This window comes from Pinus tabuliformis, chromosome 4_2, assembly GCF_031772625.1.
Source record: "Pinus tabuliformis cultivar Carrire ecotype Pingquan chromosome 4_2, CPIR1, whole genome shotgun sequence".
Classification (NCBI taxonomy): domain Eukaryota; kingdom Viridiplantae; phylum Streptophyta; class Pinopsida; order Pinales; family Pinaceae; genus Pinus; species Pinus tabuliformis.
Window position 1 is genome coordinate 521,375,925 of NC_142304.1, and position 72,089 is coordinate 521,448,013.

A 72,089-nucleotide genomic window follows, 5' to 3' on the forward strand; every position below is an offset into this window, starting at 1 on the left:
AATTGAATGGTTACAATATAGAGTCTCCATATTCTCGGCAAGATTTTTCAAAAGTAGCCCAATTCCAAAAAAATTTAGCAACATAAAAATAATTTAACAAATATTATGTATCATTTCCTCTAACCTAATAGTTAATAGATAAATATAATAAAACCATAAACCATTTATAATTTACAATTTTTACATAATGAAGACACACATAGTGCCATTACTTTACATGCATTCCTATACCTATTCTCTAATGCTACTCTACTATAGTTCTACACCTATTGCCTACCACATCTCTATTGTATCTCTACATTATTTTTGCTCAAGCATTGGATTTATTCTTACACCAACACTATATTAATTCTTGCTCCATCTCGAGATTGCAAATTATATGACCCACCTTCTTGACATGTTAAATAGAAATTGTAATGGGTTATGTAGTGTCATGGAAGGTTCCATTGTACTTTTATGGTTCTATAATAACCTCAATTTGTATTTTACAAAAAAAAAAATCCTTAACTAATATAAGATTCAACATATTTTAACTTGTGTATTATTTTATAACTGATTGTATTGTTATTTAAGTAGAATGTGAAGTGTTTTGCAACTCTAAGCTATAAAATTCTACAGCAAATCATAACATTAAACAACAAAACTATTGTAAAAAATGTTAATACTCATAACTAAATATGATGAAAAACAAGTCATTTTCACCTTAAATCAACAAAAAAATTATGAACTTAAAAACCATTTATGGTGCACAAACCCTCACAATTGTGCCTATCCCATAAGTATAGCTCAAATATTTCATTTATGGGTACTATGTGGTATTTTTAGACCATCTACATGGTCCATGAGCCACAAATCCTCCTTTAAGATAAGATATGATGATGAATATCAATGTAGCAAATCTATGTCCATCCTCATATGATGTTTACAATGTCTAGAACCATATTGAATGTAATGGTAACTAAGGGATACTTGCGGAGCATTAAAGCTTCCCTTTACAAGGAGTGTTTGGGTGGTTTTTGACCATGTACAAGGTTCATTACCCACAAAATCCTCTTCGAAGACTAAAATATTGATCTATGTCCTTGATAGCCATCATCAATACTCCTCTTTAGACCCCTAAAATGGTATTGTTCCTCCATACACCTTATCAAGGACCCCTAAAATCATTTCTAGCATGTAAAACCTTGTAATTATTCTCATAACACTTATGGGTCAAGGAATTGCTTTGATGTTTTGTACAATGTGCTAAATACCTAGTTCGAACCAATTTCTTGAAAAATTCAAAATTAAATATGTACAAACTCATAATAAAACCCATGTGAGATATGACACTTATAAGCCAAAATATGATAAATGACACTTGTAGGCCAAATTATTTGTTTCATAAGGGTGTGGTGAGTTTGGAACATATATATTATGTGAAATTTAAAAATATTCTACAGTCTATTTTATGAACAACCATTAAGTCCATATTGGCTTAGTCATGATTTTTTTGGCATTTTTATTATTAATATTAAATAATTTAAATTGTATTTTTGAAGCCAATATAGATATAGTTTTGGAAAATTTATAGAACATTCAAATTATGTAGACTTCACAAGTTAAAATTACAATTTTCTCAATTTCTCACTGATTTTAAGCAAAATCAACCCCAAAAAACCAAAAGATCACCTTGTTAAACTACACAATATCCTCATATTTTTTTATAAAAATTAGTCATGTGAATGTCGGGAATAATCTATCTAAACAACTTTCTAATCTTTTTACAAATATATTTTCCAATTAATCTACCCAAAATCGATTAATTTACTGACAAATTTTCCAATTAATTTACTCACAATCCACATAGAAGGCCTTGTTGGAGCCTTTTCCACATGGAAACCATTGTTGGAGCTTCTCACATTTATTTTCATACTTGTCCTTAACTTTATTTGGACTGTATCATGGCAATCCAAAGCTAAATGTAGGTAAAATTTTAAATATATGCACTAGTTTTTACCCAACCAGAGCAACTTGTATTCCAATTGTATTATCTCAAAGTTTGTAAGGTCATTTTTGTTGGAAATTTTAATTACTCCCCGCATGCAAGAGTTGGCTAAATTTGGAGAGTCATTTAATTAAGTTAGGTTGAGTGAGTTCAAGTTAAGTCATATTTTGGGAAAAGTCATATTTTGAGTGTGTGTGCATTTGAAGTTATTTTGGGTTGAATACTAGATGAATAAGTTTAAATACCCCTCACCGGGTTCATTGTAATTATCATGTTTGTGTGATCAATTGAAGAGATGCAGGTCATGTTATTTTGTGCCTATCCTCCTCTGCCTTTCCAACAAAATGGTATCAGAGCATATGTGAAAAAAAAGAGGAAATTTTAAAGGTTTGGCACATGTGAGTTTAAAGAGTTTAGTAATATTTTTTGTGGAAAGTGATTTTTTGGAGAATTAAAAATTTGGGTAGTTTATTGAAAAGAGAGTTTTTGGGGCTTTGCAAAAGTACGCTTGTTTGAAATTTTTTTGGTGTTTTGTCAAGCAAGACAATGTTTTTTAGGTGAAGATTGTGATGTACGGGGGTGCATATTAAACATCATAATTTTTTTTTTGGAGATATGAAAGATGGCCTCATGCAATCAAGAAAGAAAACTATAAGATAGATCAAAGAAAATAGTCATAGGTCGCAAAGCATGACTGAAGAAGATTAAGAAAAGAAATCGAAAAGAAAAGACAAAGATCGTTGCCATGTTTAGACAGGTTCAAGCCACAACCAAGGAACTGAGAAGTCTTGCAGAAGACAAAGAAGAAATCAAGGGTGATTGGTGTAGCTTTGATTTTCTAATACCTCTTATGTTTACTAGTAGATATTTTTGGGTTATCAAGATGAAAACTTTTCTTTGAGCTAAAAAGTTAATTGAGTATTGGTCTGATAACCCATATGATAAAGTATGTGATGCTTTAGCGTTGAATTTTTAAACAAACATTGGATGGGAAGTTTTTATGAAAGGTAGAAAAAGCTACAACTTCGAAGGAAGCATGGAAGATCCTGGAACAAAAATTTGGCGCAAGGCAGAGTGACATGCAACAACAAGATGCGTCACAATTTGTTGACTCAACCACAAATTTGAGAGTAGATGAGCAAGACTATGAGAAGACAATAGAGCTTGGAGAATCCCACTCAAAAGTGGACGATGGCCGTCAAGACCATAAAAATAAAACCCATTATGTAAATATGCATATGGATGGAGAAGATGCAATGAAGATTGTAGAGAGAGAAGTTAAACCCTCTGTGTGTGAAGTAGAGCAAGAGCATATAAATTCTCAAGGACTCCACTATAATGTGGAAGGTACAGATGATGGTGAATCCCACTATGACGAAACACATGTAAATGGTGTCTGCAAAGTCAGATGTGAATTTGTGAATCCAGCAGCAATTGATGGATTTGGTGAAGTTGAAATTATCAATGAGCAAATGCATGCTCGGATAACCCACCATAGGGTGGATGAACATTATGTTGATGATAGGTGTGGTTTCTTTCTTGAAACAGGGATTGATTGTGGCAACATGGTAAGCACCATATTTGATGAAGAATTGAAGGTTAAAGTTGTTTATGTAGAAGCTAGTTATGAAGCAGTTGGAACTGTTCATTATACAGTATGTGAACAAGCATCAATTGAGTTTTGCATAGATAAAGTTATCAATAGAGTAGCAAGTGGATTGGTGGATCCAACAATTGGAATTATTGATGTTAAATTTGATGAAGAACCATTAACTAGTGATGAGCGGTTCCACATGATGCAATAGAAACATCTAATTCATATGTTGTTATTTGGTGAGAAATTTTGATTTGTGTCAGGAAACCAAGTGGAAGACAACATGTTTGCAGTAGAAAATGTTTGTTAAGAAGAAGAGAAGGAAGAGAAGGAAGAGGAAGAGAATGAAGCTCTCAATGCAGAGCATAAAGATTATATTTCTAACATTGATCTTGAGTGTGCAAATTACAGTGGAAAAGTAGTAGTACCTTATGATGAAAGTGAAGAGAAAGAGATGGATGTTTCAAAAGACAAAGATGAAAGCATTGAACCTATTTTTCAACAATGGAGTCAAGAAGAGATAAGATTATGCTATCAAGAAATATGGTAGAAAGAAAGTCATGAATATGAAGCATAGGAAGTAGAGAAAAAGACACAATTTGAGGATGAAGAGTTGTGGCAGCAATCCGTAGTTGAATGAATCTTTGAAGAGGAAGATGCAGAAGACATGATCAAATTGTTTTTCAGAACAAATACAAGAAAAGTCAAAGAAAAATCGCAGCAGCAACAACTAAAGAAATATGAAGCCTACAACAAGAACGGACAACAGAGAATGAAACAATTTTGAGGATACAAAATTTGGAAGAGAAAAAGAAAATGTAAAATTGCAAAAGTTTTGAGATGTTGCATGTTGAAAATAACAACAAGAAATGAAAAAAATAGAATCTAGAAATTCTAGTTTATTTTGTTCTTGAATTAACCGGAGAATTAAAATCAATCTATTCTCATAGCAACTTGTAATAGTTAACTAGAGTGAGTTGACTTAATTAACTTTGAAATTTCGAGTTGGAAGTCTTTTTGAAGTCAATTATATTGATGTAGGAGCATCCAGCTAAGGGCATCATGACCAGGTGTTGGTCTCAGGCCAAGAAGGACAGGTTCAATTTTTTTTTTTTTTTTTTTTTATTATTTCATTTCCATTAGTGAATAAAACAGTGCCTAGGAATTAGTTTGTTTTATTATTAATTACTTGAGAAATATTAGGAACAGTACAGTTAGGGTAGTATCATAACAGTTACATTGTTTTGTCATTTTCTTAGTCCATCTTACAGATGTCTTTTCATGAATAAAAAGTATAATATTGTAACTCCTACAGTACTTTTGTAACTCCTACAATACAAGAAAACCCAACAAGATTATTGACTATGTAACTACAAGGGTAAATATATGGTAACCGAGAACAGTTTGAGTAACTGTTCAAGCACAATATGAAAATCAATGTAATACAATCATGGAGGGGTTCAGCACATGACAACAGAAAAACAATACAAAGAATAATCTCTTTCATCCGAAACATTTTAGTCCATCTATAACAGTTCATTGTAATATTCATTTACTTTTCCCTTAATCATTGAGTAAACTAAACTAAGAAAATACTGTGCATTCCCATCCTTTTCATTTATTTTTATTTCCTAAAGAACAAAAAGAAAATAGAGAAATTGGGCAAGTATTCGAAGACTGGCAGCAAATATACAGAGTTCCATGAATGAAAGCCAACCACATTACGAGCAGTTCGAAAAGAATAAGAGTGAAAATGCTGAGCAATAATCCCAAGACAGAGGTAAATGAAGTACAACCAAATTCACTGTTAATTCTTTTCATTTTCAAACAAAAAAGATATTTGTATACATATAATAGTTCAAGGTACCCATTCGAATGGCGGAAGAACAATACAAACCTGTAGAACCCCAAGGGTGAGGGTTTAGGTCGGCCACCCTCTAAAAAAAAGTGGTTTACAGTTACAAAACTACCAGAACACAAACGAGGGTTTGTACAAGACTGAACCAGGTCGCATAGTGACAACAAAGAAGCTCAAGTGGACGAGAATTGGGACTCTGCCCAGCAAAATTGACGGAGACCAACTAACAAAGACAAATAGATAACAGTAGCAGAGCCTACCGGAACAAAGCCGTAGCAATTTCATCAACCATGCCAGAGAGAAAACCCCCACCTACGCAAGCAAAACAAGACAACGTTGTTAGCCAAATGCCAACAAAGTAAAAGACAAGAAGCAGTGAGAAACTGAATGCACAGTGAACAAATTGTTTACCTGGAGATTAGTCGCGTGGGAAGAATGCAAACCCACTGAGCCACAATCCACGGTGACACCCTGAGACCAAGGAGCAGTCTTCGTTAGTACCGGAGAAAAACAAAGATGGAAAACGAATCATGGAGACACAGCATACTTGAAGAGAACTGCAAAGCAGAGGAGGCCACCACGACTGTGACCTGTAGCATGCAACACGGGCAACCCATTAATCAAATTTAATAACCAGAAGAACCTCAATAAAATGAATACAGTGGAGTAGGGACAAGTTTAGCAACCGAACAGAAAGAGATAATAGCCATTCTCTTACATAGACAAGAAGAACCTTCATACTGTGCCCAAGGAACCGAGCAATGAAGCCACCAAAACAAATGAAGGTGCCACACCAAGAAGCAGCATAACCCATAGCTGGGCACATGTAGTGTTTGTGGCTCAACTCCATACGTTCACAACAAAAACCCTCACTTCCAGACCAAACCCCCAGCACAACAATGTTACAAGAGCGAAAATGAAGAAATGACATATAATGCAGGGTTTTGGCGTAAACCAAGAGTGGGAAACAGAAACCGAGGCAAGTACTGCCAACAGAGCTTAATTAAAGTCTGACATAAATGCCATCTAATGAGATCCAGAACTATCATATGATTAACACCTAATCACATCTGTTAAGTCCCAAATCATTTCTTAATCATTTAATTATTGATTAGTGCGTTATTGTATTATTGTTAAACATTATAGTGTGGAACTGCAGGCTGGTCCCATCATAGTGGTATCAGAGCAGCATTTAGAGTTTTCCCGAGATATGGAAGTTGGAAGACGAGGACATGGAAGAGGTGCTCAAAGAGTAGCAGATGAAGGATTGTGAGAGAAAATCAGGATCATTACTGCCCATTTGGAGGCAGTTGAAGCAGGAAGGAGAAGGGATCCAGAGGTAGGAGATAATAGTGACGAAGAAGCTATAGTGACAACAGTTGGATCGGATGAAGAAGGTCCAGAAATGAGGTTGTTGAGGTTGGTCTTATTGGCAAGTAGCAAGCCTAAACCAGAAATCCCAAATTATGGCAGCAGTTTGTCCATAAAGCTTCTGTTGGACTGGATCAACGAACTTGACAAATATTTTGAGTGTGAAGAGAGTACTGAAGATCAGAGAGTTAATTTCACAGTGACCAAGTTGAAGGGACATGTAGCCCTATGGTGGGATAGTGTCCAAGCAGAGAGGAGAAGGATGAAAAAACTGCCAATAAAGAAATGGCCCAGGATGGTGGCTAAGTTGAAAGGCGGATTTCTGCCCAAGGATTACCAGATTGCACTGCATCAACAAGTGCAGAATTTAAAGCAGAAAGGGATGACCATAAGAGAGTACACTGAAGAATTCTACCAGGTAAATTTAAGAGCTGGTTATATGGAGGACACCCCGGAGAAAACAAAAAGGTATGTAAATGGTTTAAGGTTAGAAATATTAGATGAAATCAACATTCTTCCCCCAAAAAACATAGAAGAAGCATATCAGAGTGCTTTGAAAGCAGAGGAGAAGATCACCATAAAACAAAATGCTAGGAGAGGACGGGGAACCGAAAAAGGAAGAGGATAGTCTTATGGCAGAGGGCAAACTGCTAGCAACAGTGAAGAAGGCAGCAGTTCCAGAACTTCTAGAACCTCAGAAAAAGGTGATAACGTGAGAGGTGGTAGGCCATATCAGCGAGGAAGAGGAAATGGCCAAGGCAGAGGAGCTAATTATCAATGCTACAGGTGCCACAAGTGGGGGCATAGATCTTTTGAGTGTCTTGAGGCAAAACAAGCTGGAAAGACGGGTGCGTATGTCGCACAGCTAGAGGAAGCAAAGGCACCTTCCTAAGAAGCAGAAAATGTGCCAGAAACAGGGGAAGCCTTAGTTTTGAATAAGGTGTTGCTGAAACCAGCCAAAAAAATAGCTGAACAAAGTCAAAGGAAAGACTTGTTCGAGACAGTTTGTAAGTCACATGGTAAATGTTGTAAGTTGATTATCGATAGTGGGAGCATAGATAATCTGGTTGCCACGGAGATGGTGGAGAAGTTGGAGTTGAAGCATTGAAGCACCCCACTCCTTACAAAGTATCATGGCTGCAAAAAGGCCATCAGTTGTTGGTGGATAAGCAATGCAAAGTGGAGTTCCATATCAGTAGATATAAGGATAAGGTCATTTGTGATATAATGCCAATGTATGTATGTCATATACTGCTAGGAAGACCATGGCAGTATTACAGGAAGGTAGTACATGACGGGAAGACAAACTGTTATAAGTTTGTCAAAGATGGGATCAAGCACACACTTGTGCCCATCAAGGAAGAAGAGACAATGGAAACAAGCGGGACGAGAGTGTTACTAATGGGCAGAAAACAGTTTTTGAAACAGATTGGAGACAATGAAGTAAGCTATGTTGTTGTAAGAAGAGCAAGGACAATGCTACTACACACAAAGGTGTCAGATTTGCCTGCAAAAATTTAGCAGATGCTGTAGGAATTCAACGATATAGTAGTGGATGACTTACCAGATAAATTGCCTCCCAAGAGAAGTATAAGTCATCATATTGACTTTATACCTGGAGCAAGTTTACCGAATAAGGTAGTGTATCAGATGATCCCCAAAGACAATGAGGAGATCAGAAAACAAGTGCAGGAATTGCTAGATAAAGCGCTGATAAGGGAGAGTTTGAGCCCCTGTGCAGTTCCAATAGTTCTTGCTCCCAAGAAAGGAGGAGAATGGCGAATGTGCACAGATTCGAGGGCTATCAATAAGATTACCATCCGGTATAGATTTCCACTAACACAGATGGATGACATGATGGACTGCCTGAGTGAGGCAGCATATTTTTCAAAGATTGATTTAAAGAGTGGGTATCATTAGATTCAAATTCGAGAAGGGGATGAGTGGAAGACAACCTTCAAAACTAATGAAGGACTGTATGAGTGGTTGGTAATTCCATTTAGACTGAGTAATGCACCCAGTACCTTTATGCAATTGATGAACGAAATGCTGAAAGAATTCATTGGAAAGTTCGTAATAGTGTACCTGGATGATATATTAATTTTCAACAAGAAAAGGGAGGAAAACTTCCTACATGTTCGAAGTGTGCTGGAAAAATTGCAGTAGAATAAGCTGTTGGTAAATCTCAAAAAATGCACTTTTCTGCAAAAAGAATTGGTTTATCTGGGTTTCGTGATTGCAGAAGATGAGTTGAAGATGGACCCAAAGAAGATTGCAACAATTGTCAACTGGCCATTCCCGAAAATTCTGTTTGAGGTACGTAGTTTTCATGGGCTGGAAAGTTTTTACCAAAAATTTATAAGAAATTTCAGTGAAATCTACGCACCTATGTTGGACACTATAAAGAAGGCAAGTCAACCTCTTCGTTGGACCGAGGCATTAGAAAGGAGTTTTTAGCTATTGAAGAAGAAGATCATAGAGAGACCGATCCTGAGATTGCGAGATTTTAAAAAGCATTTTCAGGTTCATTGTGATGCAAGCGGTACGGCCATTGGAGCTGTACTTAGCCAAGAAGACAAACCTGTTGCATTTTCCAGTGAGAGGTTGAATGAAAGCAGGCAGAAATATTCATCCTATGACAAGGAATTCTATGCTGTCGTCCAAGCACTGAAGCATTGGAGACACTATCTGCTGGGGAATGAGTTTTTTTTTATTCTTGGATAATTCTACACTACAATATGCGATGGAACAACACAAGCTGAATCACAAGCATGCTAAGTGGGTTGAATATTTGCAGAGTTTCGCATTTTTGTTGAAACACATCAGCGAGCAGGCCAACAAGGTGGCAGATGCATTGAGCAGAAGAACCTTACTCTTACAGGATAGTACGATACAAGTGTTGGGCTTTGAGCACTTGAAAGACTTGTATCAGACTGACACAGATTTCAAGGAGGCTTATGAAGCATGTCAGAATCCTTTAGTGAGAAATAATAGTTTGTGGTTGGACTATAATTTGCAGGAAAAGTTGTTGTTTAGAGGAGGACAGTTATGCATTCGTGATTGCTCAATGAGAGAGAATATCATTCGAGAGAAGCATAGTGGAGGTCTAGCCAGACATTTCAGCATAGAAAAAACATTAAAGCAGCTCAACCATTATTATTATTAGCCAAAAATGCGAAGGGATGTGCAGAGATTTGTGACCAGGTGTAAAGTGTGTCAGTTGGCAAAAGGACACAGTCAAAATATGGGATTCTACATGCCATTGCCCATTCCAAGTAGACCGTGGGACTCAGTCAGCTTGGACTTTGTCTTGGGTCTACCTAGGACACAACGGGGTTATGATTTGGTGATGGTAGTAGTAGACCGGTTTTCGATGATGACGCATTTCATCCCTTGCAGAAAAACCAGCAATGCCACTCACATGGCCCACTTGTTCTTTATAGAGATTGTCAGACTACATGGTCTACTTAAATCCATTCTCTCTAATAGGGACGTGAAGTTTACAGGCCACTTTTAGCACACCCCGTGGAAGCAGATGGACACGCAGTTAAGTTTTAGCTCTGCTTATCACCCGCAAATAGATAGGCAAACAGAGGTGGTAAACAAGAGTCTGGGAAACCTGCTACGAAGTTTGATTGGTGAAAATTCGCAAATGTGGGATCAAGTACTTGCCCAGGCAGAGTTTGTGTACAACGACTCGCCCAATCGCAGCATAGGTTACAGTCCTTTTCAAATCTTATATGGCATGCATCCTCGCGGAGTACACGAATTACGAGATCTAGGACAACAGGAAAGACGAAGTGCTGATGGGGAGGATTTCACTAAAGCGATGAATGATTTACACAAGCAGATGAAAATAAAGTTGCAGGACAATAGTCAAAAATATAAGCAATGAGCAGATTTGAAACGGAGAGAGGTGCAGTTTAATGTAGGGGTTAAAGTCATCGCGCATTTGCATAAGGAGCATTTTCCTAGAGGTGCCTATAGCAAGCTAAAGTACAAAAAGATAGGCCCCTACAAAGTTCTCCACAAATTTTCATCAAACGCTTATGAATTACAACTGCCACCAGGAATAGGCATCTCGGCCATCTTTAATGTAGTAGACCTGTTTCCATACACTGTTGATCCAGAGGAAGACAGTACTGCACGGCCTACATGGGACACACAAGAGGGAAGTGATACTTGGATGAGACAAATGCCTTACGCTCAGCCCCTCGAGATCGAGAGGATCCTCGACACTCAGGTGGCCAAGTGAACTCGGCGGAAAGAGTATCTACAATATCTGGTCAAGTGGAAGAATCGTCCTATTGAGGACAGTTCGTGGCTTAATGCTAGACACATAAAATAGGCAGGTTATTCAGTTGAGAAGCTCATGGACTGGAGTCATGAATTTTTCTTACCCCGGGAGCCTGATGCAGGAGCATCCAGCTAAGGGCATCATGATCGGGTGTTGGTCTCAGGCCAGGAAGGACAGGTTCAATTTTTTTTAATTTCATTTCCGTTAGTGAATAAAACAGTCCCTAGGAATTAGTTTGTTTTATTATTAATTAGTTAAGAAATATTAGGAACAGTACAGTTAGGGTAGTATCATAACAGTTACACTGTTTTGTCATTTCCTTAGTCCATCTTACAGATGTCTGTTCATGAAAAAAAAGTATAATATTGTAACTCTACAGTACTTTTGTAACTTCTACAATACAAGAAAACCCAACAATATTATCAACTATGTAACTACAAGGGTAACTATATGGTAACCGAGAACAGTTTGAGTAAATGTTCAAGCATAATATAAAAATCAATGTAATACAATCATGGAGGGGTTCAGCACATGAGAACATAAATACAATACAGAGAATAATCTCTTCCATCCGAAACATTTGAGTCCATCTGTAACAGTGCACTGTAATATTCATTTACTTTTCCCTTAATTATTAAGTAAACTAAACTAAGCAAATACTATGCATTCCCATCCTTTTCATTTATTTTTCTTTCTTAAAGAACAGAAAGCAGACAGAGAAATTGAATGAGTATTCGAAGACTGGCAGCAAATATACAGAGTTCAATGAACAAAAGCCAACCACATTATGAGCAGTTCGAAAAGAATAAGAGTGCAAACGCTGAGAAACAATCCCAGGACAGAGGTAAACGAAGTACAACCAAATTCACTGTTAATTCTTTTCATTTCCAACAAAAAAGATATTTGTATACATATAACAGTCTAGGATACCCATTCGAATAGCGGAAGAACAATACAAACCAGAAGAACCCCAAGGGCGAGGGATTAGGTCGGCCACCCTCTAAAAAGAAGTGGTTTACAGTAAAAAAACTGCTAGAACACAAACAAGGGTTTGTACAAGACTGAACTAGGTCGCATAGTGACAACAAAGAAGCTCGAGTGGACAAGAATTGGGACTCTGCCCAGCAAAATAGACGGAGACCAACTAACAAGGACAAATAGATAACAGAAGCAGAGCCTACCGGAACAATGCCGTAGCAATTTCATCAACCACGCGAGAGAGCAAATCCCCACTTGCGCAAGCAAAACAAGACAGTGTTGTTAGCCAAAATCCAACATAGTAAAAGACAAGAAGTAGTGAGAAACTAAATGCATAGTGAACAAATTGTTTACTTAGAGATTAGTCGCGTGGGAAGAATGCAAACCCACTGAGCCACAATCCACGGTGACATCCTGAGACCAAGGAGCAGTCTTCGTTAGTACTGGAGAAAAAAAAAGAGGGAAAATGAATCATGGAGAGACAGCATACCTGAAGAGAACTGCGAAGCAGAGGAGGCCACCGTGACTGTGACCTGTAGCATGCAACACGGGAAACCCATTAATCAAATTTAACAACCAGAAGAACCTCAATAAAATGAAAATAGTGGAGTAGGGACAAGTTTAGCAACTGAACAGACAGAGACAGTAGCCATTCTCTTACACAGACGAGAAGAACCTTCATACTGTGCCCAAGGAACCGAGCAACGAAGCCACCAGAACAGGCAAGGGTGCCACACCAACAAGCAGCACAACCCATAGCTAGGCGCACACAGCGTCTGTGGCTCAGCTCCATACTTTCACAGCACAAACCCTCACTTCCGGACCAAACCCTCATCACAGCAAAGTTACAAGAGTGAAAATGAAGAAATGACATAGAATGTAGGGTTTTGGCGTAAACCAAGAGCGGGAAACAGAAACTGAGGCGAGTACTGCCAATAGAGCTTAATCAAAGTCCGACATAAATTCCATCCAACAAAATCCAGAACTATCCTATGATTAACACCTAATCACAACAATTAAGTCCCATATCATTTCTTAATCATTTAATTATTGATTAGTGCGTTATTGTATTATTGTTAAACATTATAGTGTGCAACTGCAGGCTGGTCCCTTGATATATGTTCTCCCTATATTACAGGGCTCCAGGATGAGTTAAATATGAGTTGTAATCAATTAAATCAGTTTACTGAGTTAAGTCAAGTTAAATTAGTTCCAAATTGTTTGAGGAACTAATAGTGAGTTAATAGTCAGTTGGTGCACTAATGCATTAACTAGTGCTACTCAACTTAACTGAAGATTCCCTCACCAGAAACTCATGCATGTCAATTATGAGAAAGATCCAGTTGAGACTAGAGTGCAGGGACAATGTACTATTTGTTGTAGAATTTTCTGAATTGTACAGATGGTGCATGCAATCAGTTACTGATCCTTGAAGGGATTGCACAATTTTGGATGCACTGGTTTCCCTTTAAGATGAACTAATCAGCCATAGGAATTTTGCAAAGAAATAGGAACTTGGAGAGCTGGTGAATTGGCTAAGTGTTGGCAAAGAGTTTGCTTGTGAGTTGGAAATTGACTTTACTAAGTGTTGGGATTGTTCTTGTGAGAACAAGCATTGTATTATCATCTCGGATTTCTGATTAATGCAATACAGATAGTGGGGTTTTGAGCTGCGGCTTTCCCTGCATATTTATTGTGTTATATGCCATTGTTGTTCTTCCTCTTATCGATTATTGTTTTTCTCAATATTTATGGGCTTCCACTGTAAATAGTAGAAATAAATTCTTGTCTTTTGCTTTAGTACATTGCATGAGCTTGTGAATCTACAGGAAAATCTACATTGTAAGCCTGGCTAAAACATAGACTAGCCAGCATGTTTGAGTGATGATTGAGTCAATTTCTATTGTAAGTTTAACAGACATAGTTGAGTCATGTTTTAGTTATGTTGAGTCATACAACCATAACTAAGGGGGAGTGTCGGAAATTGTAATTACTCCTACATGCAAGAGTTGGCTAAATTCAGAGATTCAGTGAACTCAGTCAAGTTGAATGAGTTGAAGTAATATTTATGAGTTGAAGTCATATTTTGGGAAAAGTTGAATTTAGAGTATATGTGCATGTGAATTTATTTTGGGAAAATTACTACAGGAAAAATTAGTGAAGTCAGTCAAGTTGAATGAGTTGAAGTCATATTTTGGGAAAAGTCCAATTTAGAGTATATGTGCATGTGAAGTTATTTTGGGCGAATTACTACGTGAAAAAACAGTAAACTCAGTCAAGTTGAGTGAATTCAAGTCATATTTTGGGAAAAGTCGAATTTAGAGTATATGTGCATGTGAAGTTATTTTGGGCGAATTACTACACTAAAAATTTTAAATAGCCCTCACCAGGTTCATTGTAATCATCAAATTTGTGTAATCATTTGAAGAGCCACAACTCATATTATTTTGTGTGTGAATTATTTATGTTATTTTGTGCTATCCTATGTCTTTCAAATACAAATTTAAAATACAAAACACACCAGAGTTGGGGCGCTTCAATTGATCACACAAACTTTAGATAAAATTTTAAATATATGCCCTAATTTTTTCTTTACCATTCGAGCACTATTTTCCCAAGATTTGTAAGGTCGTTGTTGTGATGAGATGAATTTAACAGCCATGAATAAGGAAATCACCATAGTCACCCATAAGGATTGCAACGTTATTGGTTTAGCACTTGAGGATTGCGTTGGGCTTTCGCGTTTTTAGTAAGTTTGTTGACTTTTGGAGACTGACTTTATCTTCGAGTTCTCCAAAGTTCAGTGCTGATGGCTCCATAAATCGAGTTCATCAGAAGGTGCCTCTTTTAGAAGTCTTGAAAGCTCGTCTGGGAAACTTAATTACCTTTGAATCAAGGATTAAAAGCCCATGATATTGATCTAAAATCGTTGATCTTGGTATTTTCTGCTGGAAAATCAGGTGGTATTTTGCTATATCATATCTAACAGGAATTCTATGCTGTAAATTAGTTACTTGTACCGTACATCTTTAATCAAGTAAACGAGTGGAAGAAAAGTTAAGCACATTGGCCACGCCTCAGATGGTATGGCATATCCGCTTGACACTCCACTCTCAATCTCCATTCTTAATTAATTAGATTTACAATTGATAATGGCTTAATGAGTAAATTAGTTACTTGTACCGTACATCTTTAATAAAGTAAACGAGTGGAAGAAAAGTTAAGCACATTGGCCACGCCTTAGATGCTATGTGATATCCGCTTGCCACTCCACTCTCAATCTCCATTCTCAATTAATTAGATTTACAATTGATAATGGCTTAATGAAAAATTTTGTCTTTTTATCAGGGTGATCTACTTGGTTGCCATTTCCGCTTGCTACTCTAACTCTTAATCTCCATTCCCTGGCTGGCAATGAATGAAATTTTTGTTGTTTGATAGGGAAATCAACCTAATCTCGATGGTCGATGATAATTCATAATTTTATACTCATTTCTTGAGTTTGAGTTATCAAAATCTTTTCATATGTAGTCCCTCTGGACGCAGGGAGTAAGTGATTAAAGATTACAATAATGGTTTATAACTTGGCATTAAATTTCTCTCAAAATCTAGATTATATGATGGTACAAGATTTTAAATTCTTTTTTGAGATATTATACATACTCAAAATAGTTTTATCGTATACAGCAGTTTCAAAAGAAATATATTTTAAAACAATGTACAAGTGTTGCCTACAGCACATGAGATTACTGTGATAGGAGTGGTTTCTAAGGTGATGTCAAGGGTCTAAATTGCGGAGGGTAGCTAGTTGTGGCTTAAGAAAACTGTCTTCTTATGTTATTATGTTTTTTTTAATTTTTTGAGTAAATAATTTTAATTATATAAATTATTTTTTTATAAACCTGGATATATATAGGTGTATAAAGCTTTTATATTTTTAACTTAATTATCAATAATAATTATTATGTGGATGTGAACGATTTAATTTTCATGGAATATTTTAGAATATTTATAATAATTACACAAATCAATACTTGAAATTAATTTTTTTTAATTAAATTGTTTAATTAGAAAAAATTTCATATAAAGTTTGAACAAGTTCCATATGAAGTGACTTATGTTTTTTTAGACATGTTGGTCCATGGTATTGTAACAAATCTTATTTACAAATTAAAAAATCTCTATGGAATAAAAAATCTCTATGGAAAAGTGGAGGTAAATCTCTATGGTTTGGAATCTTGTTATGTATATCTTTCAATTTATATATTAATTGTCTTTATAATTATGCTCATGTATAGAGCTTCCATAATTTGAATTTAATAATCAATAATTATTAGGTGGATGGTAGAGATAGAACCTCCACCATATTCATAGATCAATGGTTAAGATGTATCTCCCACTTTAGTGGTGCTCTTTTAATTAATTTATCTCAAACCAATTAGTTAAAAAAAATGTCATATCAGCATGTGTCATATTTGATATGTGGAATTGATGAACAAAGGTATTGACACATGGCATTGTGACAAAAACTATTTTCAAAGTAACAATTTTAATAATAAAATGAAAATAAATCGATATAGTTAAAAATATAAGGCATATTATTTTTTATAATTAATAATAATAATAAATTAAAATAAAATTATATTTTATAAGTTTTTATGATATTTTTAACTAGACCATATGAATGGTATAATAAAATAAATATATTTCCAAACTATTTAATTTATATAATTTATTTTTTTTAGTAATAGTTATTATAACCTATTTAATATTTATATTTTTTGCAACACTAAATATGATATATTTAAAATAAAAACTTCAAAAATTCACAAATTTTTGGATTAATTAATCAGAGTATATCAAGTCTGTCAAGGAAACGAAGCATGCTCAAATTATTTTTACGAAAAAACCGTTATTAAAAGATCGGTCACATATCTTTGAACGGAAGACCGTACACGGCACTGTACACGTTTTACGCAGAAATAAATAAATAATCCAAACGCTTACACTATCAAAACATTATCGTGCTCCAGCAGCTGATTAGAAACTTCCAGAGAATAAGAAATATTCGTTGTGTAGGAGGCTTTGTAGACGATACATTAACGACTGAAGTTTTGGCAAGTGCGTTGTTTAACTATTATATTGCTTTGGAGATTTTTTTGAGACACTTTTGGTGATAATGTTTTTTGGGTTATTTTTTTAAATTTAGTGTTTTGAAATATTTTTAAAATATTTACTTGCCCAAAGTTTATATGTGAAACTAATGAGTTTAACAAATTCCTGTTAAATTTTAGATAAATTTAAGTTAAAAATATATCTGAAAAACATCTAAAACTTATAATAGTAAGTTATAAGAGTTAGACTATGGCTTGTGGTATTCGGAAGATTTTAGGGGAAACCATGCGATGTATAGGGGAAGAGTGTGGTGAATTTGGAACATATATATTATGATAAATTTAAAATGTTCAGAAAGGTGTGTAAGTTTGGAGCATATATTTTATGATAAATTTAAAAATATTCTATAGCTTATTTTATCAACTATTTTTAAGTTTATATTGGCTTAGTGATGAATTTTTTGGCCTTTTTTATCATTAATATTATATCATTTAAGTTGTATCTTTGAAACTAATAAATATAATTTTAAAAAAATTTTAGAACAGCAATTTCACAACTTAAAATTACAATATTCTCACCTTTTCACTAATTTTTAACAAAATCCACCCCAAAAAAACTAAAAATCACCTTATTAAACTACACAAAATTCTTATATTTTTCTATAAAAATAAGTCATGTGAATGTCCTAAATAATCTAACTAAACAACTTTTTAACCTTTTTACAAATATATTTTCCAATTAATTTACCCACAATCGATTAATTTACTAACAGTACTGGAAAGTTTCCAATTAATTTACTCACAATCCACATGGACAGCCTTGCTGGAGCCTTTTGCACATGGAAACCGTTGGAGCTTCTTACATGTATATTCATACTTCTTAAACTTAATTCGACCGTATCATGGCAATTCAAATCTGGTAAAATTTTAAATATATGCACTAGTTTTTACCTAACCGGAGCAATTGCTATTCCAACCGTATTATCCCAGGATTTGTAAGGTGGTTTTTGGATGAGATGAATTTAACAGCAATGGATTAGGAAATCACCATAGTCACCCCGAAGGATTGCAACGTCGGCAATGAATGAAAATTTTGTTGTTTGATAGAAAACAAACAAACAAAAAAAAATCCAACAAAGAAATTTTGTTTTCTATTAAGTGAGTAAGTGATTAAAGGTTACAATAATTGTTTATAACTTAGCATTAAATTTCTGCCAAATAAATCTAGATTATAGAAGGTACAAGATTTTAATTTTTATGTGAGACATTAAACATGATCAAAATAGGTTTGTCCAATACAGCCGTTTCAAAAGAAGTATATTTTAAAATAATGGACAAGTGTTGCCTATAGCACATGAGATTATTGTGATAATTTTACATGTCTATTATTCAACTCCTTATTGGTGAGGGTAGCACAAGATTCAAACCCAAGATCTCTGGTTAGGTGAGACTTCATTCCACGGCCATTGCCACTTAAGCTACCCCAAGTGAACAATTTTATTATCAATAACTATTAGATGGATACAAATAAAGCTGGAAGGTATTCTTCATGTTTATAATAAAAAACAATTTAATCTAGAGGAAATAGTCATTTTCTCCTTATCTTTCCACATAAATATTTAAAAGAATAAAAAACTGAATGTGGGAAAATATTAATTACCATGCACTAAGCAACTAATTGGTTTAATGCCTTTTCATCTTGTTAGTTGGATACAAACAAAGTGATATCCAAACCACAAGATAACCAGGTATTGAATCAATCATTGACTTAGTGCTTAGTGCTTAATATGGTGCTTAATAGTTATGTCATATGCAAAGTTCAAGTGCGTCATGGTTATTTAAAATGTCAAATATGTTTATGCATTCAAAAATGCATTTTATTAAAATGGAATAACAATTACTAGATATTTTTTTTTTCACTAAGGTGTTGAGAGAATTAAAATCCTGTAACATTTTAATAACAAATGTCAAATTATTTATGCATTCAAAAATGTATTTTATTAAAATGGGATAACAATCTCACTAGATTTTTTTTTCAATAACTTAGGTGTTGAGAGAATTAAAGAACTCATAACTTTTTAATAACAAGAAATACCACACCCTTCATTAATCATTAAAATCAAAATATATAGGTTTACATCAATTCAGGGAGATCAAAACTACCTTCCAGAAAATAGAAACTAACTATCTCCTAGAAAATAGAAACTAATCCTAATCTAGGACACACACATAATTTTTCCATTATTTTTAATTCTCCCCCTTAATGGAGAAATGGTTCATTTGCACACCTAACATCTCCCTAAAAAATTCAAATTTGATTTTCCCATGGGGCTTGGTGAAGATATCTGCTCCATTATCATAGGTTTTGTAATATTCAATAAAAAATTCTTTAAATTGAACCTTTTCTCTAACAAAGTGAAACTAAGTATCAATATGTTTTGTGTTTTTATGAAACACATGGTTATTTTCTAGCTTTATTGAAATTTCGTTGTCACATTTAATCACCTTAGAATCTTTTTGTTCTTCTCCAACTTCATGAAGAAGTGTATTACTTCACTACAACTTGATACTCTACTTCTACTGAAGATAAGGATACACTACTCTACTTCTTATTTCTCCAAGAAATGACTCTAGACCCAATATTGAAATCATAACCTATTATGGATCTCTGTCATCTAGATTTCCATCCCAGTCTAAATCTGAATATCCTGTCAATTTGACATCAAAAGAATCGGTATATTTAATGCCAAAATTGATGGTTCCTTGAAGATACCTTAAGACACCTTTTGGTGCCAACTAATGATTCTCAAGAGGTTTTGAAATAAAATGACTCAGCATGGTAACTGAAAATGCTAAGTTAGGTCTAATTGTAGTCAAATAAATCAAACTTCCAACTAGTTGTTTGTACAGTGTAGCATCCATCTCTTTAGAACCACATCATTCTAAAGTTTAACATTCTATTGTATAGGTACTGAGGTAGCTTTACATTGATCCATTCTAAATTTTTTGAATAATCCCCTCACATACTTTCCTTGAGTGGGAAAAGTCTGGCCAAAATCCCTCCAAACTTCAAGACCCAAACAATAATGTAATTCTCCATGGTCCATTTCAAAAGCCCATGACATCTGCACTTTGATTTCTTTAATCAGCTCATTTGCATTTCCAGTAATAATTAGATCATCAACATATAAAGAAAAATAAAAACAATCTGCCCCTTTGAATTAAATACGGTATAAATATTTGGGGCATTTTTACTTCTCTTATAACCATGTTGCAAGAAGAAAGAGTCAATTTTTTCATACCAAGATCTGGGGAGTGTTTCAATCCATAAAATGACTTTTTTAATTTGCAGACAAAATGTGCCTATCCCTGTTTAATAAACCCTTAAGGTTGTGTTAAATATACATCTTCCTACAATCCTCCATTTAGAAAAGCATATTTCACATCTAGCTGGTGTAGACTCCAACGATACTTTGTAGCTAAAGCTATTAAAATTCTAATAGTATTTAACTTAGCTACAGGAGAAAAAGTCTCCCCATAATCAATCCCTTCTTTATGTGAGTACCCTTTAGCCACCAACCTAGCTTTATATTTTTTTGCACTACCATCTTATTTTAACTTAGGTTTATATAACCATTTACAACCTATGGGTTGTTTCCCTTGTGAGAGTTCAACTAAATATGAGGGTTTGTTTCTAATTATTGACTCATATTCTTCTTTAATAGTTGACCTCCATTCATCATATTGATTTGCTTTATTATAATTCATGGGCTCAACAACATTTGATATACTATTCATAAGAACATAGTAGTTATACCTTGCTGGTAAGTGAGTCTGCATACCTAATCTCCTTGGTAGACGACTTGCCTCAAATCTTTCTTGCTCACCCGAATGTACTTGGATTGCTAATTGTACCCGCATCATTATATTCTTCTTTTTGTTGTTGCTACTACACATGGTTGTATTTGTCTTCATCATTGCTATCATCAATCACTAAAGGCATGTGCCACTCCTCATAGCTTTTGTCTCTTCCCTTCATCAACCTCTTCATGGAAGATAACATCTCCACTTGCAAATACCTTGTGAGTAGATGGATTAAACAGTTTATATGCTTTGAACTCAAAACAATACCCTAAAAATATGCATTTTTTGACTTTAGCATCCAATTTCCTCCTATCATTTTTACGAATATGTGCAAAATCTTTCAAACCAAATACTCTTAAATTACAGAACGCAAGCTTAAAACCATAAAACCATATAAAGCCTCGAATGGAATCTTGAGATCAAGACTCTTAGTTGGAATTCTATTCTTAAAATAGACTGCAGTATTAATAGTTTCTACCAACTTACGTTTCAACATGTTGTGTGCACACTCCACCAAAGTTTTACTTTTTCTCTCTACAACCACGTTCTCTTGTGGAATGTGGGTACTCACACTCCACTAGAGTTTTACTTTTTCTCTCTACAACCCCGTTCTCTTGTGGAATGTGGGTACTGTAAATAAGAGTGAATCAATGTAATTAAAAATATGTGGCATATTATTTATTATTATTATCATTATTTAATAATAATAGTAAGTGAAAATAATATTATAATTTATAATTTTTTATGATTTTTTTTAATTTACTTTTGTGTGATTTCTCTTGTAACAAGTGATAATGAGGAAGTTGCATGATACATTTATGTTTTGTATGCTTGATTCATAATTTAATGGAAGAAAATTAATTAACAAAATAATGTTAGGATTAGAAATTAATATATAATTTAAAAATATCTATTTATAAAAATAATTTAATAAATTTAATCACAACTTTCTTTACACTTTTGAAAAAAATAAATGCTTCAAGAAATACCAAAAAAAACACTCAGTCTGATTAAGCATTCAAAAATATATTTTATTAAAATAAAACAATAATTTTACTAGATTTTTTTTTCACTAAAGTATCGAGAAAATTAAAAAACCTAGAACCTTCCCACAACTAAACTAACTTTAAAGCTACAATTAATAACAATGAAACTAACCTTAAAATTACAATCAATAACAACGGAACTAACCTTAAAATTTCAGTCTCATTATAAATTGTATCGTAAAATTTCAGCTCAAAAATACATTTTAAAAATATATTTATTCCCTTTATTAAATTGGACTCGAAAAAAAACACTCTAAACTTTGGGCTTGTCATTTAGACTGTACTCGAAAAAAAAACTCTCTAAACTTTGGGCTTGTCATTTAGGCTGGTCTAGAGATCAAGCTAGTCTATCAAAGAATTGCAGCGTGCTAAAATAGTTTTTACGTAAAATAACCGAATAATCCAAACACTACAAAAAGATTATCGTGCTCTGGTGATGAGTTACATCAGATTGGAAGCTTTCAAGAGAATAAAAACATATTTGTTGAGTTGGAAGCTTTACAGAAAAATATGTTAAGAGTGATTTAGATTTAACATAAATGAGAATAAAAACATATTTGTTGGGTTGGAAGTTTTGTAGAAAAAACAGAGTGATTTAATATAAATGAAAATAAAAAAATATTTGTTGGGTTGGAAGATTTGTAGATAATAAAAAAATATAGGTTGGGAATAAAAAAATATATGTTGGGTTGAAAGATTTGTACAGAATAAAAAATATCTATTGGGTTGGAAGCTTTATAGAAAAAAACATTTAGGGTGATTTAACATAAATGAGAATAAAAAATATTTGTGGTTTGGAAGCTTTATAGAGAAATTATGTCAGAGTGATTTAAGATGAATGAGAATAAAAACATTATAGGTTATGTTGGAAACTTTATTGAGAAACCATGTTGGAGTGATTTAACATAAATGAGAATAAAATAATATTTGTTGTGTTGGAAGCTTTATGGAAGAAAACATGTCCGGAGTGATTTAACATAAATCTGAGGAACTTTTTCATGTGTACAAGAATGCCTTTGGCTAAAGACAAATTTAAATTATTCTACATGATATATTAAACGACGGAGCCTTTACCAACGGGGTTGTTTATTAACTATACATTTGAGACAGTTTTTGAAATATGGGAAACAATTATTGAATTAATGTATGAATAAATTAAGCAATCTCAGGATAATATAGAATTTATAAATGAAATGTGTGATTCTTAACAAATTTTTTGTGGTAAATTTTAAGAAAATATAAATATTGTTTATTAAGGTTTTTAATTTTACATGGACAACTCAATATCTTTGGAACTAAGTTATTATTTTTTTATTTTTTTAATTTGGTTATAGGAGTACTTGAATCGTGTTTTTATGATGAAAATGGATTCAGCACCATCAAAAATTGTTTTTAATTTTGTATGGATTGCTAAATATTTTCCGAATCAAGTCATTATCTTCTTCTTCGTCTTTTTTAAATCTGACAATAGACCTGTTTGAATAGTGAATCAAGTCATTATCTTCTTCTTCTTCTTTTTTAAATCTGACAATAGACCTGTTTGAATAGTGTTATTGATAGTGGAAAAAGATTCAGCACCATCAAAAACTCATGGATTCAGCACCATCAAAAACTGTTTTTAACTTTGCATGGATTTCCAAATATTTTCCAAATCAAGTCATTATGTTCTTTTTTTTAATCTGACAGTAGGCCCGTCTGAATAGTGTTATTGATGGTGGAAAATGATTCAGCAACATCAAAAACTCTTAGGGCACTCAAATCTTGAATCCTCATTTGATGGTGGAAATGGATTCAGCACCATCTCAAAAACTTGTAGGTCACCCCAATCTTGAATCTTGACAGTTGTAACTTGAATTTCTAGAAATTTCAGCTAAATTTGATCAAAATTTTGCTAAAATTTCCATAGTTTTCTTAGCAAAAAAAATATAACAAAACCACAAATTTGTCTTCAAAAATAATGGAAATTTTAGCAATATCTGAAAATACCAATTACGACTATCAAATTTCAAAATTTCCTACTAAATCCAGTTGTATCACAAAAACATTTCAAACACTCCAGCCATCAATTTTTTTTTAACAAAACACAACTTTATGAACCACCATTATTATTCCAGTCGACACCAATGCTAATTATCTCACTTCAATCATTCCGGCTCATGCATTTCAACGGGAGCAACATTTAGGCAATTCCTATTTCCACCTCCATAGCAAAGTTAATGCTATGGAGGTACCCCTCTGACAGCCTCACAGAGCACGGCGACCACCATCGACCATACATCATCCGACCATACATCATCTGTCTCCGGCATCCCTCTCCGGCTGCCCATCGAAACCCCCGGCGACCCTGCCCGCAGCCACCCGCAGCCTCCCCTCAGATCGTATTGATGACGTATTGATGCCGGACGGGAGCGCGTGGCCTCCACTCAGATCATATTAATGCCCGACGGGAGAGCTCATTTACCTCACGCACGAACGGGACCAACCTCCTCCGGCCTTCAAAGTCCCGGCCAGCTCATCTGCAAAACCATTCCTGAGCACTCCGCGGCGAACAGAACATTATCTGCAAAACCATTCCTGAGCACTCCGCGGCGAACAGAACAGAGGAGACGTTCAATACCTGGAGGAGCTGGCCATTGGTTATCGAGATTTGCGGTTGGCAAGGTTAGTGCTCCTGAAGCCTGCGAATTCTTGGTGAATTTTAACATCTATTTCCCTCCAAATTTCATTAAAAAGGAAGTTAAATTTAGTCACCATTTACAGCAATACCATTTCAATCCATACTCGACTTTATAAAATATAAATGTAAGGAAAGTGTCAGGTTATACTTCTCTTCTAAAGATTTGATCAATCACATAGAAAACTTCAAGCTGATACTACAGGAAAGAAATACTTAATGCTATCATTCCAGGAGATGTTTGGAGGTTATGCGCTATAAAGGACTGGAAAAGAAATCTCTACAGTTTTACACATTTGGACTTTGCAATGTAGTTTGAATCACCATTAATTAATAACAGTTAATTAACTGTTATTCTTTTTACCAAAGTAAATCAATCTCGTCAATTTCTTGCTTCTCTGCCAGCAATATACACCATGTTGAAGTCTGACGATCGACAGTCAACTTCCATTTCAATGGCCATAGCCTTGCCAGGAGACCACACATACAAAATCGTTTTGATATTTGCCTACTGGCAGGATTTTGCTGTGTGTTTTTTTAACCCAATAGCTGGGCAAAGCAATGTAATCGGACACATTTACTCACGTCTGCCGATAGCTGAAAGTGCTTTAGAATCAGGATTATGTATGTAACCCCATTTCCCTATAAATAAAAGGCTGTTGTCTTTTTTTTGTTTGAATTTTTTTTTTGACGCACAGAGTGCGTCGATTTCTTTGATTGAAATATGCCCCATTGGTGGGAGTTTCACGATCATGAGCGGCTAAACTCACACCAATGTATGGACCACAGGGCAACACAGAAATTTGTGATAGAAAAACATTTCAATGGCACTGAGAAATTTGATCATCTTCAGTTTAAAATAAATAAATTAAAATTAAACATGCTTCTGCAAATACGAGACGGATTTGTCCATTCATTATAAGTTTTTGGTGTTTTTGATCGGAATCTTGTAAAAAAAAATGATGAAATTTTAATTATATTATATAAAATTAATTAATTAAATTTTAAGAAACTTATACCAAATAAACTGCCACCAATATTCCCAAATCTAATAGGCCATAAATAATAGGAGCAATATCTAACCACAGTTAGATTAAAACAAATATATTATCCAGCAGTAAACACAGACTACCTTTACTTATTAATAACTCGATAGACTCATAAATAAGTCTAGACCCAAATAGACTATACAATAAGGACCTCGTTGCATTAAAACAATACATCAGTGCGATTCGATAGCATTAAAATTTTCAAGTTCTTTGAGGATATGCGCACCACAACTAAGTCGAGGTTAGTTTACGGGTTAGTGTAAACTAAGAAAAGGTACAAATTCATTAAGAAAAAAAAAAATAAAATTCGATGCATTTTAGTTTTAGATAAATAAAAATGGTGAAAGTTAAAAATAGTTTGATTTATTTGTATTGCGTTGTTTAATGAGAAATTGTTTAAATGATTAAAAGTGGTTTGGATTTGGGTAAAAAGTTCAAAAATTTTATTTTTGTAAATACAGTGTTTGAATTATATTTTTATAATAGAAATAAATTTAACACTATCAAAAATTTGCAGTACACATAATTTTTATTTAGATTTACTAAAATCCCTGCAATTTTTTTCTTTCAAGAAATTCCAAAGAAAAAAACATAATCGTTAAACTAAAATCAGACTAAAATCAGTTGATGAAAGCACTTACAGACTTTGTCCTTGCCGGATGTGCAACAGTGACCACAAAAAAATAGATATGAATATTGATTTTTATTTTAATGTGTTTTTATGATGTTTTTAACAACATTGTTGTTTACATATTCATTTATAAGGAAGTAAGAAAATGGAGGAAATTAGACATGAATGGGAGGTAACTATCAAAGGCACCAAGCAAGTGTTCACTTGTCTTGTTGGTGGCTGTGCGGGGAATTTGAGTCGATCTAAGCTATCTGGCCTTAATCATCATCGCGCTACCACCCACAATCTCCCACCAATTCGTCCACGTCAAAGAGGTCGAGCAAGAGATGCAAATGCTACATGGGCGGTCAAATCAACAAGTGCAGTTAAAAGGCAAAATGCCAAAATACAATATGACTTAGATGCAAGGCTATGTCGTGCACGACAACAAGCATATAAAAGATTTGTCAATGAAGAAATTCTTTCAGCTGTAAGTATTTATTAGTATTTATTTGTATACGATTTTTTATTAATATTGTCAATGAAGAAATTCTTTCAGCTGTAAGTATTTATTAGTATTTATCTGTATATGTTTTCTATTAATATTAATTTATTGTTGTGGACTAAATTCATTGAAACTTGTTTTCACAGTCAGTTGCTACATTTGATCAGCTTAATGACACTTCAAAGCAAAGGATTTGTGAAAAAATTCAACGTTGGGATCAGAGTCTACCTCGTAGACGCATGCAGACAATGAAGCGCATAGATATTGCTATAAAAGAGAAAGCAAGCACTGAGGTTCCCGATGATGTGGGGGAAGAAGGATCAGATGGGCACAGCCATATATTAAACTTTGATGAAACCAATCAGGACAATGACAACACAGTTGAGTCCATTTTTTTGCATATATTAATTTTTTAGACATTTTAACATTAAATAATATTTATATTTATTATAATTGTATACTAATTTCTCATTGTTATTGATATGCATAGCCTAATCAACAAAATTCCCCAAATTCAAGCCACCAACCATTGCGACGCTCACCTAGATTTCAAGGTTTTCAAGGGGTTACTGGGCCAGTAAGTTTTTAATCCATATAACCTATTCCACCGAAAATATTAATATATAAATTGTTATGTTTTACCATAATGATGGGATGAGAAATGGATGTTCTGTATTATATATCCTTATCTTTGATTTTTTTTTATTATGTGCGTGTGTGTTATTTCTTATTTATGGTGCAGGTGTTCCCTTTGGAACCATCACAATCAATGAAAACCCCTTGTAGAAGCCTTAAGAAGAATGGAAATGAAATGGTTCAAATGCTACAACCATCTTCATGTCCAATGTCACAATGCAAGGTAAGACTATATTTATTTATACTCTTATAATTTTATCATATTTTTACATTTAATTTTTTTTTTATTCACATACTTATATCTATGTATAATCTAATGTTCAGAGTAATGAATATACATCTCCTAAAACACCTTTGCACATGTATGATGGTGGACATGATACTCAGCAAAAATCACATTCTCCTCAACCATTGCGGCATTCACCTAGACTTCAAAATAAATTAGGAGAGGTAAGTTATATACTACATATCTTAGCTCATAATAACATTGACATATTTTTTTATGACTAGTTAATGCATTTTCTTTTCATATTCCTTACATGTTCACCATATTCTCATTATATCTATATAGATTTTGATATTTATTGATAGCTAGTCAATGAAATGTCTTTTCATATTCATTACATGGTCAACATATTTTCATTATATCTATGTGGATTTTGATATTTATTGATAATGTTTTAATTTCCACAGAAAACAAAAAAGATAAATGTTGATGCTATGGTTAAAAGGACCAAAATCACGCGAAAGGACTTGAAAGCACGTGGGTTCAAGTCACGCAAACAATACATAGAGCATATATGCTCAACTAGCATTGCTCTCACTAAACCCACTAGGTTTGCTACTTTGAAGGGTAAACATTCCAGCAAGTTTAAATGACTTAGGCTACAATAATATAACTTTAGCCATTGTTTTATCTATAAAGGGGCTACAAGGACAGTTTCAATATATGTAATCTCTGTATCTTTTAGACTTTTTAATACATCATTTTTTTTTCCAAAAATTGTTTCCAGGTGCTAAGTATGTCTTTAAAATGCAAACATCATAAAGATTTTAAATATATTTGCATGATATTCCTCTGAAGTACTGCCCTTCACTAGCTACGTTTGCCCTTATCTGTCCAACTTTATCCTAGCTGCTATCGCATCAATCCAAGAAACAGTGAATCCGTGACTTTAAAGGCGAAATAATGCACACAAATATATACAAAGGAATAAAAACAGGATAATATATTCCTGAACGATTCAGTGCTCAGTCTCCTGGCATCCTTGTCAAAGCATAATTAACAAAATCTAATGTTATTAATTATTAATGCAGTAAACCGCTCCAAGACGTCATTATCTCCATATGTGACCGCATTTCTGAGCACCCATTTCAATCATCCCTCTGCTCACGTAGATAGTTTCTGGTTATGTTAATAGGTGTGATAGGTCTTCATAATTTTAGTTTTAAAAAAGGAAAATAATAATGTTGTAGATTTCAACTATATATATGTTAATTTTTAGTGGTGTATTTTAGAATAAGTTTTTCCAGAATTTCCATTCCTTAAAGAAAAATTATGAATGTTATAGATTTCAACAAATATGCACATAAATAATTCATATAATAACGAAGCATGATTCATAGGCATGATGATTTGATAATCAATGAGGTCAAGGCTAAAGGAAGGTTCTTACTCTAGAAATATAGCCTTTCAGAGATCTATTTTTGGTATTTCGGAGCTTACTGCTACATATGGACCTCTTACTTTGCCTATTGAATATGGACAAATGCTTTACTAAGATCTGATTACAAGGTTGGAAAAGTTAGCACAAAATGGGTTTCAGCCCTTCTCCTTTTTTATGATGCAATTTATCCAAAGAAGCAGTCAGAAAGCTCCATTCATTCATAGTTCACATGAACTCATCAAAGGTTTGAACCCATGATTCTATGAATCCTGTAACTTGGTATGGGTAATTCATTCAGGTTGCAGTTATGAAAGCATGAGTATTAAATGATGAAGAATTGGAAGAAATGAGTATACTCTACATAGGAAATATTGCTTTCATTGGATTCAGAGTTAAAATGAGAAGCAATCAGGTGGCCACAATAAAATCCATGGAGAGATGCATGGGTGCCCATTTCTGGCACTTGAAAAGAGGGAAATGCCTCATATATGAGTCCATGGGCTACACTGTGAACATTATAGTAGTGTATAAGGTATACTGGTATCAAGGGTGCTCCCACTCAGACATCATGGCAGGAATGGACACAGTGGTGTTGAATGGAGTAGACATTTTATCTCTATCCTTTGGAGGAAGCCTCCCATGAAACTCCATTTTATTGTGGATCAGTGGGTGTTGAAATGGATTTTCATCTCTTTGGCATGAACGTTACATAGCTTGGTCAGGGATTTGTTACTAATGGTATATGCCACCAGAAATAGATTATGATAGAATATGCCAAAGATATTCACGGAGTAGATTAATTGAAGCCAATTCAGCAAAGTCATTTTCACAGTTACAAAAGTTAGAACTATATGTTGCATCAGTTATGATATGCATTACAAGTTAGAAGTATTTCATACAAATATTTCATAGGTTGCATTAGAAGGCAGAGGAATGCTAACAGAACGATTATCAATCAATGGGTCCTGAGAGGTTGTAAATGTTAATAAAAGACACCCAACGTGCCACTTATTACAACACTTTATGCACAGTCTGGTGTTACAAAACATTATATAGAAGACCTGAGCGATAGGAATGAAATATATGATAGGTACCAAAGGTGATAAAATATTAACAGAGAAGTATATGGTATTTAATTTTCACTATCCTCATTATGCCAGAACAACCAATGTCAACTTTTGCCATCCAAAATAGAATAAATGCTTTCGTCTTGACTTGCGTCATTCCACAAAACGTGATCACTCTAAGTTCTAAATAAGTATTGGAATTCTCTTTTTGTTCTCTCAAATACGTTAGATAGACAAATAAAATTTAGTCATGTATATACATACAATTTTTTATCAATTATAAAAATCTAGGCTTCATAAATATTGTAACGTCTTATTCAAGAGGACATGGTGACAAAGGTGTAGATATTTCGACTCGATTTCTTGTATATAATAGAGAAACAATATATATGCATGGTGGAATTGATATTATAATGGTGCTAGCAGTGTTGATTTTACATTGTTGGGGCAACAGAGTACATAGGAGAGTAAATCAACAACAACTCAACCGATGAACTCAATAACTATTTCTTTGAATGGTAGGTAATTTTGTTAAAGAAATTAAAGGAATACTTAGTTATGAAATGTCATGAGGTGTACAAGCTAGTAAGGAGAATATCCAGAAATGATAGATAACAAGAAAAAAATAAAAAATAAAAATCACAGTGCCTAAATAGTTAAAGAGAAGAGGTGGCTGGGTAATGAAAATGACAAAGCGCATCAGAAGAAAATGCCAGGGACAAATATTTTGATTACCAAGCAATTTCAAAAGAATGGTCATGGGTGAAAGACTTGACAGGTATTGCAGAGGTGATAGAGACAAAACAGAGACACAACAATTGAAAAGGAAGCAAGTAACACATTTAGCAGGTAAGGCTAAGTAGGATTTTTAAATAGATGCCAATAGTTATGAGAAGTGAAACCTACTTACCAAATAGAAACGTAACATATATCTCATGCCAAAGCTCATATAGATCATTTCCAGATTGGCTTGCAGAGTTGCTTCTGCACTTTTGTGATGGAAGAAGTGAATAATGAAGATATCAATGAAACTTATAGAAACATACTCATAATTTGTAGATGGTGGTATTTTGGTATCTACGGAGTTGGAAGGAATATCATATCTGAGCTAGAAAGAAGAAAAATTGATGGTTTGCGCGCCCATATTGATAACAACCATGCAATAGTCAGAGCAAGAAGAGTTGTGAGTGTTGAAACTCTTTAAAATTCCTATGGAGAACGTGCAACTCTAAATAGTTTCCACATTGTATTTAATAGTTTCCAATCTCACGAAAATTGAACTAAATGATTTATAATAATAACAGTGCACTGCAATGTAATCATCAACTTTCATTGATTCCCATCAAACCAATTATATTGGACCATGTCGGGATATTAAACATTGTTAATTTGCAAATATTCCAATCGCAAAATAATAATATGTAACTGATTCTTTATTTTCACAATCACACAACATAATGGTTTTTTTAATATTCGACCATTAAAACTTTAAAACTTATAATTCAAAATAAGCTAGCTTTGGCATAGTTTAATTATTAAGTTTCCAAAAGTATGAAGTAGTTCTCACATTTGAACAAAGACTGCAAAGTAGCTATCTTTACTTAGTTTAAATATAGTTAAATTAGAGTAAAAAACAATAAAAACATATCACTTTCTATTAATAAAAATTACAATTAAAATAATGAGATATTTCATGATTGCATTATCTATAGCTACCCAGAGATAATACGAACTCTATTTATGAATGATTTTTTTGTAAGCTTTAATATCATATTTGTTCATATTAATCTATTGTCTGTATAAAATTTTATGGAAAATTTATATTTTTTTCATCAAAAAGTAAAGGTGCCTTCTAAAAATGCTAACTTAGTTCAAATATAGTTAAATTAAAATATATGTTATTTGTTAAATATGTTATTTCTATTATTAATCCATACTATATACATTATTAAAGTAAAGGACAATAAAAGAAAGATTGCAATTGATAAATGTTTCATGGAATTTAAGGTTTTCATCACCAACACCATCCATGCATGTGAAGGGAAGATTATGGATAGATGGAGAGGAAATTTTACAACAATCACACTTGGTTATTAATGTTAAATGGTGATAACTAATTTAATTTTGTGTTTTCCCCAACATCTAATTTTAGTTACAACTTTAATGTACTAAAAAAAAACCATTAATAAAATAATGAAAATTATCTCTGCGTTATTGTTATTTTCTCCTTGCATTTAATAGAACTACTTCAACCAAAAGAAAAAACAAAAAACAAAACCTAAAGTTTAGAGGATCATTAGTTGTGGGTTTGTTATCGAGGTAGGATTCTCCTTAAAACAAATAGTATCAATATCCCAAGGTTATAATGCGAGTTTTGTTCCAAAAATATCTCTTATCTTGGCCATAAAAACAAACAATATCAATGTCCAAGGTTATAACGGAAGTTTTGTTCCAAATAATCTTAATCTTAGCATCATTACATCATCGTTACAAATAAATTCAATTATTTAGAATTCATAATATTTGATAAGACTGAAACTATGCCCTAACTCACTTATAAATAATGATTAATTACGTTAAATATTAATTCTTTCCAAAAAACTAAAATATAAGAATTACAATTAAAAGATGTTGTTATTAGTTGAGATATAGTTCCTACTTTAAATTTATTTTTAAATAATAAAGTGAAGGTATAAAAGTTATAATTTTTTTATAAAAAGTTTATTTAGAAATTTTGTAAATTATTTATTTTTAATTAATAAAATATTTTTATAGAAAGTTTATTTAATTTTTTGTAAATTATATTTAAGCCATGGGTTGGAAAAAATATAATAATTACTTTTTAATTAATATAAAAATTAATATTTAAAATATTAATATTTAATAAATCTTATTTTATTATAAAACTAAACAAGTTTTTTTTGTTATTAAAATTATGGATATGATTATGTATATTATATATATGGATAAGTATTATGAAAGTAAGAGGTTTCTTAAAATTATTTTTCACTTTATTCAAAGTCACTTTTTGCTCAAGCTAAAATGACATAATATTTAATGAAAAGTTTTGCCGTGATAAAGAAATATAAGAATAAAACTAAGATATTATAATGATGAGATGAACTCGAATTTCTAAAATCAAAAGTCATTCCTTGTCTTAATTAGTGTGAAGAGGAAAAAAAGGAAATTAAACATGTTAAAATATGAATTAACACTAAGATATTATAATGATGAGATTAATCAGAATTTCTAAAATCAAAAGTATCTCCTTGTCTTAATTAGTGTGGAGGGAAAAAAAAAAGAAATTAAACATGTTAAAATATGAATTAATTCCCAAAACATATTCAGATAAATATGTTTGTCACTTTTATGAATCTAAAAAGATAGAAGATCAAAAATATTCTCTCTTATAATATCCAACCTAGAATTAAAATTAAATCTACATTTTAAAATATGTGTCATGCTACTCACATTCTTAATTTTTTAACTCAACAAAACTATGATGTTAATGGAATTTTTTGAATACTTTTTAGACAATCAACAAAAGTAAAATATTTTTAATACATTTTGAAGAATTAACAAAATTATATTAATGTTGGAATATTTATGATAATTTTTAAACATGAAAATAAAATTGTAAAAAATGAAATACCTTATTAATTTTTATTTTTATTTTTCAGATCTCATTTGTCATTATCATATTGTTTTAATATCAAATAAGGATAAACATGATTTAAAAAAATAAAGATAAATTAAAATAAGATTAAAAATAAATATAAATTTGAACTTACAAAATGTTAATTAACTTTTTAATATTTAACAATAAGGGGAAGGTTCGTTTAAAGTGTTCATGGAAATGTATCGATTAATCTTACGAGGTAAGCATGCTATATATATGTGTGTGTGTGTGTGTGTATAAAATAAAATAAAATGTTTTGTGAAATGAGAAGTTCTAGATAAAGAGATTATATAATAGCATGCTTTAAAGCAAGTTCCTTATGATAAATGGAAGATCCCTAACTATAACCACTTCTATAAAAGATAATGGTATCTAAAATCGATTAACTAATTGATACAATAAAGAGAATATGAAATATACTTTCAAAGTATTATATCAATTCAAGCCCTTGGTACATGGCTTACATATATATAGCAATTGTAGAGAGTATTCATTATGTTGAAGCTCCAGTTATATCTCAATTTTACATTCATTTCGAGATTGATGATGGGATGTGTATTTCCACTAGCATTAAAAGTATTTTTCCATATGCATGAGCTAAGTGTTATCACCACTTATTAAAGAAAGAGAAAATACAATAGAAATTATTTGTCTTTATTGTTTTTTATTTCAATTTAGCTATATTTAAACTAAAATGCAGAACTAGCTACACTAGCGACTATGTAACACTTGTTTTTCATGTGTTATAATTTCTATAATAATAATTTTTAAAACATTTTATTTATTTTTAATCATTTAAATTTGTATTTAAAACAATGTTTTCCGAACTTTGAATTCTTTTAAACATGGTTTTGCTTTTGTTGAAATTATTTTACGGGAGCATTGTTTAATTTTATGGTTATATAAAGTCAATGTTCTCGATACTTCCCCTTGAGATTCACCCAAAAGTGCCTGGGAGGAGGTTAGAAGGTATAAGTTTGGACTATTTAAACCACTTTTAATCCTTTAGGCCTGCAATAAAATGATTTTCTACAAAGCTGAAAATTCATTATGAGGTCTTGGGGTCAAAACCCCTTGGGTACGCAACATAGAAATTTGTTTCAACAAAGTAATACATTTATAAAGGGTTGAAATAACTAAATCCATGCTATATTTTCAAGATATAAACTTAATAAATAAATCTGAGCTAAAACAAGGCAAATAAAATATATTTGCTTGTAAAAGGGAGCTTTGTTGAGTGAAAATATGCAAATGAAAGTTAGCTACAGCTATATCTTCCTGCACATCTGCACACATAAACTAGATATACTCGTGTAAATGTGGCAAAATAATCTTAAAAATAGATATATCAATTCCTTGGCTGTGATAAATACTTAAGTTCTTTTTCTTCAAGGTTTACTAGCGCTATATATGATAGGTAAATTGCAGGAAGCTAGTAATAAAAATATAAAAGGAATTTTTTTAAAGAACTTTTAAATGATGAGATGGTTGAAGGGTGAGGTTTTACCTTTTTTGTTTAAGCTTACCGATTTGCAAAGTTGCGATCACAACCTTTTTTTTTTTGTTGATTTTCCCTTTGAGACTAGAGATGAGTGGGGAGTTGGGGGCAAGATTATCCCCCTCTTTTAGCCTTGGACAACCTGCAAGAAAATTCAACCACACTAGGAGGATCTACTCCTTTGAGATCCCCCAACTATAATAGCAACACTAGTGTCAATAGCTCACAAATGTAAAGGGAGATTCCCCCCTAAGAGAGCTTGTCCAACACTTGGAAAAGAGTATTTTTGGCAACTAGCAAATTGTGAGGTGAAGACCTGGGCCATGATCTCCCCTTCCACATGACCCTCTACAGACTATTGTGATACTATTGTGATAGCTTAAGTATACCTGCAACTTAGTCCTTAAAAGCACAAGATTGTAGGAAAAAACCAAGAAGAAAAGGCATAGAAGATCAACTCAATGCATAAGAGAGTATTTTCACAAATAGTTTCTTTGTATTAATGCGTCAAAATCATCTCCTACTCAACAACACTTACTAGGGGAGAGACTAGCCTTTTGTAAAACTTTTCTTAATGGTTAGATAACGACTAGCTAATGGCTAGTTGGACTCTTCCTCTATAATATGTTTTTACTAGTCATCCACATGTTGAAGACTCAATAACTTTTAATTAAAACCAATTCATGAATTTTCCCACTAAGGGGTTGAATTGACTCAAGATTCCTTTGGAGGTCCAACAACTCCTTTGCTTATGGCTTGGGAGTTGAAGAATGGTCAAAGATGATTCAACATTCCACTTGACATTCCAATGGGTGTGGTTTATTTCAGAGTAATTTCTAGTTATGTCAATAAGTATTATTTATCTCAGAATCAACATTTCTCAATTTAGATTTAAATAATGTTTTGTTTCAAATTTAATACATAATTTATTCAAAAAATATTAAATATTAATTTTAAAATGTTTTAATTAAATTAGTTTAATTATATTATATTTTTAATAAATAAATTTAGGTAAAAGTTTTACTAAATATATTTTTGTTAGTGCTTATTCATGTTAATATCAACTATGCTCTTTGGTACATATATGACATTTAAAATTAGCCTACATTTCTATTTTCTTTCTTTTTCTTTTAAAAGGTTCTTAATAGTGTCACCTTGGAATTCAAACCATGCTAACTCTAAGCATGTACACAGGTCAGATCAATTAACAAAACTCACTATCGTTTGAAGTGCATCAAATAGTCATATATGAAATGTGCATAAATTTACTATGCTCTTTGGTACATTGACACCTCGATGTAAGGGTGATAATGTACTTTAACACAATCCAAACTCATGTATATTCGATTCCGTATATTATAATAATGACAATTATCTAAAGCATTTTGTGTATCTGTCATTTATTTACATATGCACTTTTCACCAATTTTAACAAAATTGAAATCAAATACTCTAGTTTTTTTTTTTATCGGTAAAGACTAATTCTATTAAGTAAAATATAGTACAATCAAGAGAAGCAAGAGACCGGCAGACCGGAAATGATGGATCCATCAACCTCGGTCCCGGAGGAAGGAAACAATCTCACAGCTACATCAAGTAATTTGAGAGTAAAGACTGACTAACTGACTTTTACCCCACAGGGGCAGAAACTTCAACACAGTGTTTTTTCCCTTTCTTTTTGTTGACTTTTTTCCAGCCCTCATGGGGAGAATGAGCTAGAACAACTTGAGGACTGGAATTCTCTATCTTCAGAAACTCCTTTTTCAGATCCAGAGGAGGAAGTTTCATGGGCGCGTTTCTGAGAGATTGCTGTGACATGGGTGTACCCCTCAGTTTCCGTGGGCGGAACCATCGGCTGAGGCGCCTGGTCCGGATCTGAATCACTTTCCTCATCCTCCTTACTTGGGGAGCTAGAGCTCCCAGCTGGTGGCGGTGGACAGGGGGCCCAACGCTTGGGTTTGGATTTTGCGAAGATGCCCTTTTTCATTCTTGCTGTCAGCGATGGGCATGAGTTCTACAGGTGCCCTGTTAGGTGACAATGGCGGCATCGGAAGGCAGTGTTTTCGTAATCTAGAAACTGGGTCCAAACCGAGTCATTGATCTTGAGATTGATTTGCTCTGGCAATCCCTTGCTTAAATCTAGCTCCACACATACTCTAGCATATGTATAGAGACCTTGCCGTTCCCTCTTGTAATCTCCCATTAAAAAGCAGCCTAAGGCGTTGCCTATTTGCCTGTATACTTCTGTGCGCCACAGGTGTATTGGGAGATTTGGAAGTCTGATCCATACAGGGGCTTTAGTGAAGACTGCAGAAGCTGGGTCAAAGTCTGGGAACCATGGAGTTAAAAAGAGGCCTGCTGAACCCATGAACCAAGGGCCTTCTTCTAAGGCCTTTTCGTAGTGCTCGGGGTTATCGAACAACACTATAAAATATCCCTTTGCACAGAAATGAACCTTGCAACGGTCAGTCCAGTTGTCATTGATCCAGTCATAAAGATCCTTTGAGCGTGGCCATAGCCCATTGAATCTGCAGATGATGGCCCTTTCAGCAAATTTTTGGGTGTCGTCTGCGAGATCAGAGTAGGAGATCTCAACAGAGGGAACCTCCTCCAATTTGTCCACCAAAAAATGCTTGGGTTTAGGAGGTTCCGGGGTTGCAGGTATCTCAGAGCGGACTGCATCTTTGTAGGAGAATGGAGGAGCAGAAGAGGATTGCCCTGCAGCTCCACCTCTCAAGCGAAAGGAAAACACTAAAGAACTGTTGATTTTTATGCTGTAAAAAGAGAGAGGAAGAGGATCGTCGAGCTGTTTACCTTGGAAAATAAGTCTCTGTAGGGCTGTGGGGATCCCAAGTCTGTGCTCCAGATTTGCTTTGAGGTTCTGCACCAGATCTGAAGGGTGTACCCATTGCAAAATGGTTTTGCCTGAGATCTGTGTGATCTGAACCTGAAAGGGGGCAGAGAACTTTTTTCCAGAAACATTCTGAAGCAACATAGGGCTAGAGGCTGTAGGGTCTCCTAACTCTTGACACCCTGGAGGCAGAGGGGGAGAAAAAGGTTTCTACCGTTGGTAGCTTTCATTCCAGCCTAGATCCGATGCAAAGGAGTTCTTTCCTGCTGGAGATTCTGACAGAGATCTCGTTTTTAGGTTCGCACTGTGAAGGGTATCCGAGTATACGGAAGATGTGCGCATATACGAAAGATGTGCGCATATACGAAAACTGGGCATATACAGAAGATGTGCACATATACGGAAACTGGACGAAGATGTGTGCATATACGGAAACTGGGCATATACGGAAGCTGTGTGCATATACGGAAACTGGGCATATACAGAAGATGTGCGCATATAGGGAAACTGGGCATATACGGAAGATCTGTGCATATACGGAAGATGTGTGCATATACGGAAACTGGGCATATACGGAAGATGTGCGCATATACGAAAACTGGGCATATACGGAAGATGTGCGCATATACGGAAGATGTGCGCATATACGGAAACTGGGCATATACAGAAAATGTGGGCATATATGGAAGATGTGCGCATATACGGAAGATGTGCGCATATACGGAAACTGGGAATATACGGAAGATGTGGGCATATACGGAAGATGTGGGCATATACGAAAACTGGGCATATACGGAAGATGTGCGCATATACGGAAACTGGGCATATACGGAAGATGTGCGCATATACAGAAGATGTGCGCATATACGGAAACTGGGCATATACGGAAGATGTGCGCATATACGGAAACTGGGCATATACGGAAGATGTGTGCATATACGGAAGATGTGCGCATATACGGAGACTGGGCATATACGGAAGATGTGCGCATATACGGAAACTGGGCATATACGGAAGATGTGCGCATATACGGAAACTGGGCATATACGGAAAATGTGGGCATATACGGAAGATGTGCACATATATGGAAACTGGGCATATACGGAAGATGTGGGCATATACGGAAACTGGGCATATACGGAAGATGTGCGCATATACGGAAATTGGGCATATACGGAAGATGTGCGCATATACAGAAGATGTGCGCATATACGGAAACTGGACATATACGGAAGATGTGCGCATATACGGAAACTGGGCATATACGGAAGATGTGTGCATATACGGGAACTGGGCATATACGGAAGATGTGCGCATATACGGAAACTGTGCATATACGAAAGATGTGCGCATATACGGAAACTGGGCATATACGGAAGATGTGCGCATATACGGAAACTGGGCATATACGGAAGATGTGTGCATATACGGAAACTGGGCATATACGGAAGATGTGCGCATATACGGAAACTGGACATATACGGAAGATGTGCGCATATACGGAAACTGGGCATATACGGAAGATGTGCGCATATACGGAAACTGGGCGTATACGGAAGATGTGCGCATATACGGAAACTGGGCATATACGGAAGATGTGCGCATATACGGAAGATGTGCGCATATACAGAAACTAGGCATATACGGAAGATGTGTGCATATACGGAACCTGGGCATATACGGAAGATGTGCGCATATACGGAAACTGGGCATATACGGAAGATGTGCGCATATACGGAAACTGGGCATATACGGAAGATGTGTGCATATACGGAAGATGTGTGCATATACGGAAACTGGGCATATACGGAAGATGTGTGCATATACGGAAACTAAGCATATACGGAAGATGTGTGCATATACGGAAGATGTGCGCATATACGGAAACTGGGCATATACGGAAGATGTGCGCATATACGGAAGATGTGGGCATATACAGAAACTGGGCATATACGGAAGATGTGCGCATATACGGAAACTGGGCATATACGGAAGATGTGCGCATATACGGAAACTGGGCATATACGGAAGATGTGCGCATATACGGAAGATGTAGGCATATACGGAAACTGGGCATATACGGAAGATGTGCGCATATACGGAAGATGTGCGCATATACGGAAACTGGGCATATACGGAAGATGTGGGCATATACGGAAACTGGGCATATACGGAAACTGGGCATATACGGAAGATGTGTGCATATACGGAAACTGGGCATATACGGAAGATGTGTGCATATACGGAAGATGTGCGCATATACGGACACTGGGCATATACGGAAGATGTGCGCATATACGGAAGATGTGGGCATATACGGAAACTGCGCATATACGGAAGATGTGCGCATATACGGAAGATGTGTGCATATACGGAAACTGGGCATATACGGAAGATGTGGGCATATACGGAAACTGGGCATATACGGAAGATGTGCGCATATACGGAAGATGTGCACATATACGGAAACTGGGCATATACGGAAGATGTGCGCATATACGGAAACTGGGCATATACGGAAGATGTGGGCATATACGGAAACTGGGCATATACGGAAGATGTGCGCATATACGGAAACTGGGCATATACGGAAGATGTGCGCATATACGGAACCTGGGCATATACGGAAGATGTGCGCATATACGGAAACTGGGCATATACGGAAGATGTGCGCATATACGGAAACTGGGCATATACGGAAGATGTCTGCATATACGGAAGATGTGTGCATATACGGAAGCTGGGCATATACGGAAGATGTGTGCATATACGGAAGATGTGCGCGTATACAGAAACTGTGCATATACGGAAGATGTGTGCATATACGGAAACTGGGCATATACGGAAGATGTGCGCATATACGGAACCTGGGCATATACGGAAGATGTGCGCATATACGGAAACTGGGCATATACGGAAGATGTGTGCATATACGGAAACTGGGCATATACGGAAGATGTGTGCATATACGGAAGATGTGTGCATATACGGAAACTGGGCATTTTTTGTATCTTGATTTGAATGTGGAAAATCTCTGTATGATTCCCTTGGACCTTGTTTCCAACATTTTTCAACCATGCATGACGAACATGCCACACACATAATAATACTTTGCACTTGATCGTAGACCTGCAATAACATAATTTTTAGTGAGATTATACATTAACAATATTTTTTATGCCTCTTGTAAAAATAATAAACACATCACCTCAATGCTTCAATTTCTGCAGTAGCATCATCTGTGATGAGGGCAAGAACATACCAATCTGGTCGCTCTTTGTTTCCAATTGCAAGTAAGGCCAACATCCATTTAGAAAGATCAGCTATAGTATTGCGTGATGATATCACCCAAGCTATTGGAACCCCATTGTGATGCTCGTCGAAAACCATTAAGGTGTAAAGGTTATACTGCATTACAAAAAATGTGCATAATTATATTTATATAAGATACATGCATATATATGAGGTTAAATAAATAAATCGGATTTAGGATAAATATGTACTCATCCCGTACTTATTTGTACTAAAGGTTGAATCCATTTTGATAATATTATTGTGAGAGTATTTCAGCATCATTGAACACATCCACTTTGTTTGTATGCCTATGATAAAAGGGATATTTTCAACAAGATCATTGAACACATGCGCATATCTTCCGTAATCCTATGAGTTTCGAAGTGAAACTCGAATTTGGTCTATTTCCAAAACGTTTGACACACTACCAACCTTCTTGACTTGTTCAATGAGGAAAACTATAGTGATGTAGGAACACTTCTTTCCATTTTACTTGATCATAGAAATAAAATATTGAAATGTCTCAATTAATCTCTTTTCTGAAGATTCGATAGATTTCAGTGGTCATCATCATCATCATATATATAATTTTTCATGGTTTAAATTGCATTTTTGAATGTATAAATGGATTCAACTCTTTGAAAATCCTTTTGAGCACTAGGATTACATAGATTACACAAAGTAAATTTACAATTTAACAAGTTTTTGATAAATCAATCTCAAATGACCCAAAAAAATACCCGAAAAAGAGCTAAAACATAGAATAGTGGTAATACTTAAAATGTTTTAACCAAAATAAATTATATTTTCAATTATTGAAATATTTTAACCGAAAATTTTTATTTTTCAAGGTGTTTTATATGATAAATACATATATATTTTAAATATATGTAATATGTATATATTTGACATTGAAATATATACTTCATAAGTTCATTAAAATATTTGTTATAAATTCTATTTTCCATGTCAAAATGTTTTTGCAATCTTGATTATTAGTAAATAATTTTTGAAATAAACATCAAATCACTCAACTCTCCATATTGAAATATTTAATTTATAACCTATATATATATATATATATATATATATATATATATATATATATATATATCTTGGTTGTGTTATCAATATTTTTTAAATGTCAGAAATTTAAAATTAAACAAAATACATAGATCTCTAATTATTCTAGGAAATAACTAAATTTTTTATTCTCATTTACTACATTTTTCAAGTTCAAATATTTTTTATACATATTTTTATAAGGACTTTATTTATCTACATGTATAAAGTTGATAATGCGGATATTAAGATAGTTTATTCAAGTTTTATATTGGAATATTTTTAAAGAATGTAAGAATTATGCATTTTACACACACATATATATGACACTTTCTTTTTGTAAAATTGATACAAATTATGTTATTTCACATGAACATCTAAATATTTTGTTTTTGGTTAAGAGTGAGCGAAATATTTTTACTACATCTCTTTCATATAGGGTTGTAATATTAACAACAAACTTAGCTAAAAGAGAGTGAGATTATTGATGTTTTTAATTAAAACTTTTAAAATTGATATAATATTATGTTATTTCACATGAGCATCCAAATATTTTATTTTATTGTTAAGAGTGAGTAAAATATTTTTACTATATCTCTTTCATATGGGGTTGTGATATCAACAACAAACTTAGCTAAGAGAGAGTGAGATTATTGATGTTTTTTAATGTTTTTAATTAAAACTAACCAAATATGTATAATTTTTTTTTGTTTTTAATTACGTCCAACATTGTTTATTATTTAGAATAAATATATATATACTTTTCTTGCTGAGAAAAAATTATACCTCTATCGTAGTATGAGCCTCTTTGCACAACTATTATATCATTATATTGACTTTGAGTTGTGTTTTTAATTAACCGTATTCCTTGAAAATTGTAGAGCTTACCTTAGATAATATATAAAAAGTAAAAGCAAATCTTCTTAATATTTTTTTTTGTAAATTTGACAGTTATACATAATTTAACACGGCGGGTAATTGAAGCAGTGTTTTAACAGAGCACTTGATCATCGTTTATCCAAGATGAGTAAACCAAATCTTCTTAAATTTTAGTGGAGTTGTAAATTGGAAAAAAAAAATATTCAAAATTAACATTACATCGATTTATTTATTTCAATTTAATATTACGTATATGCCAATCACTTGTTTATGTAATTTTTTTATTGCCAGCCTATACTATTCATTTTTTATAAAACAATGTTTTAAAGAAAAGACTTGAATATCAAAACCAAAATTCACAGTTTGGAGGTTTGAAATTAATGGAATTCACATTTTTGGATTCCAAATACATACTTTTATCCATCGATATTTCCACTCTCAAAAATCAATATTCAACTTTAGAATATTAACCATCTCAAAATTATAAAATACAACTTTTAACTTTATACTTCCTTACTATTTCAATTGTAATTTTATTTCGGTAATCTTAATATTCTCTCTTCTCCAATCACACCCTTAACCCCATAAAACAAAAAAAAATCAATAAAGGTTAAAGAGGTTAAATAACAAGTACATGTTTATTAAATGGGTTGATTCTCACATGTAAAATATATGGAATATGAACATAAACTATAAACTATAATTCATATGTAAAGAAATAAATGAATATTCTAAGGTTGAGGATGTGAAAATATATTTAAGCTTTCATATTTTTTTCGATATATATTTTGTTTATGCTTAAGAGTCGTTGTTGTATGGTAGCTTATGATAAAAATATCTATGGTTACATATTTGTTAAGAGACTTGGTAAGAATATTTTTAAAGCGATATTGGATTGTAATGTGTGGTTATTGTCTTTTTATCTAGTATCAAGTTTGAAAGGCATATGTATTTTTAGACAGATTAATCTTGAGGTGCGAGGTATAAGTCTTAAGATTACATTTTAAACATCAAATAAGATATAAATATAAAAGTAACTTAACTTATAAACTTGATAATTTGTAACTAATAAAAACAAAATCCGTTACAACTATTCATCAAAAAGTAATGTAACATTGATAGAATATAACATCGCATCCACATAAGGATTTAAAATTGAATGGAGATGTTGTCATAAACACAAATATAAATTTATGTATTTTTTATTCAAAATAGATCCAACTATACATGTTTCTTTTTTACAAAATAGAACTTCATTTCCAACATAAATAATGGAATCTCATGCCCATCAATGACATAATGGAAAAACAACATCATGATCGATCTACCGTATGGGTCTCTAAGTCACCCTCGTCCCATGAGGCACTCCCAAGTGGATTTCCAAATTGATGTCTCTGCAAAAAATTACAATAATCAATTAGTTGTAAAAATTGAAAGGCATATAATCAATTTCATTAATTCATGATGATATTTTGATCAAATACTCATTCTCACCGTGAGGATTTGAGGCAATGGAGAAGACAACCCTTCCTGGGTAGATGGCGGAGCACTTGGTGACGGATATAGGCATGGTTCAGGGGCACTGGATAAAGGCATGGTGGATGTGAAATAGGGAAAAGGTAGTGGGTGCGGGCGACGATACACCCCCACCGGTTGTACAATAGTGGGAATCACTGTAGGCCGGGGGATTAACCTAGGGGGGGAAATTGGAATTTTAAGGGTGGAGGGTTGAAAAAATGAGAATGGTGGATGATTGAAGGGTAGGGGTGAGCATTGGGAAGGTATTACAGAGGTGGTTATAGGCATGGAAGAATTTATGGAGGAAAAAGGTGGTGGGTGTGGGCGATGATACATCTTAATTGGTTCAACAATAGGGGGGAGCACCCTTGGGGAGGATATTGGGGTGTTAATCGCTGAAGCAGTGTTCCCAATGCTAGATCTTTTTTCTGTAGCATGTTCATCGAATAAACGAATTCGACAACTTGGAATGTTGTGAGATGTGGGTCCCTCAGCTGTAACAATAAAAATAGTTCGTATAGTCATGCAAATGTGTTGAACATGATAATATATCGCATTTAACGTAAAACAATGCATAGCATGAAATTTCCATACCAATATTGGGTATAATAGAATCTTGAATTATCTCAGGCGCGTGGTCCATATTTCCTTGTTTTTGAGAAGATGACTCCAATTGTTCATCCATTCTTTTTTTCCTTGCATGAACTCGTCCAACCCTTTCAAATTGTAGTATATCTGTCCCTGACTTTGACTTGCGACCACATCGCCTCTTTTTATTTACTGGACTCAAGAAACTATGTTTTCTCTTGGTAGTGATCTTGGATGGAGTTATAGTATTGAAAAACATTTTGTTGTATTCTTGACATGCTTTGTCTACCAAGTTGTTCAATGCATATGTCTGTTCCAAATTTGTAGGTATTATGGATCTCAATTTCTCAAGAGTTGATGAGTTAACACGTTTCATCTCATCATGTTCAGAGAATGCACTATCTTGTCGTACATTGGTCGATTCAACATTGTATGAGAAATTATCTAAATTATCAATGCTTGTTTCATTATGATAATTCAGATTGGGAGGAGAATCAAAGCATGGAAAAAGCTCTGTTTGGATTTCTGGGACCAATATAGGTGTTTCATTCAAATCAAATAAAATTCTAGGCCTTTCTGTCGTGGGATCAGTGACACCAGGTGCTACATTTTCACCCAAAATAGTGTTACTCACTAACATCTCAACTTTCAATACATGTTTACAGATATTTCCATTTAGGGCCCAATTGCAATTGCAGAAGTGTAGATTAGAACCCTTATATATGACATTGTACCAAATGTCACGAGTATCCTTATTTTGGCTACGAACCCAGTAGTCATTACTCTTTTCATCAGGCACACAATCTTCATTTGGGATTTTCTTAGCTCTACACTTGGATGAATTCAGTTGTTCCTGTATTTTTCTGGGTCGTACAAAACCAGCTTCTTTTAAACGGTGCATATGATTGTAAAATAATACAACCTTTGTCAACAAAACATAGATTAACCAATCAACCCTTCTGTGGCATGCATTGTTCTTCTCACATAGGTACCTTTCCTTGATATACCGATGGTAAGATTCAATGGCGTTGTTCGTATCTTGATTTGAATGTGGAAAATTTCTGTATGCTTTTGCCCACATATCTGTAGAAAGAAATTTATTAGTTATATATTAATAAGTATACATATGACATGAAAAATAGAGTCATTATAACCACCAATAAGAAGCTTACATATTTTGTTGTTGGACAGCCAAGTATTTCTAAAATATTCCAAAAATCTTTTTTGTTCACTGAATTCTTCAAATAAGCTTTCAACTTTCTTTCGCACAGATTCATCATCTTTACACATGTGCATGATTTCACCTAATCCACGAAAAATGCGTATTTGGTTTTCCCTCCCTTTGACCTTGTTTCCAACATTTTTCAACCATGCACGACGAACATGCCACACACATAATAATACTTTGCACTTGATCGTAGACCTGCAATAACATAATTTTTAGTGAGATTATACATTAACAATATTTTTTATGCCTCTTGTAAAAATAATAAACACATCACCTCAATGCTTCAATTTCAGCAGTAACATCATCTGTGATGAAGGCAAGAACATGCCAATCTGGTCGCTCTTTGTTTCCAATTGCAAGTAAGGCCAACATCCATTTAGAAAGATCAGCTATAGTGTTGCGTGATGATATCACCCAAGCTATTGGAACCCCATTGTGATGTTCGTCGAAAACCATTAAGGTGTAAAGTTGATACTGCATTACAAAAAATATGCATAATTATATTTATATAAGATACATGCATTAATATGAGGTTAAATAAATGAATCGGATTTAGGATAAATATGTACTCACCCCGTACTTATTTGTACTAAAGGTTGAATCCATTGAGATAATATTATTGTGAGAGTATTTCAGCATCATTGAACACATCCACTTTGTTTGTATGCCTATGATAAAAGGGATATTTTCAACAAGATCTTGTTTTTGGTAGAAGAAAAAACTCTCTGGGTTTTCCTTGTACCAGCACTCCACACTCTTTGGATCACTTTGATCTTTAACATACTCTAGCCTTATGATATCATTGTAAATGTTACTTATATCTTTTTTTGTCATGTAGGTATCTCGAAGTATCCCTGTGTATAACTCACCGGATCCATCCTTCACATCAGAGATGAACTTGTCCCATATCATTGTAACATTAAAACCTCTTTTAACGAAATGTTGGACTCTAGATCGCATATGCCAACTTAAATGTGGTGCATAATTGAATCTCATGGACCTTCCGATTGCATCTGTCCCATGACAAATAACATTGGATTCATCAATATGTCTACATGCAGTATATATTATTACAGCATCATCTGGTCTCATCACAAGTCGTCGCACAAAGAAGTGACATTGGCAACCAACTTTAATACTTTCATGTCGATTGCGGGTTGTCTTTGGATCTGATGATGCACTCCTAATTCTCCTTGTCGACTGTGGACCATATGAACACCAATAAATGTACGTAAAAAAATTACTGCAAATTAGATATAATATTTATGCATATTGAAAAAATTACACATATCTTGAAAAAGCATATAGAGACTCACACACTGTACTCCAAGAATGTTGAGTAATTGGTGACTTTGATATCCTCTATTTTGTTACTTTGATGATTCTTAAGAAGAAATTGGGTGGGTGCACTTTCATTTGATTCCTCTCCACTTATGAAATCATCAAGTCGACAATATGGAATAACTGCAACTTGGTCCCCCTCAATCTCTGTCCATGTTAAGTCTTCTGCTGAAAATTGTATCATATCTTCCGGGTCTTCAACTTCCAACTCGTTAATCCTCCCCCACTTATTCATTCTTAAAATACCTATACAAATTGCATTGAAAATAATTTAGCTTGAGTAAATAATATGGTCTTGATCAATGCATAGCGTACTAAGCATGGAAGTCTCATTTTTTAGTAAATATTTTATACTTTTCACGTAAACCACTTTGGGATTAAGTAATATTCAGGGGATCTTAGATGACATTGTACGATAACTAAAATCATAAGAAATTGGGTCATTAATAAGCTTAAATATCTCTGACAAATTTAGACTAACCCATGCATGACATATGAATTCTTTCTGGAGGTGGGGCCACCATGTTATTGTCGAGGGGCGACTTGTGATGAGTCGCTGCGCTGGAATTGGTCAAAGGGAACTGCCTAACACTGACACATAAGATGGTGCGTTAATGGGTCCCTTCAAATAGGGATGAAAGGGAGAGACATAAAACCTGTCCCCAACAAACCCCCAATATCAAGAGTAATAAGCTTGAAGATTACCAATGCTAGGGAATTCCAAGGTTAATAACAAATGAACAAAACAAGGCTCTGATACTGGGGTTGACCTTGGGGTACATATTAAGGCTGGGGTTGACCTTGAGGAATGTATTGTACCACAGGTATATACTGTCCTTGAGGTTGCCCCCCAGACATTTGTGTACCTTGAGGTTGCCCCCTAGGCGTTACTTGAGGTTGCCCCCCAGGCGGTAACTGCGCACCTTGAGGTTGAGAACTAGGAGTTGAACCTGACATCATATAGATGTCTCCTACACCCAACGGCTTATTACCATTGTTTCCAGCTAATAACCCATGTTCAATGGGTTGAGGAGATGCTCCTACAAAAGTATATGCAAGTGACTGATACCCAGTAGGAACAGAAGGACCACCATACAAAAATGATTCAGGTGATTGAGTGAACATGGACAACTGACCATACATATTTACAGGAGTATAAATACCTCTAGGTGGAAAAGGAGTACGAGGTGGAGAAAAACTTGTACCTGAGTTGTCTAAATAATTAGTTAACGAAAGATACCAAGTAGTGCTTCTAGGTGGACTGTAAAAGATAGATTCACGCTCTCTTAGATCAATAGTAGGTTGATCTTCAAGAAAAGGGCCTACTTCTTCTTCTGGAGCAAGTTCTTCAATCGCTATCAAACCAGAAGGAAGATTTTCAGTTATGACTCTTTCTACCCTAGGTGAATCAGGAACACTAGAAGTTGGAGTAACAGGTTTAGATATTTCAGGTTCTTCGCCTATATCACTAGTAGATGAAAAACTATCAGCAAGCTTGGAAACCGCAACAGCTTCAGGATTATAACCTGTCTCTAGACTTTGGTAATCTTGATGGACTACCAACGAAGGCTCTCCTTCTTCAGGTGAACCTACTCTACTGCCGCTAGGAGGAGTTACAAGGACTTTCAAACCTTCGTAATGACTCGAAACCTCTTCGGGAGGTTCACCTCGAATTCTACGGGATGTCCTCAATAATTCGGCCACGGAAACAATCTCAGGAGACTGGCCCCGAAGTCTACGGGACTGTCTTGGTAATTCCGCCACAGTTAAAGACTTTTAACTACTGCACACGCAAACAAAGTAAAATCTCAAAGCAAACTGCCTAAAGTCTCTAAAGAACCAAACAAATTTGAAGCACACGCCTAAAGAATCTAGGGCATCAAACCAAGCACAAACAGTAGCCTTCCGGACCGAAAGCGCTAGTTGGAGATGAAACCCAACATCGCCGGATTCAGTACAGAAGTGGCGGGTGGAACAGTTACCCCGGCAACCTACTTAATCAATAGACCGGCACAAGTTCCTCCACTTTAACCGTCTCGAGTGAAGTGAACCCCCCGGAAAATCCAAGTGAGTCTAGCCGACATCTGCTCCAGGTACAGTGGGATCTTCCCTCCACCGTCACCTCGGTAGAATCCTAAAGATTATGGTCACTAAGGTTACCAACAGCAACAAGTATACCTGGGGGAACAGTCTACACTCCGACAACACGCAAGGGCAGAGTATCAAGCTCAATCCCCTTGCCGGCTCCTTGACAATAATCCAAGGTTTACCGACAAGTGACCCCTGGCTCCTCGACAATGGTTAATCCGAGGTTTACCGTTTGTAATACGTGCGTGTCTGGCGTCGTTCCCAACGAGGGAGGATTGATCCCCTCACTGGTTCGGACACGAGCTCGTGCTTCTCCTTTAAGAGGAGCTTTCCCAGAGTATAAATGAAACAGCTGGATTTAATCTATCACAAGATAAGCTACTTGTTTGGTTTTGTTGTCTTGGAGAGTTTATTACTCTCCTACTCCAAGACACTAGCCTGATCTATATTGGTGTTTCAGAGCCCTAGTAAATAAAAAGTTACTAAGTTGATTTTACTTTAAGCGTTAATTTTATGGCTTTCTTAAGACAAAAGGTAGTGGACATGAAACTGGTGGTGTGTAGACTCGACTCTCAACCACTACAAATATGCACCTAAGATGATTTACACTACTTTTCTTTTTCAATGAATCTCCTAGCTAAGAGAGTTGGAAGAATGCAAATTTTATAGAAAACAACTTTCTTAACAAAGACAATCAAAGAAACAATTTTCTTTATCTTTTCAAAACATGCAACTCATGACCACTAATTATTCACGAAATTTCATTTTTCTTCAAAATACTACAAATGCTACCAAAGCAAACTTTGTTTCAAAAAGAATTTTTGTATTTTTCCTATATTAATCAAGCATGTAAAACTATTTATCAAAAATCAAATTTAACAAATCTAAGGCAATCAAATCAAAATCACTCAAAAGCAAATTAAAGGGAAATTTTCCTAAAAGCAAAAACTAATGAGGGTAAATGGTTAAAACAAATCCTGGAAGCTTCTGGAAGAGGAATCTTCGAGATTCTTTATAGATTGGGAATAGTTATGTAACACTTGAGAGAGATAAAAACATCTTTAAATGAGTTTCCAAAGTCAGAAGTTGAAAATGCTCAAGAGATAAGAACTCATTTACATAACACACAAGAAATTCAAGGAATCATGCCAATAATAATCACATCCATCCTAAAATTGGTAGGAATTCAAGAGCATAGGCACTCACCAATAATTTGGGAAACAGTGGAGAGGTTGGAAAGGTAGCCCATGTGAAGAAATGACTTAGGAAAAACTACACAACAATCACTTGGCTATCTTTGTAACCAACATAGATATATAGAAGGGTGAGACATAAAAGGAACAAAGGAGGAGAGAAGCTACCATAAGGCCAAAGTCCAAAATGTCAAGAAAATCTCCTCAAATCCATTCAACAATGTTGACTTATGGGTGGTAGCATAATATTAAACTTATACATGACTAACTTAATAGTTTTAACATCAACTTTAAATATCATCAATTGAGAATTTTGTGGTAGTTTTTTTAAGGTGGCAATAGGCGTTGTGGAACACCACATAGGGAGGTTGATTTCTTGATTGAACTCATGCCTGTGGAAACTCCTTATCAAATGAGCACGCTTGATTTAATTGAGTTGTAGCTAGACGAAATGTTGGATAAAGGGAACATTAGGTCAAGTGTATCACCGTGGGTAACAGATGTGTTATTTGGGAAAAGGAAATATGGCACTTTGAGATTGTGTGTTAATTATTGAAAACTCAACAAGGGCACTATTAAGAACATACATCCATTTCCATAGATTGTTGATCTATATGAACATATTAAAGGGGAATTATTATTCTAAAAAATTGATTTTAGATCAGGGTACCATCAGGTGCATATCAAAGAAGAAGACACACACAAGACAACATTTTGAACTAGATATGGGCACTACGAATTCACGGTTGTACCATTCGAACTTACAAGTGCTTTGGCTAATTTCGTGTTCCTTGTGAATAACATTTTGAGTCCTTATTTGGAAAAGTTTGTGCTCGTTTTTATGGACAACATCCTCATGTATTCTAAGAATAAGGACGATCATGAGAAACACCTCACAGTTGTGCTACAATTGTTGAGAGAGAATAAGATCTATGTAAAAGTCAACAAATGTGAGTTCTACCAAACTCAGATTTAGTATTTGGAGCATGTTGTTTCAAAGTAAGGCTTTGTACTAGACCCAAAAAAAGTTAAGGTATTCATGGAGTGGCCTACTCCTTACAATGTGACTGAGGTAAGATCTTTCATAGGGTTGTAAGTTACTATTGTAGGTTTATTTGAAACTTCTCTAAGATTGGTTACCCAATCACTGCATTGCAAAGAAAATGGGTTAATTCCCAATAAATAGATCAATGTGTTGAGAGCTTTGAACAATTGAAAAATTTTCTTCCACATGCACTGGTGTTAAGGATTGATGACCCAGACAATGACTCTGGGGTGTGTATGGATGCCCACAAGGAAGGAATTAGTGGAGTCTTGATGCAGGAAGGCCAAGTGGTCTGTTATGAGACCAGGAAGTTAAATGAACATGAACAAAATTATGTCACTCATGATTTAGAATTTGCAGCCATAGTTCCATTGAGGTGAAAAATCAACACCCCATTTTTATCTTATTTATTTCAAATAATAGGGACCCTTTCTGTTAATTTTGGCTAAAACGCCTTTTAATATTTTTCATTTGAATAAGTGTCCTACAATTTTGCTAGATTTCTATTTTCTTCGTATTTCCATTTTGATTGCTTCATTGTGTTTGATTTTCCACTAGCTTTCCACCAATACTTGTTTCATCTCATTTGGTTACATGGTTTGCAAATGACACCTCTCCGAAGTTTGATAATTTTTACCTCTGAGCTAAAAAATGTGCAAAATGTATATTATTTTAATTTTGTAGATTAATTGTAAATATTGGTTTTTAATTAATTTTTACTAATTAATTCATTTTTCGTTAATGATCCTACAAAATCACCACAGCCAAATTGTAAAACAATTAAAACTATGGTGCTTTAAGGATCTTGAAAATCTATTCTAAATCCCAATTTCAAAAATTAAAAAAAACCAAAACCAAAATAGTTATAATTCATTTTATTAAACTTTTAAATTATAAAATATCGTTAATCTTATATGAAGTAGGTCCCACTCCATCATCCTTCTCACGTCACCTCCCTCCTCCTTCGTTCCATCCGAACTCACAACATTTATATATGTTAATTTTTTAAACAAACCTCCAATAGATTGGTTACAAAACACTTTATATTAAAATTTGTTACATTAGGACGATTCATATATCGGACCTCAACATTTTTATAATATCATAACTTTTTTTTTTTTAATGTAACCTTGGATGCAAAATCTCTATGATGTCTACTTCAACGCCTCCCGATGTCCCTCGAAACTTCGTTGACAGCTTTTTCATAAAACCTCTGATATGCTTAACTCCTCTCATGCCTTATTCTTCCTTTGTTATAACACTTTGGTAATTATGAGAAAGGTGTGATGTCAATAGTTTATTCGATTATTAAATAGGTTTTGTGTTATATTTTTTTAAATACCAAAGATTAATTTAATTTAATTTAAATCTTAATTTTAATTAAAATTTCTTATATAATTTAATTTTGTTTTGTAACTTGTAAATTAATTAACTTATAATTAAGTGTAGATTAGTTTAGGTTAATTAATTGTAATTATGATTTAAATTAACATTTTAAAAAAAGTATTTAATTATTTAAATACTTATAATTAATTAAATAATTATAATTAATAACAGTTAATTAAAACTAGATTTTTTAATTAAATTTTTTTAATTTTGCCCTAAGTTGAGTTTTGCTTGGCCAAATAAGGTCCGGGATGGCTTATTAGATAAATAAAATCACGGAGAATATCTCTAAACTGGTTGCATGACCAGATTCAATCATTAACTAAGTCTAAAATTTAGCAGAAAATTAAGCTCCGAATTTTTAACCAATACTAATTTCTTGAGTTTAGTTTTTTGCATTTTCATTTGCCCAAAGCTTCTAGCAATTGCAGATCCATTCAATTTTGTTCTCTTTGATCAACAATATATTCACAAGGATCAATGGAAAGTTGATATTTATTTAAATTTTGATTGGAGATGTTTGTTTTCCTAGATTTGGTATTTTTTTTTATTTGCATTTTAATTTAATTTTGATTGGTTTTTAGTAGGAGAGCAGTTCGAAGGATGATGAAGAGAATATTTGAAACAATGAAATTGCTCTAGCAAGATAGGAAAAATAATTTTGGCCAATCAAATTTGTGGGAGAAAATTTATTCTCCAAACAATTCTCCTATTTTGATTTTCATTTGTAATTATAAATATGAATTTTAGAGAATGTTAATTTCCTCTTCTTTGCACCTAGTGAATTCTGAAGCACTACTGTAAGGGATTTTCTAGCTGTAGAAGTAGGAGGAAAAACTCATATTTGAGTCAGTGGGATTTGCCTTTTTCAAATATGGACTTTGTATTATAAGAAAAGATTGCACTATTGCAACTCTTCCTTTTAATGACGGAGTGTTTGATTTATAAAAGATTGTTGGAGGTCAGTTAAAGGAACAAAGCATAGAGACCAGGTTTTAATAAATTTGTATTTTAAATACTATTATTTGTAATGCAAATTTCATTTTGAATAGCATATCTGTGTGAAGCTTCATTATATTATGCACTATTGTTTGATGTGGAAGGTTGTCTTTTGAATTAGCTAACTAGTTCACGAGCCTTATAGGTCCGTTATCAATTTTCTCTTTTGCTCACATAATATGCTAAAATTAGATTTCTAAGTAACATTTTACTCAGAAATCTGCTATCTAAATTCAATTTAATTACCATTGATATTAACTCAACTATTTCCTAATGTTATTGGTTAATCATTCACCATTAATAGGCCTCTAAACAGAGCATGTTTTTGGTAATTATAATATCAGCTAGTAGAACTTAATATGGAATGTTTTGTGTAGCATTGTCTTGTTATTCTTAATATGAAAAAGTAAAGTATTTATGTATTCTTAAAATGGAATGTGTGTCACTTTTGTGGTGAGGAGAGGAATGTGTATAAAAAGAAATTACATACATAAAGCAAACTGAAAAATAAAGTGTTACTTTCCCTTTAAGTTAAGCTATGTGATCAATCAAACAAGGAAAATATTTTAGATTGTTTTGCGTATGATAAAAGGTCCTATGAAGACCTATTCGTCCTTTCCACTCTATAAGTAACTGGGCCTTGCGGAGATATCTTTTGTGACGGGTACTGGGGCTACGTCCCGAAAGAACTGGTGACGCTTCCAGCAGCCAAAAAATGACGGGTACTGGGGCTACATCTCGAAAGAACTTGTGACGCTTCCAGCAGCCAAAGAATGACGAGTACTGGGGCTACGTCCCGAAAGAACTGGTGACGCTTCCAGCAACGAAAAGAATCAACCAAGGTATTGAATGAGGATTTAGTGCTTCCCACACCTCCACCTATAGGGAAAGATGCCCTAAAATTTGGCCAATAGGATACCTTCGTCTCACAGAGGCAGTCGAGTCTTTAGCTCCTTGGTAATCGGTTATCAGTACCGAGCACTATACAGGTTGGGTAGCCCCATATAGGACCGCACGCACTGAGCCTAAGCCGAACCCCCTCTGAATCGGGCCTCTGTGCTGCCTGGGTTGTCTTTTCCGTGGACTGATTGAAGGATTTGAAGCACCCTAAAAGACAACTTCTATGTTTCAAAATGTAACATGACCATGGCGGCTTATTGGATGCCTACCCCCAACAGTCCTAACCTAAACTATAAATTATTTTGTGGCCCATGTGGGGAAATTTAGTTTGTTCAAGTTATGATTGCTTTTACGTGTCTTCCTTCACTTATGGTGTGAAAAATTAAGCTTAAATAATCTAAGTACAAAGGGTTTTTACACTTGATTCCCTTTGTTCAAAGTTTAGAGTAGCTTAGTGTGTGTAGTGAAATGTGTGTGTAAGTGACATAGTGAACATACAAAGTTTGTAGTCATGTGGATATTCGATGATCCTTTTCAAATTCGTCTACTTACACTAAATTATGTTTGTTCCTTACCTGCAAATAAAATAATGTGTGGTTGATGGGCCACTTACTTCCTTCCTATTACACTATGTGAGCCTAAAAAGGGAGATGAAAAACTTAGTGCTTTCAGAAAGATTTCAGATGCAAGCCCAGGATCGTCTTAAAGACGCAAGGGAAGCAGGGGCTACTCCCTTTCTTTAATAACACCAGTTCCTAGTCCCAATGCTAATGAAGTAAAGATGCTTTGGTTAGTAAAAAATATGAGTGAATTATGGGCCACTTACTCCTTTGCTAATTAAACTATTTCACTTTGGTAAAAGAGCAAAACAAATTGAAAAAATGTGTGGATTATGGCCACTTACTTTTCCCGTTATTAAGCTATGTGTGAAATGTAAAAATTTTAAAGTAAATGCTAAGTAATTGCCCTACTAATACTGATTATTAAAACAATCTGAACTATATGGAAAAAAATTGCAGAGGTGAAGGCAATTCACTAAAGGTTGCCAGTCACCCACGAAAGAAAAATTACAATGATTGTTTTTGTTCTTTGTAAACTGTGGGGTTAGGCTCTGCACAAGCGAGCGAACTGTGTGTCAATCTGCAAGAAAATGATAAGTGTTAAGCCAAATTATAGATATTAAGAGTGAGAATGATTATAAGCAATATGCATTATCAATGTTCTAAATTTAAACTTATATGATTAAAGAACAACGTATTTTATAAATGATACTCTACTAGAAATAATTTGACTAAAATTTACAATCTCATTAAAACAAATTTGTATTGAAGAACTAAAGGCAAAATTTATACCTTTACCATAAATTCAGTTAAATTAAATGACATCTTAAGCAATAACACAAGGCCATGTGCAAGAAAATTAAAGTAGAGTATGAAGAAGTATCAGAGTACTTTGTAAAATAAATGTAGAGATAAAAAACTATACTAATTATATGTTATTAGTCAATCTAAACTGCATTATCTAATATTTTTTCTCAAAACTTTGGAAATGAGTGGATATTTATGGTAGGAATGTAGCTTGAATATGATATAGATTTAATACATTAAATTTTTTATGATACATTCCATTAAATAAATTCAATAATCTAAAATTATAATTATCTCAATTTCACACAGTGAATTAAAAAATCTTAAAAAACAAAAAATCTGATAAAATAAAAAAAAAAAAAATTGCATCAAAAAAATTATGATGCATTCCATTAAATAAACTTAACAAATTATAATTATAATTATCTCAGTTTCACACACTGAATAAAAAAATCTTAAAAAAATATATAAAAATAACAGCATTAAACTACATTTCATGTTAAAATTTATAATGAATTATATAAATATCATTAAACTCATCATAAAATTTAGGTAAAGAATTAAAAAATTAAAAAAAGAAACAACTCGTAAAATTTAATAACTTTAATAATTACCTTTTTAATTTTGGACAATCTTTTACACTATTTAACGAAGGAGGAATTGCACACTATGAATCCTTAGTATCCTATTCATGTTGGAGAGGGAAAAAAAAATAAAAAAAAAATCCCAAATTTCTACCACTGTTCTATTGATTGGTCCTACTAATGGGGATGAACAAAAATGAGTCTAATCCTATATCCAATATAATTCTATGTATAGTACTCAAAACTGTCAATGTAAAAAGTGATGAATTTGGGGTAATACATTGAAAAACTGAAGGCACTATTCTTTCTCTTGTACACTTCACTTGATTTGTCTGTAGATCTTCCAGTGTACCATCCACCATAGTTGTAACTTTTAGTGCCAATAGTAACCCAAAAATGTCTTTGCACCATCCACACTAGGGAAATAAGGTGGTTCAAAATATATATGACGTAGGGCATCACAAGCACCTAGATATGATGGACCCTTCATTTCAGTGCTACCCATGGTTGTTACTACCAGCTGCTGATATGAGAAGAAAAACCTTTTCACCGCGGCTTCTATTGCCTGGAAGGCCAACAGAACATGTATTGTTGCAACATGGTAAGCACCTGAAGTGTTATGTGAGCGCAGTCCATGTGAATGAAACAAATGCATAAGCGCCTCCTGGAGCCTTGGTCCACCCTTTGGATCAGCCTCAACACCGATGACTTTGGGCACCAGATGCCTTAGTTCCTTGCATGCATTTGTAAGGTCTCTAAGGGGGGCAGACCGAAGGCAATATGCGCCTACAAGCGTACTAGTGCTGCTAATTGCCAACTGGCGTTTAAGGCAAAGGAAATCATCTGGGTCCATCACTAGAAGCAAATTCACAATTTCTGTGAGCATGTTCCACATCCTTTCAACCATCCAACAGTCTGTGGATGCTCCTACGAAATCCCCAGAGTCTATTCTTTCATATACTCTCTGCAACAATTCTTGGCCTACAAATACCCACGCCTCAAAGATCTGGAGGACATTGCAAAGTTTGGCATCTTCTAGATTATGGAACTGTTTATGTTGTTTTAAAGAGTGCAAATATCTTGGCTTGCAGATTCTATCATATTCAAGAAGAGGCTTACCTGACATATTTGGTTCCCCCAGACCTAAAGTGAAGGGAGTCCTCTGCATATGGCCTTCAATGGCAAGCCATATTCTAGAAACCATAGCTTCAACGCTTTTCCATGTACCCAAACGAGGAGGTAAGCTCTCTTCACTTGTTCTGCTAACCACAGGTAAAGCACCAGGTCTCTGCCATACCTCATGGAAAACTTTCCATGAGAGAACACCACTACTTACTGACAACTGAAGAGTAGGAACCTGCTTGTCATTTTCACAAATCATTGAAATCAACTCAATCTGGGAACTAATTAAGGATTCAAGCCTTCTCTTCCATTCCTCTTTGTCAATGTAAGTCCTTGTGTCACAGAGGACAGACGAAACAAACTGAAAAGTAATCTCCAATGACTGTAAGGCAGCCTTTACCAACCCCTCTCTAGACCAACCAGGCCATTCCTTGAATTTCCACATGGCACTAAGCTCGGGGAGATGCACATACTGCTCGTAACCCGCACACTCCATGGGGGAGGGCTCTATGGATTCTTCAACAAAGGCAAAATAGGATGCCATTTTTTTACAGGACATATTTTTTCCCTACAAACATAACGAGGAGAGTAAAGACACTAATGCTCTCCATATACCATAATCTAAAAAGAACAACATAATAATAGAATAAACACTAAAATACATTTTAAACACTAAAATTTTGAAAACTGGAATAGAATAAAATGTTCTTAAATCCTTGATATATTTAAAAAGCCATAATATATCAAAAAGCTATATATAATACGTTACTGGACAAAAAACATATCTATTTGTTGCAACTCAACTTTTTATGTAGATGATAAAAACTCAACACATAAATAATGAAAAGAGTTAAATAATGTCAACACATAAATATATATTTTTCCAGTTAACAAAGTGAATAGATATAAGCTAAATATACGGTGGTTGGTCTGTTGGCACTTAAATTCTGAGCACATTACTGTTGCACATCCGGCAAGGACAAACTCTGTAAGTGCTTTCATCAACTGATTTTAGTCTGAATATCTAAAGTGTTAATATTTAATGTAAATAATGTCAACTCTCATTTCTTCCTATTTCCATGTGTACCTCATTTCTTTATTTCTCCATTTATACTTATTAGATCAAATTTATCTACTGTTTCCACTGTGCATATATACTCACAGTGTTAATAACTAAACAGATTCCTTAACAACAATATTCCACATTTATTAGACTATGCAATTGTTTTGTAATTTTTTACTATCGTTTTCCATTTCTCCATCCAAACAGATGACACCAGTTTCATCTACCGACATACACGTTTAAATGGGTACCCTGTAATTAAGATGTAAACCAGTGATTATTTAATGTTGGTTGCGTGATATGAGTTCATACAATATAGAAGACATTCTATTGCAGAAGTAGATATTAATCTATGAAGGAAAAACATACTCATATCACGCAACCAACATTATCAGATTTCAGAAACCAACCTAATAAAATGGACTTTTCTTTATACAGTTTTGTTTTGTTCGAGTTTTTTTGTGGATGGTGATGACATCATTTTTATTATTTAATTAAAAATGAACTTTTCTGTGTACGTATTTGCGTTGATAGAGTCTATGGATGGATAGAGTCTATGGATGTTGACGATATCATTATCATTAGTAATTAAAAAAAGGTTATAGACTATGGTTGGTATAGGCGCAACCCTTGTTTCAAAATTATGCGGGTGCTTGATACAAAATTATGCGAATGATGGTTGAGTTCTAAAGTAATTAATTTATAATTTCATAGTTAAGATAATGAAGAGTAAGATAATAGTAGTTGAGATAATCAAAAGTAGTTATCTTAAACCGTTGCAGCTCCACTTTTGCACACCTCAACAGCTCATAATCTTTTATACGACTGCGTATAATATATCTACAGTATTCATAATTCATTTGTATAATATAAAATTGAATGAAATGAGGACAGATGATTTGCTGTTAGATTTTGCAGGCAACACGAATACTTATTAATCACAAGTTTTAATGTTATGGTGAGAATTGTTGCACAAATCTAACGAATTCCAGAATGATTATGGCAGGCTCTCCATAAGTAGTGAGACAAGTATGAGAATGATGAACTCTGTTGAAAAATTCTTACATAAAACAAATCTTAAAAAGAAAAAGTGACCTCAAGCAAACTAAAGTAGAATAGTATACTCAATGAAACCGTGTTTCAAAGTATAGAGAGTTTCTAAACGCAATCAATTAGATGGAATTAACAGGCTCACGTTATTTCTGGTTTTAGTTATACAACTATATACAATTGATGAGAATGCCAAACTTTAATTGTTGTCACCATTGTTACAATACATTATAATTTTGACCTTTTATTGTTACCAGTCATACAAGTCCCAGCCTAATTACCACTGGTACTTGGACTGCCCAGTAAGCTCTGATATGATATTTGACTACAATTTGACTTCTGAACGCATTTGATTTGTATGCAGCGACTAAAAGTAGAATTAGTCAAAGACACTACAAAATCTAAATCCATTTATGAGGCAACCCTTGATTGGGCCAACAAAATGTGATGCATCTTTGGAATATAAATGAATTGAAAAATATGATGACAAGATTCCCTGATTAAACTCATTAAAAGCATCTCGACGGAAAGGTTTCCGGTTTCAATCCTGGACATAGAAACATCGATATTTTCTCTGGGTTTGAGCTGAGAGTTGAATAAATTATGATGTAACATCGGCTGCAATGCCTCTGCGAAGAAAGAACAACACTCATTCTCAGTATGCTCATAAAGCATAAAATACCCATTGTTTAATAAAAAGGCATTCCCCCAATATCGAAAATATGTTCCATTAACTGTATCCTTTCTCACTTTGTCTTCGTGACATCTAATGAAGCAAATAATGATACCCTTTATGAAAAAGTTATCAATGTGAGAGAGGATTAGTTTCACCGGGAGAGGATAAAGTTGTCAAAAATTGATTTATTAGTTAGTTTACTGATTCAATAAATAATATATTAATAGATTCAGTGATTCAAATATATTTTATGTTACATATTTATTAATTAGTTTAGTAAAATATTATGTTAATTCAACTATATTTCAGCTATATTTCATATGTTTTCAAAATATTCTTAAATCACTTTATGGAATCCGCTATATTTCAGCTATATTTAAGAATATTTCAGCTATATTTTTTCTTAGTTTTGCACTTATAATTTACCCTACTTAATTATGCACTGTGAACTTATTGTTGACCTTCTAGGTCTTTCCTCAGTTTTCTCGATAGTCTCAGCTACCTTTTTTTCGTAGTTTTGCACTTGTATTTATCCTCCTTTGATTTTGAGCTATGAACTCACAGTTGACCTTCTAGGTCTTTCCTTAATTCAGAGATTTTTACCCAAATCCAAACCACTTTTAATCATTTAAACAATTCTCATTAAACAACGCAATACAAATAAATCAAACTATTTTTAACTTTCACCATTTTTATTTATCTAAAACTAAAATGCATCGAATTTTTTTTATTTTTTTTTCTTAATGAATTTGTACCTTTTCTTAGTTTACACTAACCCGTAAACTAACCTCGACTTAGTTGTGGTGCGCATATCCTCAAAGAACTTGAAAATTTTAATGCTATCGAATCGCACTGATGTATTCTTTTAATGCAACGAGGTCCTTATTGTATAGTCTATTTGGGTCTAGACTTATTTATGAGTCTATCGAGTTATTAATAAGTAAAGGTAGTCTGTGTTTACTGCTGGATAATATATTTGTTTTAATCTAACTGTGGTTAGATATTGCTCCTATTATTTATGGCCTATTAGATTTGGGAATATTGGTGGCAGTTTATTTGGTATAAGTTTCTTAAAATTTAATTAATTAATTTTATATAATATAATTAAAATTTCATCAATTTTTTTTACAAGATTCCGATCAAAAACACCAAAAACTTATAATGAATGGACAAATCCGTCTCGTATTTGCAGAAGCATGTTTAATTTTAATTTATTTATTTTAAACTGAAGATGATCAAATTTCTCAGTGCCATTGAAATGTTTTTCTATCACAAATTTCTGTGTTGCCCTGTGGTCCATACATTGGTGTGAGTTTAGCCGCTCATGATGGTGAAACTCCCACCAATGGGGCATATTTCAATCAAAGAAATCGACGCACTCTGTGCGTCAAAAAAAAATTCAAACAAAAAAAAGACAACAGCCTTTTATTTATAGGGAAATGGGGTTACATACATAATCCTGATTCTAAAGCACTTTCAGCTATCGGCAGACGTGAGTAAATGTGTCCGATTACATTGCTTTGCCCAGCTATTGGGTAAAAAAAACACACAGCAAAATCCTGCCAGTAGGCAAATATCGAAACGATTTTGTATGTGTGGTCTCCTGGCAAGGCTATGGCCATTGAAATGGAAGTTGACTGTCGATCGTTAGACTTCAACATGGTGTATATTGCTGGCAGAGAAGCAAGAAATTGACCAGATTGATTTACTTTGGTAAAAAGAATAACAGTTAATTAACTGTTATTAATTAATGGTGATTCAAACTACATTGCAAAGTCCAAATGTGTAAAACTGTAGAGATTTCTTTTCCAGTCCTTTATAGCGCATAACCTCCAAACATCTCCTGGAATGATAGCATTAAGTATTTCTTTCCTGTAGTATCAGCTTGAAGTTTTCTATGTGATTGATCAAATCTTTAGAAGAGAAGTATAACCTGACACTATTCTTACATTTATATTTTATAAAGTCGAGTATGGATTGAAATGGTATTGCTGTAAATGGTGACTAAATTTAACTTCCTTTTTAATGAAATTTGGAGGGAAATAGATGTTAAAATTCACCAAGAATTCGCAGGCTTCAGGGGCACTAACCTTGCCAATCGCAAATCTCGATAACCAATGGCCAGCTCCTCCAGGTATTGAACGTCTCCCCGAATGGTTTTGCAGATAATGTTCTGTTCGCCGCGGAGTAGGAATGGTTTTGCAGATGAGCTGGCCGGGACTTTGAAGGCCGGAGGAGGTTGGTCCCGTTCTTGCGTGAGGTAAATGAGCTCTCCCGTCGGGCATTAATATGATCTGAGTGGAGGCCACGCGCTCCCGTCCGGCATCAATACGTCATCAATACGATCTGAGGGGAGGCTGCGGGTGGCTGCGGGCAGGGTCGCCGGGGGTTTCGATGGGCAGCCAGAGAGGGATGCCGGAGACAGATGATGTATGGTCGAATGATGTATGGTCTATGGTGGTCGCCGTGCTCTGTGAGGCTGTCAGAGGGGTACCTCCATAGCATTAACTTTGCTATGGAGGTGGAAATAGGAATTGCCCAACATTTACAGGGTTGCATGCATGCAGCAGTTTTTCCATTTGGGCAGATGCAAATTAAACGTGGGGTGGACGACATGCCACAGTGGAGTCTATCACAAAAGGCGAAACAGTTTTTTCCCAAAGTTTATTGGGGCACTCTCCCGTATTGTCATCATGAAAAACGCATCATGATTTTCTCAACGTATACAATGCGGACCGGTAGGGCAAGGCGGGCATTAAGTTCAAATCCTTCCCGTATACTGCGGGAAGATAAATATACGGAGACACTGTCCCTTCCACCGATCACACTATCCAATACCCACACACAAGCACAGAAGTGCTGTTGAGGAACATGGTTGCCTTGGAGTTCAACGAAACCACCCGACGTAATTGCAACTCCGTGACCCGTTACATCGCTCTCATGGACTGCCTCATAGAGACGTCCAATGACGTTCGCCTGCTCAGACATGCTGACGGACGAGTATGTGGCCAAGATGTGGGACGATATGTGTCAGCCCTTCTTTTCCGGCCACCAGGACCCTCCTGACGAGTCCAAACGGGAACTCCAGGAAGTGCTCCTCCAGAATCATTATGAGAAAAAAATGGAAAAACTGCTTTGAAGAGTCTGTTTGAAGCCTCTGCTGTTTGGGGTTATGGGTCTGGTCTTGACTGCTGTACAGACCTATTGTGGCATAGAAGATTGCGCTATTCTCCTTCATCGAAAACTTAAAATTTGATGCGGAGCAAGCAGAATCAAACCCAATAGATGTATTGAGCTAATAGACTGTTTTGGTGGATTTTTACTGTTAATGTATTATGGTGATTGTCTGGTGATATTATGTATTCTCAAAAATAAGAAATCTATTTCTGCATAATACACAGCTAAAATTTAAAATAAAATTAAGTCAATAAAAATGTAGTTAAAAAAAATTATAGCAATAATAATACAACTTTACGATATTTGTGGTGATGTATTTTTCCTACTATTAGTAGGGTTTACCACTCGTCCACCCTAGGATCAAATGGAATTCAAATCCAATAAATATAAATTGAGTTAATAGTCTGATTGATGGTGGATCTATGTATAATTTATTATGTTTATGTTGATGGATAGGAAATTTAAATATATTTTTAAGTTCAATGATGTATAGAACTTAGAGTATAAGTTTGCAGATTAAAATTTAAATAGTGGATTTATAATTTAATAGATATAAATATATTGATTTTATAGTATGGTTGGTGATAGATTTATAATGTATTATGCTTATGTTGATAGATAGGAACTTTAGATAAATACTTAAATTTAATAGTATGGTCGATGATAGATTTATAATGTATTATGTTTATGTTGATGGATAGGAAATTTAGATCGATACTTAAATTTAATGATATATAGATTTTAAAGTCCAGTTTTGATTGATTTATGATATAAATATATTTTTATTATGGTGTGTATTTTAAGATTGGAATCAATAAATTGTAAAGATGACTTGGATTAAAATTTCAAAAAAATGGAAGTTTTCATTTTTTTTTTTTTTTTTTTTTTTTTTTTTTTTTTATTAATTTAATTTATAAGATGCAAATTAATGTGTATAAATATTAAAAATTGAAATATATATATATATATAAATATATATATAATTTGTATATTTTTACATGTTATTGTAAAAGTGGCTAATTAATAGATAGCGTCAATTAATTAGTATTTTAGATTTTGTATTTATCTATAGGTATTTTAATTTGTCATTTATATTTAATTTGATAAAAAATTATATTAAAATAATTAAATTTCTTACTATTTTATAATATTATTTCTTAATTTTATGAAAATTTATAAGTAAATCAATAAGGAATTAACTCTATCATACTAATAAGTGGATATTTTAATAAATTTTCTACAACTATTTATTACTTGAATGGAATAGTTTGATTTTTTACTATGCTTTCATTTTCCATCAAAATAACATAAGGGAAGCTAATGAGTTCATTCTCATTATGTATATTTTCAATTTACCCTGGGTGACTTTGAAGATTTAGATGTCCTTGGAAGATCACAAACAACTTTGCATGCAAAGAAAAGGAAATATAAACCATATAAATACTAAAACATTTCTTTTAGAATTTAAACAATTACCCCATATTTTTTTTGCATTAAAGGAAGGGAAAAAAATGTAACATATAGGAAATATGGTGGAGAGGACATAATACAGGAACAAGTTTTTTTTAAGAGGGAAGAAAAGTCAACGTTAATGAGGAAAAGCAAATGGGGTTTTGAAGAGGAAACTTATTTATTTTTGGATATTTGAATATTGTATAAGTTTATCTCTGTGTAAAGATGATTGTGAAGACATTGTTAATGGTTTGGTGCATTGTATAAGTTTCTATTTCCATTCTTATCAGATTAGATATAAGTGGGTTTATGATGTCTACTTTATATTAGATACCATTCTTGGAATGAAGAGAAATACTTAAATGTTTTCCATATAATTATTTTCTAGTAAAAAATAATAAAAATGTATATAAGAAACATATTAATATTGAGGTTGCTTTACACTAGATACCATTCTCAAAATAAAGAAATATTCTTAAAGTATTTTTAAATAAAAGCAAAGAAAATAATATTATTAAAGAAAATGTATCTAAAAAATATGTTAATATTGAATTTATTTATTTCATTCTTTTTAATTAAAAAGATGGATAAAATGTTTGTAAAGAAAAAATAATAGTAATATTAAAAGAAAATTATAAAAAAATAATAAAACATTTTTATTTTATTTTTTCAATAAAAAGGTTGATAGAGTGTTTGTAAAACCTAATTCCCATATAAATAATTTAAAATATAAATATGAGGATTATGTTTATGAAATTGATGCATTTAAGACATATATAGGTTTAGGATAAACACACTTATTATTTTTTTAAATAAATTTGTCTTTAAATTTTAGAGAAAATAGGTTGAAAATCAAACTTTCATTTACATGATGGAAACTTTGCTCATCACAATATGGGTGTGGGATAAATACACTTAAATTGCTTTGTTTTTGTTTTCTTTTTAAATTTGTTATTGAGAGTCAAAATTTTACTTATGAGAATTTTATTCATCACAACTCAATTTTATTATTAAAGTATTTGGATTTTGTTAATTTTAAAATGGTTTTGTCTAATCATTTTATGTTTTGGAGTTTTTTAAAATTTAATAAAATATTTTTTTGTTGTTTAAAATTTTTTTTTAATATATAATTGAATTCAAAATTGTTTAGAATTTACAAAAAAATTGTAATTCTCACAAATTTTTATCTCTTTAAACAAATTTGACTATAAAAAACAAAAAAAACATTTTTGAATTAAATATTAAGTTCAAAAAAATCATACCATTTAAAAAAGAGTTGTTTTTAGTAGACTTTTTGGAGTTTTCCTTGCCGGAATGGGGCTAAAAAAATTGAGGTGAAACCTTCATTTATGTTATTATAACTAGCTTTTTTTACTGTATATATGAATTCAGTACCTGGAAAACTTTTACTACACTTTTATTGTACAGGGGTTACCTAAAAAAGAAAAAAAAAACTAACTTCCGAACATATCGATTTAAAACTTTATTAATTGAAAATCAAAACTTAACTAATCAATGCCGTTTATATGTATGGAACAAATTCCGAATCGTCATTTCCAATTGGGTATGAGCGGAACATTCCGGAACATAAGTACAAGCACTCTTTGTGCAGTGCAATAATTGAATACGCTGTTGTACTATCTGCCAATAAAAAGGCTTTGAATTTGCACGTGGATCGGATAAAGTTGCTGGAAGCAACTACTAAATAAAAAGGCTTTGAATTTGCACGTGGATCGGATAAAGTTGAAGGAAGCAACTACTAAATATTTTCTGGCACTTGGGCTTTTCGTTTCGCTGCCATCCCTGTTCGAGGGCACATTTTGTTTGTTCCCTCGGATCACGATGACAGTTGTTTTCCAAGCGCTTTCCTCCACATGCAGCTGAGCGAATATTTGAGGTGTATGGCGCTGTGTTCGCCTCAGAGTCAACCATATGATTACAGAGCAAATCCTCCCTGCATATCTTGCTATTTTTGGATTGTCCCGACTCCCGTGGGACCGCTTACGTTTGCTGATATCGAAATACCATTTAACGCTCCGGACGGATTTTCTTACCACAAATCCATAAAAAAAAAAGTTGTCTACCAATGTCTTAACACTATCTAAAATTCTGGTAATTTCTGACAACCAAAATTTTGAACACTATTTAAATTTCTGGTAACTCTTGAATCTCAAAATCTTGAAGTTGAAGCTTAACGGTTGTAATTGGCTTTCCAAAAATTTCCATTAAATTTTATTAAAATCAACTTAAATTTTGTCAAATAATATTGCACTAACTTCAATACTGATGATATATATATATATATATATATATAAATAAAAGAAATTACATAATAGTGGGAAAAATGATTGGGTTATTTTCAACAATGATTTGGTTGATGGATTTTGTTGAATGATTGTGAATTAATTTTAATATTTTTTTTCATGTGGTTCATTAAGATCGATCTCTATTCAGTTTATAGAATCTCTTATAGTTAGGTGTTTATGCAATGGGTGATCACTTGAGTTAATTCTTGGGTGTTGATTTCAATACTTATGATGTATAAAATTAAGATATTTTTAAGCAGATAGCATTGGGTTATATTGGAATTGGGTTTGAGGAATTTCAAATCTTTAAATTATGGATAGTGGAGATTTGATAATTTGAGAATTTCCTTTGATACATAATCCAATGGATGAAATGGAAAGTTTGCCCAAAAAGAATTCAGTTTTTAAAATTAATTCCTAACTTTAATTTGTGAAACATACCTATATGCTGCAGTAACATGGTTATGAATAGTATCTGCATTAAACATTTGAGCTCCATAGAGATAATCAAACTCTTACAAAATTCCTTTTTGTATGTTCCAATCCATTCACGTGTCCATTGGTTTGAGCAATCATACTAATAAATGGATATTTTAATAATTTTTTTTATAATTATTTATTTTTAAATTGTAAATTTTAATTAAACTAATATGTGTTTTTAAATGAATAAATAAATTTAACATTTTAAAAATCTTTTAAACAATCATATCATTAAAATTACATAACTAAAACCCAAAAAATCACTACAAAATTTTAAACTAGATCAACTAAAAAAATATAGCTTAAAAAAGAAAATTTTGAAAAATAAACTAAGTTAAATCATTTCAATACCATTCGATTATATATAAAAAATTAAATTAAATAATTAAAATGAATATAGTATAATAATAAAATGATTAAAATGATTATAGTATATAGACATAAAATAATAAAATTCATATATCATGTCAAAATGTATTGCATAATAATGTATTCCATATATCATCTTCAACCTATCCTACATCTCCATGTTATAGTTTTATTTCTACAAGACTTGAAGATGGAGTGAGGGATAATTAGACTACGAAAGTTAGAATTAGAGACAGAGATTTTTAACCCAGGTAGAATAATATATATGTGTGAGAGAGAGTGATTATAAACTAATATATATATATATTAAAATATATTAATTATATATATGTGAGAGATTATAAACTAATATATATATATTAAAATATATTAGTTATATTTTAGTGTATATAGAATTAATATTTACATATTGATTTATATTTGATATAAAATTTTACATATAATTATATTAATCATAATAATTCAACCATATAGTTATGTATTTATAGTTTTATTTCTAGAAGATTTGAAGATGGAGGGAGGGATAATTAGACTACGAAAGTTAGAATGAGAGACAGAGATTTTTAACCCATGTAGAATAATATATATATGTGTGAGAGAGATTATAAACTAATATATATTAAAATATATTAATTATATTTTAGTGTATATAGGATTAGTATTTACATATTGATTTATATTTGATATGAAATTTTATATATAATTATATTAATCATAATAAGTCTACCATATAATTGTGTATTTGGAATTAAATTATGAGACTTTTAAGTTTTTATTTGATTAACTTAAAAATTTTAGTTTATGTGACCAATTTTAAGGTAATTAGGTTTAATAGATGTTAAGGTAATTAGGTTTAATAGAAGTTGAAGAAATTGGAATTATATGATTTATTGATTCAATGTATCACTAGCTATACGTTTACAACTAGATATATTGCAATCATGTGACTTTTAATTTAATGATTTTAATTATTTTAATTTATGTCTTTTTATAATCATGATTTGACTATTTAATTAATATGTAATAATCATTTCTTTGTTATAAAATAGTGAGAGAATACTCTTCCATTAATTCAATGCATTATAATTAAAAGAAATGCTACAAATAATTTAGCGTAAAATTGTTATTAATTTTACAAATATTTGAGATTTATGTAATATAATGTTGAGATTAATATAATCGAAAACTTATTTTATGAGAATATAAAAATCAATTTTAAACTAAAATTACTAAAAGGAAAAGCAAAATACATATCATATTAAAACTCAAAACTCAAATTTTAGATTATTTTATCTATTTAAACTATCTTATTGATTATTCATTATCTAAATATTAAATCCTTAGACATTATAATTTCCTTTAGCTTATATTTAATTAGTTATTTGAAATGAGAAAATATAAAAGTCAATCTTAAACTTAAATCACTTTAAAGAAAAATGCTATATTAGTAAAACTCAAATCTCAAATTCTAAATTATTTTATTTTATATTTGATTAATATAATGAATTTTTTCATCCATATTTAAATTAATTTATTGATTATATAATAAATTCTTTTTTTATAATTTCCTTATATCTATATTAAATTATTTATTTTAAAATGAGAAAATATTTTTTATAACATTTTTATATACTAAAGTCAATACATAAATTAAAGAAATATATCTATCAAATTTATTCCTTATTGAAAATAAAATATAAATAACAATGAGAGCGAGAACAATTTAATTTAAAACTATCAATTTTATAAAAACTTCTATACTAACATAATAATATAAAAATATAAATACAATTGCAACTTATTTAACAATCAACTCTTATTAACTCAAGCATGAATTGGTTGAAGTTGTTGGCACTTATAACAAGATATTTCAGGAACCTAAAGGGTTACCTCCAAAAAGAGGAATACAACATGAGATTCCATTACAACAGAAGGCACCACTTCCGAATATTGGCATATATAGAATGTCAGTTTTAGAGAATGCAAAAATTAAGAAGAAAATTCAAGAGCTTCTTGGAAAAGGGGTCATCAAACCTAGTACATCTCCTTGTGGGTCTCCTATTCTTTTGGTTCTGAAGAAAGATGGTACATGGCACATGTATGTGCATTTTTGAGCTTTGAATAAGATCACAGTAAAGAATCGCTATCCTCTTCCTCACATTGTTAATTTGCTAGATCAGTTAAAGGATTTTTGTTATTTTACTAAGTTATATTTGAGAAGAGGTTATCATCAAATAAGGATTGTTGAACATGATATTTGGAAAACTGCTTTCAAGGCAAAAAAATGTTTGTTTGAATGATTAGTTATGTCATTTGGGCTTTGCAATGCATCTAAAACATTCATGAGAGTTATGAATGATATATTGCGACCATTCCTTGATGATTTTGTCATAGTCTACTTAGATGATATTCTAATTTCCAGTAAGACTTGTGAAGAGCATGTCAAGCATGTAAAGCAAGTTCTAGATGTCTTGAAAAAGGAAAAGTTGTGTTTGAATATGTCTAAATGAAAAATTGGGAAAATCTCTTTGGTTTATTTGGGTCATATTGTAGGACGTGCTGAATTGAAGATTGATC

The 72,089-nt window shown here is 33.2% G+C and overlaps 1 protein-coding gene and 1 pseudogene across 1 annotated transcript; one reads left to right on the top strand and one right to left on the bottom strand.

The window, feature by feature from the left end:
- The first annotated feature begins 26,796 nt into the window (after nucleotides 1-26,796).
- LOC149170276 (uncharacterized) lies at nucleotides 26,797-29,569 on the top strand. Its single transcript, XM_089425496.1, has 6 exons — nucleotides 26,797-26,932; nucleotides 27,094-27,327; nucleotides 27,438-27,524; nucleotides 27,690-27,806; nucleotides 27,908-28,033; nucleotides 29,549-29,569. The coding sequence occupies exons 2-6, from the start codon at nucleotides 27,187-27,189 to the stop codon at nucleotides 29,567-29,569; spliced, it is 492 nt and encodes a 163-aa protein (XP_089281622.1). The 5' UTR covers nucleotides 26,797-26,932; nucleotides 27,094-27,186.
- Nucleotides 29,570-58,190: 28,621 nt separating this feature from the next.
- LOC149170277 (nematode resistance protein-like HSPRO2 pseudogene) lies at nucleotides 58,191-59,483 on the bottom strand (annotated as a pseudogene).
- Nucleotides 59,484-72,089: the final 12,606 nt, after the last annotated feature.

Bases quoted from the DNA above. Each gene is read 5' to 3' on its own strand.
- LOC149170276 (XM_089425496.1), top strand. From the start codon at position 27,187: ATGCAGACAATGAAGCGCATAGATATTGCTATAAAAGAGAAAGCAAGC. The intron at 27,525-27,689 runs GTAAGTTTTTAA...TTTATGGTGCAG, and splicing joins TTCAAGGGGTTACTGGGCCA to GTGTTCCCTTTGGAACCATC. The intron at 28,034-29,548 runs GTAAGTTATATA...TAATTCATTCAG, and splicing joins TTCAAAATAAATTAGGAGAG to GTTGCAGTTATGAAAGCATG.